Source organism: Aythya ferina, assembly GCF_964211825.1.
Source record: "Aythya ferina genome assembly, chromosome: 14".
Lineage (NCBI taxonomy): Eukaryota > Metazoa > Chordata > Aves > Anseriformes > Anatidae > Aythya > Aythya ferina.
Window position 1 is genome coordinate 19,405,308 of NC_140312.1, and position 72,089 is coordinate 19,477,396.

Genomic DNA, 72,089 nt, shown 5'->3' on the forward strand with positions numbered 1-72,089 from the left:
TTTCTTAGTTTGAATAATAACAAAAAGTTTTCCTTTCCAGTTATACAGAGATTTTCAGTGGCAGTTACAGTGGTGTAGAGACAGATAATGTGAACAGGGGAACAGGGGGAGTTTTACAATTAAGTGTCTTTGAAAATCCATGTAGGTATTGGTCTTGCAGTGTCTTTCAAATTGTCATATATTTTTTTAATTAGTTTTATTAAAGTGGCTGTATGTGGTGGAACAATTCTGAAGTGCATGAGCTGTGACTACTGCAGAATGCAGACTTGTTACACTTAAGAGCTTCTGTATGCTCTTCTAGGCATATTTTAGTATCATGAAGGCATCTCTTCATCTTACATGTTAAAGTCTACATTTGGGAGTGATTTGACTTGACTGAACTTCTTTATACAAGTGTAGCAGATCAGAATCTATACATTTTGAGCATCCATTTCTTACAATAATTTGATCACACACTGTAAGAGCGTTCTCTTACATATATCAGCCCATAATTCTCCCCAAAGAGGAATGGCTCATTACTTGTGTCTGTTTCCTCTCAGGATATCTTTTAGGATTTTACCTTGGAAGGAGCCATATGATCGATGGATTAACATGTCAGAAGCTGTTAGACAAAATAATGCTGTCAGTATATAGCAGCCTTACTGCAAAATCTTGGACAGCTTTCACATACCAGACTTCAGAGGCTCAAACTGTGGAATTTTCCTTGGATTTCAGGGGATGGCAAGTTAAGGTAGCATGTGCACAGCCTGAGGTGTGGAGGCCATTAGTGGGATTTGGTGGGTGCCTCCAGTCTGGAATAAGAAAAGTGTGTGCCAAATTTCTAAGTACAAGTGGAGATAAAATAAGGGAAGGTTCAAAGCAGATGTGAGATTTGGCTGCATCTGGAGCAGGCTCTGTCCTCACTCTCACTACACTGCCTCGGTACACCATAGGGATTAAGCTTGTTAAGGTCCTAAAGACAGGGACTATGAAATAGTTTCTTCCTCTCCGCAGGTCCACACCTATTTTTGTCCTCACAGCAAAACCATCACCCAATAATCTACAGACCTGTCTTGGGCTTGAGAAGTAGTTCATGGACTCCTAAGGATGAAAAGCAAATCTGCTGATGACAGGCTAAGATTTGTTATGGAGCTATGGGTCTGCTTACCCCAGTCTTGGGCCTATCTGTACACTCAGGCAATATTCACTGTACACGTTATACATATTGCTTTCAGTCTGGGAAAAAAAAAAAAAAAAAAAAAAAAAGGCAACAGTAACTTACCTGTAATTGTGATCACATAATTTCTTTTCATAATGTCTTATAATGTCTTAAAGTATTGCTACAATACAGGTCTCTTTTCTTGCCTGTGCCTTAGATATGAATCCAATACAGGCCAGTCAGGTGTTATGTTCATAGATATTCTTGATCAACTCTTAGCTTTCATCACTGAACCTATTGGTATAAGCCATATCTGTAAATTCATTTGCATTGAAAAAAAGAAAAGAAATAAAGGAATAAAGGAATAAAGGAAAAGTTGGGGAAATTAAATCCCAGCAAAATCAAACAGCTTGCATAGTATAATGCCTAGAACATTTTGTGTTAGCCTTGTGCACAGAGATTTGAGAATGCAGCAGTTATTGCATGTCATTCAGCAATTTCCTGTATGAGTCAGTACAGAGGTATTTATCCCCAAGGAACTTGCAGAAACCTGAGTTTTTCAATCACTTGAAAGTGAAGAGGATGAAGCACATGAGATTATAAACTCTCTAAGTATGCTCTATGGTGTGGTCCATAACCTTGAACTAGTCCTTAGTGTCTGGAAAGTGTTCAGTGGTTCTTCCAGCCAGCCTGTAAAGGTCACTAAGTTCCCTGTGCTTTTGATTCAGTTTGTTTAGGCCTGACTAGGGTGGTCTTTTCTAACTCTACTTTCTGTGATTCCATTAGAAAAATGAGTTTCTCATTCATAAGGCCAAATTTCCATTAGGCCAAATTTCACTTTGAATTTGGAAAAATGAGGTCATGCTATTTCTAGCATCTTCAGGAAAATTTGGACTCACCTGCCTGCAACCACCACTGAAATTCACTTTCAGCAGTGTCTTCAGGGCTTCCACATTCATTAAAGTTTGCAAAGTATTTACTTTGTCAACGTAGCTTTTTAAATAGAGAAACTATACATATATATAAATACTAGATCAGACTTCTTCTCCCTAGTACACATCACGTTGTACAAATGCATTTTTGTTCTTGTCTGTGACTCCTACATATTGCAATAGTGTGGGCAGCAACAGCTCCTTACTGTGATCAAAGAGTCTTAGATATTTTTTTTTTATTTATTTTTTATTTTTTTCTGGAGTTCACAAAATACTCCCTAGTCTTGGAATGCAGACTACAGGTTCCTTTGGATCAAATAAGGTTTCTCTCCTTATTGTTGCTGTAGTTCAACTAAACAGGGCATCAGTAGCAATTTGAGAGAAAAGTACTTCTAAATGTTCTTAGAATTTGTTTTATAATTAGTGTTAGAGGTTATGCAAGACTGAAATGCACAACTACAATGGGAGATGTGAATCCATCTATCTGATCTTAATAAACTTTGTCACTAAAATCCAAATTTGTGGTAGAAAAAAGCCATAGCTCAGTTGGTTTTCATTTTTCCTTATCGTATATTACCCTCTAGTGGCTGAGTCTTCGAGCAACATGTAAAGCAAAGACGAGAAGTTAACTGGAGTTCTCATGCAGTGTCCTTTATCTGAGCATACGTGACTACTACACGTTAGATATGTCTTACTTATTTTTTTAAACTTTCCTCAAAACAGAAAAATTGTGAAAACAATACCAATCAGGTAATCTTTGCAGGAAATAAATGTGAAGAAAAGTATTATCTTGCCAAAGCTGAAAAAATGGTCTTCAACATGAAGAAGAGAGTGCTTGAGCCTGTTACATTAGCCTATAACATTTGTTAAATGAGGGGTGAAAATAGTGTGTAAGTGATTATAAGTGGCTGGTTTCTTATATTAAGGGTGAGTTTCTATATCTGAGTAGTTGGTAAAGACGGACATGGAGAAGGCTGAGGTACTCAGCAGCTTCTTTGCCTCTGTCTGCACTGGTAGACAGGCTTCCCAAGTCTTTCATTTCCCCGAACCCATAGATGGAGGCTGGGGGAGCAAAGTCCCACCCACTGTAAGTGAAGAACAGGTTCAAGACCACCTGATGAATCTAAACAGGTACAAGTCTATGGGGCCTGATGACATGAATCCCAGGGTCCTGAGGGAACTGGCTGATGGAATTGCCAGGCCTTTCTCCTTCACAGCTGAAAAGTCCTGGCAGTCAGGCGATGTCCCCGGTGAGTGGAAAAACGGAAACATCATGCCCCTACTCTTCAACAATTAAAACAAAGAATTGAACAAAGAGCACTACTCTTCAACAGTTAAAACAACTAGGAGACATTTCTTCTCAGAAAGAGAAGTCAGGCATTGGAATGGGTTTCCCAGGGAAGTGGTGGAGTCACCGTCCCTGGGGGTGTTCAAGGCAAGGTTGGATGTGGTGCTCAGGGACATGGTTTGGTGGGTGACATTGGTGGTAGGGTGACAGTTGGACCAGATGATCAGGAAGGTCCTTTCCAACTTTAATTTTTCTATGATTCTATGATTCTATAAAAACATACCCTAAAAATTTATAAAGTCCTATTTTTTTTTCTTCTCTGACAGATTTCTGGTCTAGGTGTTGAATAGGAAAGGCAAAAAGGCAACAAGTTTAAATATCAAAAACTTGGGAAAGGAGGAGTGTACTAAAAACTTCCCTTTTTGCACGTTTGTCATGACGGAATAATTATTTAAGGTTCCTATGGAATAAAATTGTTTAAATTTCAGCTTTTATTTCTAATTTCAAATTCTTTTAATGGTTTTAGAAGGATTTATATAACCTAAATTGACCAGTATGTGTATCTCAAGGGATTAGCCAATGTAATTACTAAAATGTCTTGCGTTGTTCAGTTTGTTCATTCTCAATAATCATTCTAAATTTATCAGTCAGAACAGTGTGTCTATTACTATTAACAAATTAGCAGGCTTTCATCAGTTTAATTGCAGTTAGACAATGGAAATAGATCTCAGAACAATCAGGTAACTTTTCACACTTCTATTAGTTAGGAAGAAATAGAGAGACAGAGACTCAAATGCGTATTTCCTTCAGAACAATTAAATTAAATTGTATATTTCTCCTCCATCTTCAGTTACATTAGAAATTTGCAGTGTGTACTCATGATGTGTAGTTTACACTGCCATGGTTAATCAGTTATATGATACTATCTCTTTTCTGACAGAACGATTTACATAAATAACCAACTTGGTTCTAATTATGATTATAAGAACAGAACATTCGATTTGAAATTACATCACTGCAGTATGATTCCCTTGTTTGTTGTAGCTAACCAAAACAAATCAAAGTTGTATACCTGTCTAGGAGTTACATGTTCCATGTGATATACTTAATGGCACTATTCTCCTTTAGCAAATCTTTCCGTAAGAATTATATCAAAGCAAACTCAGCAGGCATTCTTGATGAAGCCTTTTCAAAACAACATTGAATATTATTGAAAATTCATTCAGGGTATACTGGAGCTTGGAGCTCCAAGAATTTGGATATTAAATTGATCACAAAACCATTCCCAAAATATGATCAGATCAAGACTTGTTTGTAACTGTTCTTTCTGCCCACACAAAGGTGCACTCCTGTAGTGACAACACAATGTATGAGTTTCCGCAAACACATTATGTTTTCCTACCTACACATTTTTCTAGTCAAACATGAAAACTCTAGCTATTTATTCAAAGGACAAGTGCTATACTGTGTACTCATTTTTTCCATCTGAGCAATCCTAGCTAGCAATATATCACTTCTAGATGAGTTGAATCTAATACTAATGCTATTAGTATGCACTTGTGCTAACGGTAGTGATACTCAGAATCATGTAACTACTTAAGAGGAACTTTTCTTGTTCATCTGCAGCTTGACAGAGACTAGGCAGTGTGAGGTTCCTTGTGTGTATGTGTCCCCGCCACCCTAAAAGCAGAGCTTTTGCTAAGGTGTTTTTGGAGCTTCTACAGGGCACTGTTGTGACGTGTCCTGTCCTTATTGCTAAAAAGCGCAGTGCTCTGGAACCAGATGGGGAATTTCCAGTAACTTGTTACACAGCAGCAGTTCTACTTCCATTTTCAAGGGTCCTGTTATCATTAGTACTCTCTAAGCCCTTTTGTGATCAGGACACGGTATTAATAATAGGACAAGTGCTCGTGTAGGCAAAACAAGGCTTAATACTAGATTCAAAAGACTTGAACATTAGGAAAGCAAGGGAGGCATCATTCCAGACTTAGTTTATGCTTCTTACATGTGCAGAAAGAGTCCCAAGGTCTCTTATAATGGGACCAGGAAAAAACCTCCCAGGTACAAGTGACAGTGCTGGGAAATTAGGGTAAGCTTGACTGTGCCATGCTTGGTCTAGTATTAAACAGAGACCATCTCTCATAACACGTGGGATGACACATCCTATGGTATGCACATAGGTGAGGGTTAATCTTGCAGAACCAAAATGAACACTGTAAGTCAAGTCACCGAAGAAAAGAATGCCAGTTCTAGATTCCTCAGATATATTGTATGTCAAGGACTCAAATCTTCCAAGGTGCCTATGTGTCATAGTTTGTACTTATCTCTATGATTTGTAAGTTCTTAAACTTTCTTACATTTTAACTAGTTTCATTTTTTGGCCTATGTGGAAGAGCCAAAGCAATAGAAAAAAAGTAATGAAAAGCTCCCCATCTTTGTATCCTCCTTCTTTCTTCATGCCTAACCAGGTGCCTGATCAAATTAAGTAAAGAATTCTAATAAATGTTGGAGCTTCTCACATGTCTCTATCTCACCTCTTAGCTTTTCTGCCATGTCATATGGAATTAATTAGTTCTGCTGAGTTAAGAATAAAGTTACATCCTCTCTAGGGTTGTAGATGAGGCTTTCTGTGGTGTTTAACTCAGGCGACAGCTTGAGTGAAAAGAAATTGTCTCAATTCCTCACTGCAAAGAATAACCACATGATATTTTGAATATTTGAATATCTTTAACATTTATATGTTAAAGGAGGAAAAATTCCAGGGCTGTTGAGAATATGAAACTGCTGAGAGTATCACCATAAGGTTCAAACTTTTCCACCCACAATAAAGCTGGTCAGTGCTAGTACAGAAGAGCCCTGAACTCTGTTTTTACTGTCCCTTTTGATTTCAGCCTTAGAGCCCTAGGGGCAGTGAGGGAATTACCACTAAAACTCTGGAACCATAAAACTTAACGTCCTAGTGACCACCAAGTTTAGATTCTGCTCATAAGACCACTTTCACCTCTTTGGTGTAACTTCAGTAAAGACTATTATTTCTCAGAAACTGAATTATTTTTGAGTAAAATCATTCTGTTTGAATCTCTTGTATTTTGCCTTACCTTGCTTTGTCTTACGTGAAGGCTGCTTTGTTAGCCTCCTTCCAAGGCTCAGAGATAACAAGACAGAGGTGTTCACAACCAATTCATAGCTGAAACATCTTCCTAAACACACCCTTTTTGTTGGAAGGTATAAATTACTGTGGTGAGCAGCTTAGTAGATCACGGGAAAGTTTGAAAAATAAGAATGTGTTGTTTTGGCTCTGTCGGAACTCTTAAATATGCCCAAGTCTATGGGTGTTATTACTCTGATGCTCTCTGGTAAGACAAGAATATGATAAATTCCTTAGATTCATGTTTAAAACTACCTCTTCCTAGCAAGTGCTTTCTGCTTGGCTATCTTCCTGGTGCATGAATGCTTATGGAGCAGAAATCTCAGGAAATAAGCAATTAAACAAATAAGCTGAGGTGTACTTGAACTTATCTAAGTACCTGTAGTTTCTGATGATTATAAATTTTTGAAGGAAGTGGATCTTTCTTTCTTATGGATCTCCAAACTGTAAAGTTTAAGTTGTGCTGGATATCCTGAATGATCTAACTTTCTTATGGTATGTCTTTTTGTTTGTTTTTGCATTTGCAAGTGATTTGAGGATTAGAGAACAAGTGTAAGTGGGGGCTCTCATTTAAAGTGAATTCAATAAATGTATGAATATTGCTAATGTCCACCTGAATGTTTCTGGCTAAGGTGGTGGTGACAATTATTACATCTTCACAGACAAGTTCCTTGTTCTCACAAAATGTTATTCCTCAACAAACCGCACTTACAGTGTAAATATATTATACTTCTCTTTAATTTTCCAACCTAATTAAAGAAATAAACAGTTGTTTCCTGGCAGCCTACCTTCTTTTGTTAACTCTTTTGCAACCTATAGTTTTTATGAAAATACATATTTAATGAAGTTTGCCACGGTAGCAAACAAAAGCATGATAAACAAGACTGTTGTTTGAGCCTGCAGATAATTAAGTTAAGAAGCATGTGATGAAACACTTTCACTCCTTGAAAATGTTCCTACAAGCTATTAAACTCTGTTATCTTATGATTTCAAAGGCAAAAAATTCAATAGTTAAAAACTGCAGAATTTAGTCAAAGGTAAGGGGGAGCGGAAATACTGAGAAGAGAATAACATGGATGTTCCTGTCTGTTCACTGATGCATTATTGTGTCATGAAGGTTGTCACACTTCTGGGTCACAGAATCACAGAATCACAGAATTTCTAGGTTGGAAGAGACCTCAAGATCATCGAGTCCAACCTCTACCTAACGCTAACAATCCCCACTAAATCATATCCCTAAGCTCTACGTCTCCCAACACTCTGCTGAGTGCTGCTAAGTGTCTTTGAGATGAGACTTCAGAAATGCCTCCATAGTGCTCTGTGGACTTTCGGCCTGCTCATCACCTTGATTAGCCAAACACAGAGCAAAGATAATGATCTGTCAGGCATTTTTAATCAAAGCTCTTACACATGGTTTGTTCCCTGTCAAATTTAAAATGCAATTAGGTTTTGGCTTTAGCAGCCTGTCAGCTGCAGCCAGATTGGGCACATCAGTGCAAACAGTACTTTCTTCCTAAGTCTAAGTACTTCATTTCTGAAAGTAGCTATCTCAGCCATCCCAGGCAAGTCTACCACTGTGAACGTGTAAAAGAAAATGTTGTCCCAGATACCTTCTAAAAAGCTAAAGCTTTATATAAAGACTGCCAGTCGAATCCCTGCTTTGTGCTACCTGTGATGGTGGCTCTTCTGGTATGTGTTTAATATATCAGGGTAAGGTTGCATCCAGTTACTCAATTTACTAAATGCTGCCTGTCTGTGGGCTGAACTACAAATCTGAAGATAATTCCTTGTCTATTCCTACATCCATGTAGGGTGACCCGGAGGCCTGCTGCTTGGCATTTGTTGCATGGGGAGCTTGTGCCAGACTCTTGAGAGTGGCTTTTGGTCTGACCTCTACTACCCCAGGGGAAAGTAGAAGAGGCTGCTGTCCTCTGAGATGAGTTTTTAGGGGGTCAAGAACTAGACTGTGCTGATGTGTTTTTATTTCAGTGGACTTTTCCCAAATTATACAGAGGTGCAGTTGGAAGCAGAACCTGTCTGCACAGGAGGCTGACTTAGGCTTGTTTAAATAGGTATGCTGGACACCTACTCCTATGTTACTCAAAACCTTGCCTGTAATAGGTTAAGGTCCAGCCCATTAATCCACTTCAATGGGAAGATCTGCAAGGGAATATTTCAAGTGCCATGTTCTTTCACCTCAAGTCAGTATCCTGCTCCAGCATCCTACACATGACACAGTGGGTAGCTGAAGCACAGTCATGCTGAGTGAGGGGAGACCCATCGCATCAACTGTGCTCTTCTCTAACAGGGATGCTCTTCTCTAACTAATGATGCAGCAGGATCAATAACGTGAATGGTATCCAGCCCTCAAAATGAGAAAAACTATGCCTTTGTAAGAAAACACAGAAATTAGGGAAGATTTCCTTTTGGAACTTGTAGGAAGAATATTGGCAAAATAAAACTGCAGCTTTTCTCTCAGCATCAAAATGGAATAATATTTTTCTACCCTTCATTTTTCTCATCAAATAGAATACCTCTTAATTTCTAGGTCATCTCTCATAGCTTCAGTTTAATAACCTTAAAATGAATTTTTGCTTCGTCTTCAAAATGAAAAGTTCCCACATTGTTTTGAGGATTTTTGTTTCCTAACAGAAATCTAACAGGCATCCAGAAATCTGCTGAGACCAAGTTCAGAACAGCAGTAGTACTGATGAAGCTGGAAGTTCATCCAGAATTCAGGAGCCAGCTAGAAAGTCTTGATTTACTTCATTCAGAAAGTTTAACTCGTGTGAACAAAGTACTGGTTTGTTGCTATGCGTCAGGAGCTTCTGCCTCAGAGCCTGAACTGGAGGTGCTGGCAGTCATCCAGATTGCCGTAAGGTCTAGGTAATAATCTGACCTTGTTCTGTGGGTATTTAATAGCTGGAATGCCTGTCTCAGCTTGAAATGGATTCCATCTGCGCTTGACTGCAATAAACCTAAGTGCCAAATACAAAAGAGCAGAAGAAAATGAAACTGGTTCAGTTGACAGTTTGATTCATTCTTTAAAAGTTCATGTAAACCCTATTTGACATCTCTATTCCTGCTCACGCTCAAGTCTGTTGCAAAGGCAGAGGGGAGGGAAAAAGGATTCAAGTGCTACTTCACAGAATTCGTTCTTCTGTTGTTGGAAAAGTGAGCATTTAAGCAATTTTCCTTAATTCTGCAAATATAATGTAGCATCAGAAATTAAAATAAAAGGAAGAATATGAAAGTTCCAATTAAATGTATCTTGGAGAAGTCTTGAGGACTTCTTGTAGTAAGAAGGAATTCTTCATACAAAATGCCTGTACAGCCAGGCAAAGCATTGCCTGCTTTCCCACAGAGGCTGCCTAGCTGTGGTGCCAGGTATTCCAGCAGGGTCTCTTGCTCACACCCAGCTGCGTTTTTCTGCCCATGCTTTGTGTTGGTAAGGAGCGAGGAGCATTTTAGAAATGTTTCTAGGGTGCTGTGTCCTTCCAACAAGGCTGAATGGACTGGTTTGTTATCTCCAGAAAGATGACACCAAAAAAGTGCTACTGTTTACAACTGGGCGTGTAATTTAAGTCCTCCTGATAGGCTTGATCTTGGTTATTTTCCTGAACACAATTCCTCATTTGTTTTGACAAACACCACATATTTATTACAATCTACCTATACAATGGAAAGGGAAAAAAAAAAAAAAAAGGAACTTTGTCTCTCTCAAGAAAACAAGTTCCCTTGCTTAACTCTGTTTCTTAATTTCTTAGCCATAAAATTCCTTAAGAAAATCTTGGGAAGCTCTGGGCTACCTGATAGCTCTGCTGTTTCTATGTGGAAACAAGCATACTTCTATTCCTATAATCACATCCATACCAAGTAGATTGCAATCATGTCAGCCCTGCAGCTTCTGTGGATGGGGATTCATTCTTGTACTGTCTTGCTTAGTTCTTACTCCTACAGGCAGCTATCCACAGCATACCAGGTTCACAAAGTATGATGCTGTTACTGCAGGCCTCCTGCTTTGCTAAATACAACATAGAGATTGTTGGTGACTGCTAAGTAAACAATGAAAGATAAACAGAATAGAGAGCTTTTTCTGACTCAGCTGTATTGGTAGCAAGACTAAAACACATTAAAATGTTGCCACAGAATGGTGGAACAAGGTAATATTATTGCTCATTTGGGAGAGCCAGAGCTATTATTTCAGAAGTGTGGGTACTGCATTAGTAGTTACTTGCCTTTTGAGCACAGAGACATTTACTTGATAAGAATGTGGAAAAATTTTCTTGATGCTTAGAAGCTTCAGAAACAGTGTCTGAAGAAACTCAGACAGATTCAAGTTCCTATGCCTGCCTGACAAGTTGATCAAAATTCAATGTTTGTAGAAGCTTTGGAGATATTCTCCTGTACCAGCTGCTGTATCTGAGAGACTAATGAAATATAACCACAGTACAAATACTTCTAGAGTTGAGTCCTTAACAACATTTTTGTAAGTTAGAAAATAAATTTCCAGCCTTCTAAACTTGCTGGTAGTTGGGCAGATTTGGAGTTACCTGTAATTTGAACATGATACTCTGCTTTCTGCTTAAGGCAATCTTGAACTAAACTGTCAGAGCTACTAAGAAAAATACAGAATAGCAAGATATTGCCTAGAGATGAGATGTCCTTCAGCACTTCATGAAATCCTTACAAAACTACTAAAGGCAATAGTAGGGTCTGTGTAATTCAAGGTTTAGTTCAGCCCTTGGAAAGTGCACCAGTTTGATTTTTATGCCGTAATTCCAAATTAGGGATGTGCAAACGTTTAAACTTGGCTTCATTTAAACATGGTAAGAAACACGAGAAAGTTTGAAGGAACAGACTTGCACTCTGGCAATGCTTCCCTTCCCTCCCTTTCCCACTTTATGACAAGATAGTCATGTCTGTAATGTGAAGTAAATTTGGCTTTAACAAAATGCCTTGTTATTCTGATACTTCTAAAGCTCGTTTGGGTCATTACACCTATTAAACAAGGATGCTGGGGCAAGGAGGGTGTGTAATGCTGATGTCTGAACCCTGTGGGACCTACAAAGAAAACAAAGTTGAGACTGAAAACTGGTTCAGGATACATTGTGCTTTGGAGTATCATCTCTAAGGTGAAAAAGTTTGCTTCTTAGCTCACAGATGTCAAATTTCATGACAAAGAGCTTGTTTCACCATCTATGTTTGAAACAAGGCTCCAGAGAAATGAGAGCCTTTTTCAATGAAAAGGGTACCTTTCTTATAATTCTTAAAAGATAATATGGAATTTTTGTTCACCTCAAGATTATACCATTCCTCTATTCTAAATATGGGTTTGCATGTGTTTTTTCCTCAGACCACACCGCTGTTGTCAAAACTGTCTAATTTTCAAAGACTGCAGAGAGAACATTGCAGAACTGAGAATCTGATTTGGGAATACTATGTCAGTGGTGTTCTGACAGTGTTTTAACAAGGGGATCCACAAAATAGTTCTCTTTTAGCAGCAGCGAAACCTCTAGGGAAACTTGTGGGTATATGTCTGCCAAGATGAAGGATAGACTGAGATTCATGGTAAGATTGTAGAATATGAAATATGATTGTAGTGTGTTTGTGATACATTTCTACTGTTAGTTAGGTAATTAAAACAAAACAAAACAAAAAAGCAACAAAAACAAACAACAAGCTTCTAACAGAGTACAACACAATGGTTTAGAAAGCAAATAAGACTGAATCTTTTTGGATTTTTTTTTTTTTTTTAACTGAAGGGATGAATCATGAATTTATGAATTGGTAGATGAAATGTAGGAGAGCCCTCCACTGTGCACTACTTGAGTACATTAAGAACAAGCCCTTGCAGATGAAAAATAACAAATCAAAGATTTTGGGAAGATGCTGCATTCATGGGATACGTTCTTGTTATGACTGCCACAACAGCGATGTAACTCAAAGGTCTGAGGCTGAAATGAAAATCCAGGCCCTGGACTGCATAGGGGATGTCTGACCTGCTGCAGGAGCAGTCTTCCAGCCAAACACCCCAGCTGCTCTCAGCCTGACTGGAAGCAGCCACACACAGTTACCAGCTGGTTTACTTCTGGCCTCAGAACATCTGTCCTGCTTTAAGCCATCCCCTGGTACCTTTGTTTTGGGGAGAGAATATTGTATAGGTTCTGTCCATGCACCATCTCGGTTCATGAAGAAATTCTCTGGAAGGATGCTGGGATGCTGCTTATGCCTAATCTCTTGATTTGTTCCCTTCAAAGCACCACTTAGCAATGTGTGAGAGAAATTAACTTCAGAATTTATAGTTGGTGTTAAGCTAGTTAATGGGATAAGGGTCAGAGAGGACTTTTCAGTGAGATTTGGTAAAGGACTTTGGTAGTTTCTGCTTGTTTCTGGCATCGGGAGATGTGGTCCCTTTTTTCAGATGTTTGATCTCAGAAATTCTTTAGAAGCAAAGGGACTGCAGAATGCTTCTTACAATGTCCGTGGTCTTTCCTGCTGTGTTACTCTGAGACGCTGGTTTTGTAAGCTTTGATTTAAAGGTATTCAGAGGAGCATCCCATAGCTCAGGAAGGGGCTTTTCAGGGGATGCTCTGGCCTAAGTCTCCTGTGTGGCAGTGATGATGGGGAATTAATCTTGGTGGTCCAGGTCCTGTCTCTCTCTCTCTCTCTCCTTTTTTTTTTTTTTTTTTTTTTTTTTTTTTTTTTTTTACAGGGATTGTTCCTTGGGGCAAGAAGTATGGACATGTATGGACCGGCTCTTTTACCATTACTGAAATGCTTCATCTTTCTTTTCAAAGTATCGTCTCCTTTTTAACTTGAATCTGCTACCATGGAAAATGAAAGAGGAAGAAAATTGCCCCAGTGAGTTTCCCCATCTCATACCCCTTTTAGTCTTGGAGGAGGTCTCTTGAGGTCATGGGACTGAAGCTACTGGGGACATTTTTCACTCACCCACAGTATAGGAAGTTCATTGTGCAAGGATTACATTGCTCTCTTATCTAGATACTCTATTCTTTAATTACATCATAGTTTTTCTGTTACTGAAGCAAGAGTTTTGATGCTCATGAAGTCACTCAATATGGAATAAATGGGCTAAGACATCAAAGAGGCTATGGCATTTCACATCACTGTGTCCCCAAACACTGCTTTCCCTGCCTCTGAGAGGATCTCATTTCCATAGTTATTCTGGCATTGGCTTCATCCCTGCAAATTCTGCGTTTGCTGAGACACAGCATCAGGCTGAAGAGGACCTGTGGATGTGGAGTGGAGGGACCCCTCCGCTACTGAGCAGGGTGCCGCTGTAGCAGAAAGACTGTGAGGTGTTCAGATGACTGCAAGCTGTCTGCAAGTCAGGCTCTGCTGGAGAGCCACCTTGCTGTGTTTTGCAACCTTTGTGTGAACTTGAGACTGCTTCAGCCCCCCTAGCAGTGTACTGTTGTAAAATAGAACAATCCTGCTTTTCTCCATATTCTGTCCTTGTTCCCAAGCATATGCTCTTTGTGCTGTGCTCTGTTTTATTTGCCTCCCCTGAAAACAAGGGAGGTGGCTGATAAGCAAGGACGAGCAGTATTTCCAGCAGGAAGGGCTTGTAAGTACACCTGGGAAAAAACAAAGTCTCCCATGTTCTGCCTGGGGCCCTCAGAAGCTTTTTGATAGGGCTTTGACCTGCACTGTGGAGGAGTGCCAGGGTGGTAAATCACAGGACTGCACAGGGGACATGGGTACAGCTGGCCAGAGGTGTCTGATTCAGCCAAAAACATGAACTGGGAATACGGAGAAATAACAAAAGGGAAGTAGACTGGAAAAAAAAAAAAAAAAAAAAAAAAAAAAAAAAAAAAAAAAAAAAAAGAATTGACTGTACATTTTTTAGGAATCTCTTCAGTGTTCATTAATTCTGAGATGAATTGTGATCATTAGTTTTGCAAGTGAGATCACCCATGATATGAATCTTTAACGGGGATTTATGTAGCAGAAAGTAGACTGAAACTACTCAAATTTTCTGTGAAGCTAGCAATTAAAGATCAGTGGCTTTCAGGCACTGGATATTAAGGCTGGAACTGAATTTCTGATTCATAGGTAAAAAACTCACTGTCAACCTCTGGAAATTCTTTATGCATTTTTTTCTCCCATTTTTCCATCATTTCTCTAAACAAAAGACTGACCTTGTAGTTAAAGCATGTTGCAGAATATGTGCTTGTGTTACTTCAGTCAGGTAACTTAATCATTCACTATATTAACTTCTCAACAGCAAATGCAAAGATCTTGAGTTCCATAGAAACAGTTAAGACTATGAATGTGAAATTATCTGAGAGATGGTAAAAATGCTTAAAATTATGTTATAAAGAAATGATGGCACTTGCAAAATGCCAAGTTGAAAGGGGAATTTGTGTTAGCTAATACTTCTTTCAGGGATCTTGTGCTGGTGTTCTTGGCAGACTGAGCTTTGCCAGTCTGTTTGCCTTGTGCATACCTGGATGCCATGCTCTGTGTCTAAAGAATGTGGATTACAGCACTATATGATATTTCCTACTGTCATTTGCTTTCATGTTACCTAACACAGCTCAAAATCACATTAGCTGTTGTTTTTTTTTTTTTTTTTCTACTCAAAATATCTGCCACGTGTTTTTTACAAGTTTGTCCTCTTCCTTGCCTTTTCTTTTCTTTTCTCCCTTCCTTTTTCTTCTCCCCTCCTCTCCCTTCCAATCTTCACTTTAGCTTTTTCTCCTCAAAACTCATGCAATGGTGAGGTAAAATCTAATTGTGTTTTTACAATGTGATGGTTTGGTTCCCAGGAAAATAGCATTCACTAATAAAAAAATGTCTTCACATTTAATTTGCCTAGCAGGCAGCACTCGTAGTAGGTGAAAAGGCAGTGTGCTGCAGAGACCAGCACACTCTTAATATAGACTACTGTATGCCAGTCCACAGCAAATGAATTTGTTCATAAGTTCCTGATTTTTTTAATACTAGACTCGATTTGCATTAGTTCTCCAGTGCTAAAGTTTTCAGCTTGAACAATTCTTCATTTCCTGTAATTAGATCTTATTGTAAATCCATTGGCAAGATTTGGTTTTGATATCATCTTATGTCATTGTATACTTGCATTGGTCACATGGGATTTGTTGGCACACCAGAAGTGAGACTTTTAGTCACATCGGAAAATACATTAATTGCCCAATTTGAGTTTTTCACAAATGCATTTGAATTTGCTTCTAGTAGTCTGATGTCAGCAGTAGTCTCAAATTTTAATGAGATCTGGATTTAGTGAAAGCATTCACAAAGACAGTTCAGATAAATTGTGCATTCTGGTGAACTTTTGAAAATCATTTTGATAATTTGGGATCTTAAATGCTGTAGATGATTCCTTGATTTAAAAAGGCATCGAACCAAAACCTAGAATTAAACATGAGGAAAGGTCAGAATTGGGTATAAAATGCACAACTGGTTTGTATAATGGCCACTCAGGATACACAATTCAAGTAAAACATTTCATTCAACTGTGTTTTATAATCTACAAAGCAGAAAAGGTTCTGCTGACGTGCACTTGAAGGAAGTGGGCAGGAAGGGAACGAAAAGGGATAAGACTGTGGTGGGGAACTTTATAAATCCAGCTGTAATTCTTGAGGATGAAACTCGTCTTGTTCATGATGAGGCAGATGTGGAGGAGAGTGAGAGGCGCTGACTTGCAAGTAGGGGAGGCTGCTGGGGAGCTACCACTAGGGAAGAAAGAGGATGGGGATGGTGGTGGGCAGGAGCAGAAGGCTGAGAGGGAATGACCCTAACCATGGTCCACAGTTTTTTGAGCAGGTTTGTGTCAGAAACAAGAAAGGGACAGGGGGCTTCTCGTGATCAGTGTGAATCCACAGTCAGCAAGTAGGAACAAAGCACTTTACTGTGTGTGCCATGCACCATCCCATTTACACAGGTACTCGCCCTCCCTAGTTCTCACTGAGTCGTCCTTTATCTTGTTTGTGGGCATCCGAAGGCTCCTGCTGACCTATATTGTGGCAATGTGTGGGACAGTAGGACTTCTGTATTTCCAGTTTGTTTTTGGTTTTTATGAGTACTGAAGAGAACTCACAGAATAGCCACAAAAATTACTGAAATTGCAAGTCAGTTATTAAGATGTGAATGAAAGCCCAGAAGAACAACTTCCATTAGAAGGGCAGTGGGATGGATATGGGATGGTATGAAAATCAAACAGCTCCATAGCTGATGTGAATGCTGTTCAAGAAATTTGTATCAGAGTATTTGTGCTCTTCTGTGAATTCAGAAATTCTGTTAAAAATATTCATATGGTATATTCCAATGTTTTATTTTGCCAGCAGCTGATCACTGATAAAAAATTTTGAGATGTGTTCATTTATCATTTATTTTTATTTGACAGTACTTGGAGTATGAAATTAAGAACCTCCTTGTTTGGTACTTAATCTCCACTGAGCAATCAGAAGCTCTTTAGTTTCTACTGCTATTTCAGAAGTAACATCCCTAGATACTAGGAGTTCAGTCCTGACCCAATGAAATGAACACATTTTTTTTTTCATTAAGTTAAATATCCTGTTATTTAAATGGACCAGAGATGCAACTTCAGTTTTTGAGCACCTAGAAACTATCAGCCAAATCCTGACTCCAAAGAAGTCAGTGTAAAGTCACCATCTATAGTTATAGGACCATGTATTGACATGAAAAATGTGACAAGAATTGATTGGTTATGTCCAGTATAACACGCTAGGATAAGCATTAAAAAATGATATTTGAAAGGTCCTTGTCAGAAAATGAAGAAGACCAGCTTTATCATTTTTGTACAGATGATACTGATTTCCAGGGTGAGATTTTACTAAATATATAAAACTTTAATAAATAAATAAATAATAAAATACTTTTGTTTTAAATTACTTTTTTACTTTTTATCACTTTAAAATAAAATAATAAAAACTTTAATAAATAAAACTTTAAAGAGCAACTGAATAACTGGTCAGATGGACAAGATATACACACAGCTTGGTATAGTTATAAAGAATGTGCGTGTATTCTGCACTTTAAGAATGATATATCTTTATATTGTCAGAAGATGCTTGGGTTTGTGTTTTAAAATAATATGTAAGGTGCTTTTTTCTTATGCAATGTTTAGTGTTTCTGATTAATTTTGAGTTTGCCCTTCAGACCCAGTACAGAAACACAAACAGGATACCACACAATCCTATTCCACTGGCAGGAGCTGATGACAAAATAGTAGCACTGACTGCATCAGTCTGCATACTCTTTCCCTGATGTGCAGAGGAATGATGTACAGAGCTGTGTCTGTAGCAGAAGCTGGTGAAACCCTTCTCCACCAACTTGTGGGCAGGCATGCTTCTACCAGGTGACTTATGAAAATATTAATCACAGGCTTGATTTGCAGTCTGGCCTTTATATTTCATTGAATCAAATACCCACCTGTCCCTACCATAATGTATTTTGTTCTTTTTATTTACTGTATCTAAAGATCTTGAAACTTTATTTCTCTCCATCCTCCAGCTGGTAGCTACACGGAGATACCCTTCGCTCCATCAGCTGGCCCACAGTGACAGCAATATCCATGACTCAGTTTTCATACTTTTGGGGTATGACCTACAGACTGTCAGTTCTGGCTTTGGAGATGATTTGGAAGAAGAAATCACTTAAGAAAGAACACCTGGTAAATTTCTTTTTTTTTTTTTAATTTTTATTTTTGTCATAGAACAAAAATTTTTTGTCTGAGAGACACATGGCAGGTACATCAAGAGGAGAATTTCCAAGTTTCTCTGAGCTCTCCCTTTAGTTTGGGAGGCTGCTGAGATATTGGAGTGTGGGGGAGGAGGGGGCAGAATCCATCTGCGCATTCTTGAACCCACTGCTTCAAGTGTAACAGCTGTGCTGCTCTTAATGCTCATATGACTGTTAAGACAGCTCACTTTCCTGTGACAATAAGGAACCAGTTTCAGGTTTCTTGGTTTTGTGGTCAAGTTAGATCTTACAGACTATTCTGGGGGAAGTACTACAGCAAATACAGACTTATGTCTTCTTTGAAAGGTTTACTATTTTATTACATAATAAAAGAGCTCCACTTCTGACTCATCGTATTGTTTTATTTCCCCTAATATGTAAATTAAACCACAGGGTTGTTTTGACTGGAGCTGGTTATTACATCCCTAGATAACCCATCAGCAACTGGCAGCTTTGCTGAACTAAATCTGAGGATATGTAAATTAGTGACTGTGTACTCCACCTCTGGCTGCTCTCAGAAGGAAACAGTGATGTCTTTAACATAACAAAATTCTTTGTATTTCAAAACAGACATATTGAAAACTAGAACTGGGGAAACTGTGAATGCACAAGAAAGAAGTCACTATTTTGAAATAACATGCAGTGCCCTGCAGTGGCAGGTAGTCCAAAATGGCCAGATTTAATCTGTAAAGTTATTTTATCTTGTGGTGAGTGAGAAGGTGTATGTGAGTAGCACAAACCTGACTGTGTTGCTGGAGGAATTCGCAGTGAATACTCAAAGTAATCTCAGGGGACAGAGGAGGTTGTGACTCCCACAAATTAGCTGGAGCAGGAGGAGTAATGGAGTTGTCATGCACCCTGTGATGAAGAATGACATTGGACAGCACATCCAGCCAGCATTGCTGTCTGCTTATGTAGAACCTCTTTAGACTTCTGACAATCTTTTTTTTTTTTTTTTTTTTTTTTTTTTTTTTTTTTATACGCTTCAGTTTTATTGGGCTTGATAACCTCTTCTTAAGGAGAATACTTCCTTTATTTTCTGAGAGAGATCACAGAATGAAAACTGCTAACTTTTCCTGAAACACAAATTTCCAAGAAAGATAAAATGAATCCTAAAAATTGCCATTTCACTTTGTCATGTGGTTGTTTCCATTGTGGGATACAGACCCATATTCCATGAAAAGCATGGAATACTCTGCACCATGAAGATGGCCAGTAAATGAAAGAAAAGATGGAGGGAAATCGTTCCATTTCCACCACCACCACTCGAATCTATCAAGACAACTTACTGAATAGCTGATGTTTTCCTAATGATTATAAGATGACTTTATCCTGATTCCAAAGAAATCTGTCTGTATGGACATTTAAGCTCCCCAAAGCTTCCCAAATCTGAACTGATTTGAACACATTTTAGCATCTTTTTACTTTTTATATGGCACAAACATTTATAAAGAACAGGGTCACCACAGATGCTAGTACATATACCCTGCTGATGGTCAGTAGAAACTTGCAAAACACAACAGCCAGAGCATCACAGGAAGCTTAAGCTTCCTAATGGGATATTACCTATCCCTGTGCCCTATACATGTGCTTTGATCAGTGAGCAATGCCAGTGAAATCCTACAGGGACTTAGGTCAGATTCTCAGCCTGTGGGACTCATGCTGGCACAGCTCTGCAGTACCACTGTCTGTTCATCTCATGCAAGACTCTTTTTTTGTTGTTGTTTGTTTGTTTGTTTTCCTTTTCTGTAAAAGGCAGTTTCTGCCAGCTGATTTGACCTCAGAGGAAGATTCGTAATAAGCAAGTAGCTATGTCAAGGGTAGGCAGTAGCTCCAGCTGGGCTGGCTTTCATCATGACTGAGGTCAACAGAAACTTGAACTTCTGTGCCAAGCCTGGGTAGGAGGTAGTCTCTGATCTGAAGCTTGTAGTAAAGGTCAAAGGCTGCCAGATGTTACTGGCAGTGCCTTGTGCCATCCTGGGGTTCCTGTTACATCTCTAATACAGGAACCCTCCCACACAGTCGTGGGGTTGAGCTACCAAACAAAAAGCACAGAAAGGGAGTTGCCAGCAGGCACTGTAGTTTCATACTGTATGAACAGTGCTTTCTCCTATAAGGAGAACCATTTATTACAAAAGAGGATTTATTTAAGTTTTGACCAGGATCCCCTTTTCAATAATAAATCATTTTTTTTAAGAGATGTGGCTTTAATTTTTCCTTTCTAAATGCAGATGTGCTGAAATAATTTGTGAAGAGCATTAAACTTATTTGCCTACTGCTGGTTTTCAATGAAATATATGAAATATATTTATTATATTTTTATATTAAATGTGAAATGGAGTTGAAGATCCTCTAGGACAAACACTTGTGGTTAAGTATTTGAAAAAATGAAGCAATATACATAACTGTATGCAGTTGTATATAGGTTATGCACCATTGCCTTGTCTATATTGCATATTTTTTTGTGTGCCACTAACGGAAATATACCTGTGTTCTTTCTACTACATTTCTGACTTGCTTGCAAGCAATCCTAAGGAAAAACTTGAGCAATTAACTGTAAGGAAAGGGCAGTGTAAATGTATCCCCCCATCATGAAATGGTAATTATAGTATTGTCACAAGGTAAATTCATGACTGCTAAAGATTTTAATTCTGATTGTTTTCTCAAATGCTTGGCTGTGCACCATCACCTGCTGTCTAGCAGTTGCGAATAAACTTTGCCATCAGTTATTTGTAACTCTGTAACAGATCAGAAAGTTCCTGTTTTCTTAAAACAACGTGCTTTGTTGCAGAGTTGACTTCTATAGAAAGCTGTGTGGTGACTGTAGGCTGTCTCATACCACATTCCGTGTCTGTGGTGTTTCTGCCAGCTGGTTCATGGAGCGGTGCCAGGCTCACAATGCTGACCACAACCTACAATGTGCCTTGAAGTTCCCTGTGGATTGTGGACCAATGTGTTCTTCCACGAGGATGCTTATAGTTAAGTCCTATGTCCTCTAAATTCAGCTGGTTGAACACATACACACAAAAGCAGAAGGCAGCATTTCTCATGCTAAGGATAATATTTGATTGATGCTGTTTTACTGCAAAATTTCTATCTCATCTGATCTATCTACACCATTAAGTCAGCTGTACTGGACTGCAGTCTGTACTGAAAATGTGTTTTTGCTGGACTGTGTAAACATGATAAATATCTTGTTTACTTTAGGCAAACAACAGTTCCTTTGTCAAAGGGATTTATTGTTAGGATTATCAGACTAAAGTTCTCTGAACTGATTTTCATTCTCAGATGTTAATGTATAGGTGGAGGGAATTGACACAACATCTAAAACTGATATTCTTATTACATATTCACACAAGCATTGCATAGGAATAGTAATGATTAACTTGTGAGGTGTGTGTGTGACACCTGACCACAGAAGAGATTCTGCAATGCAGGGCTTTCTCCCGCTGTTTCTCACTTGAGTTAGAAATTCCATAACTAATTGGCAGATAGCACAGCTTTGGCTCACCGTATTAGAGGAGTTTACATTTTGGAATATCATAAATGCAAGCAAGCTCTTTGCTCAGTCATCTGAAGTATGACAAACAATAAATACTAGGTGTAGTGTTTTCTCATGGTGTTTCCTTACACTAGCTGTTACCACGGAAAGGAAGTAATGTTGTTTGTGGCTGGAACCCACATTTGTCTGACTTTCTAATGTTGGGGAAAGGTTTATTGGAGGTAGGGTGCAACTCCATGTTGCACTCGTTACGTCAATACCTGTTGTGTAACTTTATTTAGATTTGCACAGAGGAATTGAATTTGCATTTTGAGTGCTCTGAGGAGCATACTAGGGGATTTTGCCTGTGGAAAGAGGCAATATACAAAGCCAGTTAAAGCTGTAAGGTAAAAAATGGAGTGATACGCTTTTAACTCAGAAGCTTTCAAGTTGAGTGGATTTTGGCAGCCCGTGAATCTTTGTTCTGCAACTCTGTACTGTGGGGTTGGAGGCTGAATCTAATTTGCACCCTTCTATTTCTTCTCTAGCCCACAGAGTGAAGACTGTCCCTCAAAACTCCCATGGTTAAGCTGCAGGGCAGCACAGAGTTAGGAAGTGATAAGGAGTGTCAACAGTGTGTGATAGCTGCAGGGATTCTTTGCTAAACGAGATAACATCCCCTTCTCCCTGTAACCTAGAAGGTTCTGGTTTCATTAACCTTATGCTTTCTGCCTCATAACAAGAGCAGAACCCAGTAGAGATTATCCTCTTTGGGATCTGGGGGAGATGGGCACAGCCACTTCTGTTCACTAGGTTAGATTCTAAATGGTCTGCCTTTCAAATACAGGAATGAATGAGCTCTTGTATGTGCAAATAGCAGTCAGCTTTAACATGAATTGAGTATTGATAGCCCACAGGTGCAACTTGGAAGAGTCCTCTGTACATGATCACCAAAAAATAAAAGGCATTGGATTACATTTTTGACCAAAAAAAGGCTTAGTACAAATCCATCGACACTTTAAATATAACACATTTTCTTTCCTTTTTTCTACCTATGTCTTCTCAAGCAGCTTTAAAAAATCTCATTCCTGTTCAAGTCCAGGAATTTACTAACATTGTCCAACTGTTTCATCTGTGTAACAGACACTTTTTCTATGGACCTGTTGTGATGCATTTACTCAGGATGATGTCAGAACCAAGGGAGGAGCAAGAGAACACAATTTCCAATATGAGCAACTCCAGGCACATCCTCATACTCCATGGTATGATGGTAAGCAGAAAAAAAAATGTTGTCACTCCATGAAAGAAGTTTCATCATTCTTTTGGGAAAGTACTCTGTGGAAGTTCCCTCACACAAAGCTTTCTCCTCACCTTGACACTTAAATTGTTTGCTGAATTAGTTATTGACCAACCAGTAGTCTGCCCTGAATAAGGAACTGTAGGTAGGTACACACCCAGAATCTCAAAAGACACCCCATAATGGCATGGAAACCTATGTGTCTGCTTCTGCTTTGCTTTGCTCAAAAAGAAATATAAACAGTCACCTCCTCTCCTGACTTCCTTTCTTTGTGTCCCAGTCCAATTACGTTGCTGCAGGCAACAAGAACTGAAGGACAGTGAGCTCACTCTCTGCTCCCCACCCTTCTGAACCTGTATAGCTCACCCTGTGAGACCTGCTCCTTGGATGAAGCAACTTGATCTTCATGTCTTCACACTCCTCATTTCTACCTTGCATCTGAACACTTGGGACTTTACGAACTGGCTGAGTGGTCATCTTATTAGCACATTGTTTGATGTTATATTGCCTGAAAATGAGAACAGTATCAATAACAACACTTGGGTTTGTGACAAGTTCTGTTAATTCTGTTAGACTGCTGTAAAGTTAGTTTGTGACAAGTTCTGTTAGTTCTGTTAGACTGCTGTTAAGGCTCAAGACAAGGCATTGCAGTATGCTTTGATGTGTGTTGTGTCATGTTGTGTCATACATAGTCACAAAGACATGAGACACTGCAACGGAACTATCCTCTTGGTTTTTCTTCTGAGTGTCTTTTCAGTGTCTGAGTTCAGCTGGGTGGCCAGATTTTTCAAGGTTGAAATCAAGGCTGTATTTCTGAAAAAAAGGCTGTATTTCTCAGAATTCTTAGAAGCAATACTTGAAGTATTACAGTCTTTGTAATCTGGGACCCCCAAAAGAAGAAGGACATGAATTCAGTGGAGTGGGTCCAGAGGAAGGCCACGTAGATGATCAGAGGGCTGGAGCGCCTCTCCTGTGAAGACAGACTGAGGGAGTCGGGGTTGTTCAGCTTGGAGAAGAGAAGGCTCTGAGGAGACTTTAAGGCAGCCTTCCAGTGCCTAAAGGGGGCCTGCAGGAAAGCTGGAGATGTAATTTATCAGGGAGCCTGGTGATAGAACAAGGGGTAAAATCTTAAAAATAGAAGAGGGTAGACATAGGTTAGATATAAGGAGGAAATTCTTTACTCTGAGGGTGGTGAGGCCCTGGCACAGGTTGACCAGAGAAGCTGTGGATGCCCCATGCCTGGAGTTGTTCAAGGCCAGGCTGGATGGGGCTTTGAGCAACCTGATCTAACAGGAGGAGTCCCTGCACATGGCAGAGGGTTGAGAATTTGGTGATTTTGAGGTCCCTTCCAACCCAAGCCATTCTATGATTCTTTTGTTTCTTTATTGCCAGTCATACTTCTATTATTTCTAGCATTTGTATATGTGACTGTTAAATATAATTCTAGCTGGCATATGGATCAGTCAGCAACTAGTACAAAATTACTCTTTAGGACCAGTGTGTGCTTGTTGTTAACAAATCTAGAAGTCTTCCCTGCAAAAGAGGAATCACAGAAAAAGTCTGTGTTCCCTGCTATTGTTTGAGACAGGATATTGGGCTCAACTGGCTTTTGGCCTGATCTGGAGAAAGGCATTCTCATACTTTGCTTCCTATTCTATTTTTTATTTGCTTAGTTATAAACCTAAGGGGAGATGAGAACTGTTAAGTATGAAATTGTATAGGAAAGCAGGTAAATTAGATTTGGAAAGACTTGCCAGTGAATTGGAATAGTTTCTGGCTGGAGAATCATCTGCAGTAGCATGGTGCTTTGCCATAAAATACTTAATCTAAAGTCTTGTGTAATGACCTTTGCTGTACCAAAGCACGTATTTCTTGAGATGGGGTTTTTGGCTGCAAAACACCACACTGGAAAAACCTTCAAGAAGAGAAATTTGGAGATATTAAGGCCTATCTGCCAGAACGGACTAGCAGATAGATCACCTTTTTCTGCCTGCTCTATTAGCAGTTTCTCAGCAGCTACTAATTACAGCCGTTCAGGCTGTGATTGCTGTTTCATTAATTAGATACCACATGTTGTTTGCTTCACTTTGCTGCCCATCTTGACTAGCCTTTGACTGTGAGTACAATCAAGCATTTCCAAGGTAAATGGTACATGATCAGTGGCCATGCGACAAAGATAAAAATTGTCCTAGGGATTGTGCCTGTAGTATCAAACAAACAAAACTTGATTCAGCAGTGTAAAGATCCCATGTTCAAGTTTTTTACTTGGATCAAAACTCACTGCAAATATATAAAGTGTATTAGAAAAACAAACAAACAAACAAACATTTAAACACAGGAATATATGTTGTACTGTGCTTTTGTATTTCGGGGTTTGTTCATTTGTCAAGTTAAACGGTACCATTGAAATCAACATATGCTTTTCTTCTCATTGTGTTTTACTGCCGTAGAGGTGGTGGTATCAGTGAAAACGATGAGTTAGTTATAGAAATGTTGCATGATACAACACAATCTATAGGCAGGTTACCAGAGTAACTTCCACAGGATCTGAAACTGAGACAGAGACCAAGACTGCAGTTGTGTCCATATGGGCTCAAAAAGCCTGTCATTGCTGCATTCCCCAATCACAAAAACTGTTCTTGTGGGTTTTCTCAGTTTTGAAAAATAAGAAAACTGTCTTTCTTCCTTCTTGGATATGGCTTTCTTTTCCCCTAAAGAAGCTGGTCATAATCAGCTGCAAACTGTTTCTGTCAGGGCCTGGTACTATAAATCTGTAAGTTAGCTTTCCTGTAGCATAATTATTCATTGTGATGCTTATAACGGCAGTTTTACGTGCTTGCCTTCATGCCAAAGTAGCTGAGACTTTAAAATACAAAGGAAGCTGAAGATTGTATAAGCTATGTGCAGATGAGGTAATGAATGTTTGGGCAGAATCTGAACTGAAAGCAGCAGGTCCTTCAGCGTGCAACAGGGAAAAAGCCCAGAGCAGCTGACTGGAACCAGCAGCTGAATCACTTGCACCCAGTACAAAATTGCCATTCATTTGGCATGAACAGAAACATTTTCCCGGTCAGGAATGGAGATGGCAAATACTCAGGTCAGGGACCACACAGAAACACAACTCAAATCATCGATCTTAAACCATTCTTCTTACAGCTGGAATATAGGTGCTCACACCTCCCCTTGTTTCTTGAACAAGAATCCTTCTGCAAAGATCTCAGTCAGAAATGTTTCATGGCAAGAAATTGAGTTGCTGTGGTCAAGTATGAAACAATCTAAATCCTATTACGCTTGGACAGTTGATATGTCAGCACAGCTGGGAATGGCAGAGACAAAATAGATTTTAAAAAGAAAAGATCCCTTCTTACGTTTCTTTGCCTCTGTGTTTAATTACTTTGGCTGCAGACACCATTGCTGGAAGCAAAGGCAGCTTTTAAAAGATTTCTCCCCCCTTTCAAATAAAAACAAGATTAACGTGTTAGCTGATTCATATCATAAACATTCAGACAATGACTGTTCAGTTTCAAAATTAACAAAGAAAGCTGATACTGTTGAGAACAGAAAAAATAAATACAGATTTCCTGGTTTATGGTTACAAATAATAGCACTGTAATAAAGGACAAATTTTCATGGATAATTAAAAAGGAGAAAAAATATTACAAAATTACAGTACAGAACAGCACTAAAGAAAGTGTGTTTCTGTACTGAAAGAAATGGCACTGACAAAATTATTTTTTGAGGTTCTGTATTTTTTATTTACAAAGAAATACATTGACAATTGTTGAAATATTTGTAGTCTCCCTGTTAGAGTTCAGATCTACTCTAAACACCTTTTTAATGGACAAAGATGAGCAGGAATTCTGTTGTGTACTTCCATATTCTGTTCTCCCACGTGCCTGGTGACAGGACGAGGGGGAATGGGCTTAAGTTGAGCCAGGGGAGTTTTAGGTTAGATGTTAGGAAGAACTTCTTTACAGAAAGGGTTGTGAGGCATTGGAACAGGCTGCCCAGGGAAGTGGTGGAGTCACCATCCCTGGAAGTCTTCAAAAGACGCTTAGATGTAGAGCTTAGGGATATGGTTTAGTGGAGGGCTGTTAGCGTTAGGTTGGAGGTTGGACTCGATGACCTTGAGGTCTCTTCCAACCTAGAAAATTCTGTGATTCTGTGATATTGAACTCATGCATTGCTGGACTCCCTACTGGTTTGCTGCATGACTAATTACATAATACTAATTATGCAAAGAAAAGAGAATAGATTAGCTTTCTGTCCTTGAAATTCCATGATGTATGACTCAAGAGGGTATTGAAAACCTGGGTTTCATATTTCTTCAAATTTTCCAGTGGAATTTCAAATCTCTGTTGAGAATTTTAGATTACTGTGGTGGACTTACTCTTTTAAGAGATCATTTAAAAGCATCTTAGACTGTGGGCCAGTTTGAAGAACCTCCATTCCATAGGATATATTAAAAAGGTCTAACGTACATCCATTCCCTAAATGAGCCAAAGCATAGCTATAGGTCTCCTGATCCACTCTTTGAGAAGCAAGGCAGCACACTTGGGTCTGATTGAGAACTATTTTAAAACAGTGGATTTTTTTTTCCTGTCCTCAAGTCCAGTGGTTCCTTCATCTTCCAGCCAAAGCCTGCACACATGCAGGAACCTTGGTCAGATTCAGAAATGTCTGAAGTAAATTTCTCTGTCTAAACATTGTAGATTTAGTATCCAAGAGGCTTTTTTTGTGAACAATGGACCAAAAGCTGTTTTCACTAAAGTCTAAGCTGAAGCACACGTTGTATTAGAGGGAGAAGGATTAAACCTGTTCTATTTTTCTCTTTAAACCTGGAACATTCATTTTTCCACTGTACAAACTGTGTAAGTTTGCATTAATTTAAATTTGTCTTCTATCTGGAAGGGAACATAAATTCAAAACATAAGGGCTTTTCTTCCAGCTTTCCTTTAAAAGTGTGCTGTGAAGGTCCAGGAACTACTCACAGATTGCCTTATCTTTTGCTGTTTATTAGCATAAAACTCTGTAACATAGTTTTAATTACTCTTAGACTAGTACAAAACAACCTTATTATTTCTGTAATTATAGTATTAATACCTCTCACACTTCTACAGAAACATTTCTTAACATGACTAATCTTAATCTTAAAGCTAATCTTAAAGTTTAGATTTATATGATAACACATGAGACTGAATTCTGAGCTTTCTGAATTCTGCATTTTTTACTAAAATCACAGCTTCTGGCTGTTGTGGTTCCAAAGAATATCTGAAGAGCATAACCTGGCTCCACCCTGAACACTAAAAACAATAGCAGAAGAAGACAAAAAACCTTGTTTAAAAAATAACTTCTTGGAGTAGTTACATCTGGGAACTGAGGAAGGCCAGTGGGGTGATATCCCCTCCTAGCACCTTTTTTCCATTATCTGGTACGTAACAGAAGGGAGGATTTGCCAGTCCAGCAGTCCCACTCTTTTCTCTATTCTACTGTAATTGCGAGAAACCATCACATGTCAAGGCTCCTGAATTTTTAGCACTTTGGGTTGGTAATACTGTAGTCCCATTTATTGCAACATGACTTCAGTAAAACTAACATTCACAGAAGTTATGGGAGCTAATGTCATATCACAAAACAACTACTGAAGTCATTTCAGAAATTTCCTTTGACTTTCAGAATTTGAGGGATGCTTTAGTGGTTCATTTGTGAAACATCTTTGCTTTCCAAATATTGTATGACCTCATTTGTTAACAGTCATAGGTGGTGTTGAAGCTCTTATTACATAATTTGAAATATATTTTCACAACCTTCAGGAACCTGGAATTTTCTGACAGATTATTAATGATGCAACAGGATGCCTATTTCATAACAGGGCACTGAATCTTACTATGAACTCCTGGAATCCCTTAAAAGATAGGGCCATGTTCTCAGTTTGAGTATCTAGGCCTTAGCACAAAATAAATATATACATAATAATTACTAAGCAAAATAGCCACTTGTCATGACTTCACTTTTCTTCAAGGTATATGCCTGACTACCTTAACCCATGTCCACCTTCCTCTCCAAAATAGCACTAAATGCTGATGAGAGAAGTATATTTCATAATGATTGTACTTTGTACTGACTTACATCCACTAAGAGTGCAACTGAAATACTGTCGGTACAGTATTTCATACATAGAGGTCTGTATGCTCTGCTTATCAGAAGTCATAGGGCAGAAGTTAGCACAGTGTCAAGTCTGAGCTATATGCCCTCTTAAGAGGGGTTCAAGCCAGTTTGTGAAATCCCAAGTAAACATAGACATAGTCAATGCAGCTAGGCACAAGAATAACTCCTCTGCTCTACTTTACTGTCCTCTCATTAGTGCAATGATAACAGCATGGTATCTGAGCAATGTGCTTGTATATAGCACACATTGTGTTCCCCAGAGAAGGGAGTGTGTGCATATTAGCAGGGAAAGAAGGAGGGGTTTGTTTGCTCTTTATAGACAAGTGCATTTGGAGCAGAAGGCAATGATGTTTTCTGACTTCCTGGAATGTTTCATTCAAGTCTTGGGCCGTCTCTGTAGAAAGACCTGTTTTCTTCTTTTCTTCTGCCAAAAAGAAGCATCACCTTTATGTCCAGGTTTCTTACTATTAGGAAGGGCAAAGAATTTTTATCTGCTATCATCCTCCTGACACTTCAGGCATTGTCTGAGATGTTCTAGTGCCAGTCCCACATAATGCTGACAACTTCCTCAAGGTTTTGCAATATACTGCCAAAAGGATGGAGAGGTTCAAAGTGCCTTTCAATTACCTTCGGCAATTTTCCCTTTCCTCGAAAAATAGGAGGAAACAAACAGCACTGTTTTTTTTTTTGTTTTTTTTTTTTTTGTTTGTTTTTTTTTTTTTTTTTTTTTTTTTTCCCAGCTCTTCCCCTTACCACGGCTGCAGATCACTTAGCTTGGCCTACACTAGCCAGTGCGAAAGGAGCAGTCCTTCCTCTTGTGCTTCATGTGCAGCCTATAAGGCCTTTTGATATCACAAGGGCCATAAGGACATAACAAGCTTATACTGAATTAAAGGAGAACATCACTTGCTGCTTACAGCTTATTTGTTTCATATTGTTACCTCTAAGACATCAAAGGCTGCTTTGCAAATCTCTGTGCGAAAATGAATTCTTAGGGCTGCTCAAATATAATAAAAAATAGTAAGCTGTACTTCAAATACTGTGCTATTAAACAGGTTAGTAGTTAAGAATAGAATATTCCCTGTAATTCCACAAAAATTAAAGCATAATGAACCCTGAAATATAAAATACCTGCAAGGTGTTGTTATAACCAATTTCTTTCTCTTTCAGCAGCGTGCTTACCCTTGCATTTCTTTTCTACTGTGTTTCCATTTTGTTTAAAGTCAGTCACTGAACACTTTGTCTTAAGTATGTGTTAAAAGCATGACATCACTTGCTGTACAGGTGTTCCTATCTATTAATAAATACCTATTGTAATGATGTATAATTAAATAGATGTACTTCATTTGAGAAAAACAATTAATGTCTAAGAAAAGTAGTTGAATTTTAAATGATTAATACAATTCCAAAACTGAGTGTAATTTCTCAGTAGATTCTTTGCTGACTGCATGTTAGTGTAGATGGTTTTTCATCTGTTTCAGCTATATTCTCCACTTTATTTTTCTCCTGCATTGATCTTTCTTCAACTGTGGCAAAGGAATAACTGAAGAGCAGTATGCAAGCATCCAAGTATTTCACAGAGCACACAATAGATGCTGTCTAGTTATTGTCCGTGCTGACATGATTTTCCTGCATTACCAGATCCTAACACCAACAGAGAAGTCTTGACTTCTTGACTGCCTTTTGGTAAGGGAAATGCAGACTTTTCCAGGGATATTCTTATGGCTTAAAATAGTGTAATGAACTGCACTGGATGTTGCCTCCTTTTTCACCTTCAAGCAGATGTAGAAAGGCTGTGATTGTTTCCTGGAGACTTGTTGATCCCAGTCCAGTAATGCAGTTCTGGGTTTTAAAACACTATCTGATCCCATCACATACGCATTGCTGACAATCACTGGCTCTAAAAAATGAGACTGATTGATCAATCAATTGATCTAATTCTCTATTCATTTACTCACCTTTCCCTGTCTCTGTCATTTCTTAATTGAAGTGAAATTCCTATTAGTGTAATAAAAAAGATAAATATGTCATCAGGTTATCTGGGCTTGTACTCAGCTAATAAGTTTGTTGCCCAAGGATTTTATCCTTGCCTATTACTAACTTGCTATGAATGCCTGAAGAAAAAATGCTATATGCAATTTTAGAATGGCAAAAAAATAAAATAAACAAAACAAAACAAAACAAACAAACAAAAACCACAAGTGTCCTGCTTCCTTTGCACAGAAGTTGCCTGGCAAACAAAAAATGCTGTTTGAATTTAAGTCAATTAGTTACTACTGGGTTTTTCCCCTTACTTTCTGTTTGATATGTTATTTCCCCCACCTCCACCACTATATCCTGGCCAAAGGAATGGTGACAGTGGATTTCAAACAGTTACAACATCACACAAGAAAGGAGTGAACCTCACTTACAGTGACCAACTTGCATCTAAATTCTAGTGTTAGTACAGATTGTAGCATATCAGATTTATCAAATGTAAACAACAGATTTATGATATAAACAGCATACTGGTGTAATAGGAAGCATTGTATTACTCCACTGAAAAGCAGTGAACTGTTTTTATATGCATGCTCTGAGGGAGGAATTTTTGTGCTTTCCCGTATTAAAGAGGACTGGTATCTATAGTTCTGCAGCAAATCTTACAGAGATGAGATTCTTTTTTATTTCTGCCCCATATTGTATGAGTGACTATAAAGATTTGCAAAAGCATATCGTGGACATAGGTACCAAAATCCCACTGACTCCATGCAATCATTTACTGTAGTAAATGGGATTCATTCTTAAATCACGTCTGAAATGTCAAAATGTCATAAATGTCATATCTCTTCTTGCTTTTTTTTTTTTTTTTTTTTTTTAATCCTTACTCATGGTAGTTCTATCTCCTTCCCCCCATTCTTTTTTACTTTTAATATATTTCATTTGAGGAGAGAATTGTCTCTAAGTACAGGTTGTATGTATAAACAGAGTCTACTTAGAGACACATGGCACATTGTGAGCTGTGTGTTGACTGGACAGGTGTGAATTTAGTGGGGGAGAAGGGAATAGTACTAAGAGGTGAAAACCGCTCTTTTACACTTCCCTTCTTTAGCACCAGCTAGTGCTGTTTATGCACTTGTATTTTATATCTAAATCCAGCACTATATTAAACAAGAATTAGCTCTAATTGGAAACTTTAGTAGCTACATTAGCGTGATGGTGGCCAATTAATTAGATGAGGCCACAGTAACACTATTGTGCAATTTCTACTTTGAAGGTAGTGGATTGCCTACCAGCTTGAGCACAAATGAGGTAAACACCTTATTAACCTCTACATCTATGGAGAGATACCTGGCACATGGATTAACTTTAAGGTAGTCCTGTGTGGAGTCATGAGTTGGACTCAATGATCCTTATGCCTCCTAACCCATCTAACCTTGTCCCTTCTAACCCAGAATATTCTGTGATTCTATGCTCTTGGATGGTTTTTCTAGATGCAACATAATGCAAACGAACCACTGTTGTATAAAGCTGAGATTTTATTATTATTATTATTATTATTATTATTATTATTATTTTTAATAGAAGTGGAATGTATTGTTTCCTTCTATTATTTTCCATTTCTGTGAAAGCTTGATCTTGGTCCAGTGATTACATGTAGTAGCTTGGTACTGGAGGCTTTTTAAGGGAAGGTCATTGATAATATGCAGTTAATAATATGCAGTTAATAATATGCAGTTTTTCCTGATGAAGTCACAGAAACCACTGTTTAATGAATTATGTAAAAAGAACAGAGTTCCCTTCTCACAGCTACTATATTAATAATTACTGTAATAAAACAAATTTGAGCTGATAAAACAAATCGACCTCCATGCAAAACTAGCCAGGTGCTGAAGGAGATTCCATAAAGAGGAATCATAATGATTATACAGTTTATACAAATCTTCCTTTTACTAATACTACACTTTTTTTTTTTTTTCTGGATTGCAATGAAATAAGTGTGCCATTTGACAAAGCAAAAATAATTTGTCCTTCAAAGAAAGGAAAATCATTTTCAGAAAGGCCATTTCTGCCAAAAGGGAGTATTTCCATTGCAGTAGAGGAAATCAAAACATGGACATAGGGTTTCCACCATTCTCTCGTTCAGTGTCATAGGGGAAGTAGGATAAAATGATGGGAGAGAAACTGCTGTCCTCCAAATTTCCCCATAAGAATGTATGAGCTCATAATGGAAAACCAGACTGTCATCAAAAGATATTTTCACAATCTCTGTGTTTTAATATTTAAAAATTCCATTCTGATGGATCATAGCAAACTATCTTATCATGGAAGTTCCACACAGATGTGTCTGTACTCCGTAATCAGCATCTAGGATTCTTAACATAAAGCTTGGGTACTGCATTATTCCGTTTGTCCCGTAACAGTAGCTAAGCAAAGGCAGTCATGTGGGCTGAAGGTGTACTTGTTTATGTGTACTTGTTTATGATTGATCATTAACTATTCACGCTTCAGTACTGAGCAGACATTTAAAGACTGCCACCAGATTGGGCAGAGGTTCAAGCTAAGCAGTAGTGACATTTCAGTCAAAGAAGAAAAGACATAATACATGGCTGATATAACCAAACAGGCAAGTTAATAATGGGTTGAGAAGGAACTAGGCAACAGGTATGTAAAGTTATTTGTGCACATATTTATCTGCTCGGTGACTGAACCCCGCTCTCCCATATTCCTGATCATTGCTGGCCTACTGTTGTGTGTTACCTCAAGTGAGTTTTGGAAATGGTCTTAAATAGGAACAGCATTGCCTAACCTTGATTGAGCTTGGGGTCGTTCTCATTTGTGGAAGGAAAGCTGCCTGAAGCGCTTCATGGAGGCTGCAAGTAGGCTGAGTCTATCAGGGGAAATGGGCATCACTGTTCACCCCTCAGTCCTGATTCCTGGATGCTGATGCACAAAGTATGCTCTGTGGGGCATCCTGTAGTCTTGGTCTGCTGAATGTCCACACTGGAGGTGTAAAAGCACGCTGTGGCTTCCTCCCTGCCCTTGTAACAGGTTTTCCTCTGGAAGGAGAAGCAGATGAGTGGGAATATGGTGCATAGCCCAGTCTCCTTCTGACAAGTATTTCAAGGGTAGTCAGGAGACAATTTTGTTACCTGGAACAGTTTAAATGCCCTTCATTTGCCTGTGCCACAGCTGTTTCTGCCACATCTTTGTCAACTTGCTTTCTCAGACTTCCATTTTGTCTTTCTGAACAGTTGAACCAACAACAGCAGAAGTGGTGGTGTCTGTATGGCTCACCTTTGGCTGTTAAGATAGGAGCAGGAAGATAAACAGTATATGGGAATGGAGGGCCCAAAACTGGCTGAGAAGACATTTGTCACCAATGCTCATTTAAGAAGGAAGACAAGGATCAGACAGATTAATAACCTGGGAATTACAAAGAGATGAAGTATAAAAGGATTGAAAATCTGAGACACTGGCAACAGAGATCATGGGGTAGAAGCAGACCATCAGCCTATACCTGGTTCAGCATTGCCCTAAGTAAGTCCACTGGGATCATGATCTCTGCCTAGGCCTGACTGAGCATCCTCCCCTTCAGGCACCGTGAGCAGCCAGCATGCCAGCTACTGGAGTGATGGTATAAGGTTTAACACATAGGGACAAACATTTTGAATAAGCTTGTGTGAAATTATGAGGTGCTTTCTCACCAGCATGTGCCTTAGCAGACTGTAGGAAGCAGCACAGAGCTGGAGCACCCAGGAGGTAAGGAGGTGGACTCCCAAAGATGGTATGTGTTTGTAACCCACACTTCCTTCCAATGTGTGCGTGTGTGACCTTGTGTATGTGTGTGTGGGGGGGAATTAGAGCTTTTTGAGATAAGTTACAGAAGGGTGGAGATGTATAGGTATTAATTAACATTTTGGAAACGTCTAGTACTATGACTTACCTGTTGTATTATTGATATGATCTTGAATGCATAGTTCATTGGTTGCTGGTCAATTCCGTGCCATGCATAAACCAATAAACTACTTTGATCCACATTCAGCATAACTTATGGGAATGGAACAGTTTTTCTCCATGACAGAGCCATCATTTCAGGCCTGACTGAGAAAGCGGTAGTTGCAGCCTGCAGCCTTCTCACTCTGCTCTTTGCTCTGGCTGTGATCTCTAGCAAAGGAGAGTGTGGGGCTGACTTGAGTAACAGGTTAGATACACTGTGCTCAGCAGGGAAGTTGTTAGGCCCTTCTGAGTGCCATTGCAAGGCTTTTGTTACATGCTTTGTCAGATGGGAGGGAGTTAAAGCTCAGCTGCCAAGGGTGTAATGTGAATCTCTCTCAAGCAGGGCTTCTTTGAAGAGGATGGCTAAAGAGAGGAAGGGGTTCCACCTGCAATACTGCACATTTGTGTAAGGCCTTCAGCACAGGTAAAGAGTCCTGAAAGTACCCTCCTCCAAATAAGAGCCTGCCACCCCCTCTGCTATTGTGCTTCCCAAATGCATGACAATGAATAGGAACTTCATGCCCTGGGAACTGCTGGGTTTGTAAATTTGTCTCACTGCTAATTTGCGTTGGGCTGTGGGAATGCTGCTGTCCCTAGAAAGTACACAGGCTAGAGCTCTGTCTCCTTATGAATTCTTAAAGTATGTCAAGTTGAATTTGAAAGCATTTTTGTGCTTTCATAAGGAATGTATTTCTTCTTACTTATAACTTGTTAGTCTTATTATTCAGGTTTGGAATAGGGCTAGAAGAACAAGTCAGTTTTGTTCTGCCTGACAAAGAAAGTGAATCATTTTCTATAAAAACAAAACAAAACAAAGCAAACAAACAAACAAAAAAAAAAACCAAACACTTTTTTTCCTCATTTTCAAAGCATATGCTATGTATGGGGCTTTTCTTATGGTTTAGTACAGGTCAAAAAAGAACATCAATTTGTAAACCAAAAAAATAGGTTTTAGTTAAAAGCTGCCAACATAAAATAATGTGGCAATTTCAGGTTTTTATCTCCCAGACAGAACTATTTGTTTATATTTTGGTTGACCTAAGTCTCAATTTTTAGAATAAATGCAATTCTAAAACAGCAATTAAAAAAGCTTTTTTCCTTAGCTCTACTTCTGACTGATGTGGTAGTTGGGATTTTAATTCAAGCAATTATCTCTTTAGTGCTTACCAGGTAGAAATGGATTTAGTTTATTTAACTTTCTCTTTCTGTCTTCATAATATATTTCCCATCAGATAGTTTTGGAAGTTTACTTAGTCTGTATTTACTCTTCCCCAGATGATGAGATGAGAGAGACAGAAAATCGAACAGGAAAGGAAATGCCTCTGGCATCCCATAAAGGTCACTGTAACAATCTCATAATCTCATTTCCTCTTTAAAGTTTACCTGGGAGTCCCAATTTTTTTTTTTTTTTTTTTTTTTTTTTTGCCTTAGCTCTGCCACTATGTAAAAAAGGAACTCAAGTCCCGTGTTGCAATTCTGTGGTATTGCGGTGAAATGGAGCATCCCTTTCCTTTCAGAGTTTACAAGTATTTATAAGGGAGCCAGCACTTTGCTTCCTTCAGATCACAAAACCAACCTGCCTGACAACTTCAACTAACAGGCGCGGGAAAAGGTAAGAATTCCTTTCTTCTCTAACACTGGGGCAGCACAAGCCTGGCTCCAGCAGACTTCAGATGAAACTAAAGAAAACTTAAAAAACAAAATTGTAAGTGTATTTGAATACTTGTCACGATGTTTTTCTCAGAACAGTACTTAAATGTGCCTGAAGTTAAATGCATATTGTATATATGTACACAGCTAATAGAATTATTATCTAAGAGAATAGCTAATGTTATAAATTAATGATCGTTTCTATGTTACCAATATTCATTAATGGAGTGTGTTTATAGATAGATATATACTTATGATTAGGCTGTTCTCTGTTTTAAAAAAATGCAACACAATTGGCTTGGCCCTGCCTTGAGCTGGGACTGATTCAGGGGACATGAATTACTTTCTGACATAAATTACTCTGCAATTCTCAGTGAAGGAATCTCTGCTGATTTATAGCACCTCGTGCTCTGGATCACAGGGAGCACATGATATTGGTACACTGTCCTCAGCTACGAAGTCCTCAGGCAACTGCACTAATTACTGATGTTCAGAAACCGAGTTTATTTCTGATTAATTTTTCAACAAAATTGTGAGTTGTGGGGGAAGATAATTTTAGGCAGAAGTTAACTTTTTTCATCAGAAACGTGAATTGTGAAGCTTCTTCTTAAAGTCAGACAGAATTTTTTTATCTATTAGTTGGTATTGAAAAGAAAGCCTTTTTTATCCCCTTCTCCTCCCTCTAAGTTTTTAATTGATATTTCAGTTATCAGTTTTGTGAAGCATAGTGATGAATGCCATGTGGCAGTGAAAGAAATCATCATCTTTCAGAAAGATGCAAAAGGTATTTTTATTTCAAAAATTACAGATAAACCTGCTTACAGTAGAAAAGCAGGTGCCAAGAATGTTTACCTTCTAATGAAGCAATATACTGCTGACAGACTGCCTGACAGTAGCTGGCTTTTGACTAAGGCTTCTGCCTCTCTCTGAGTTCAGATGCAATGCAAGCTGGTTCCTCTCTTGGATACTCTCTTGGGACTCTATACTTCTTCTGGTATCTTCTGGTCCCATTAATGCTGTGTGCTGTGTGGTATACAAAATCAGATGGCATTGCTCTCTTTGATATTGGCCCAGAAACAGCTGACTTCTGATCAAGATAATCTTGGTAAGACTACTAATAATAGCAGGAGCTGTCAGTGAGTAACAGATTTGGTGCACATACAAATACATACAAACTTCATAAACACAGATGAAAATGTTTCATAGAACATAAGAAGAAATCATGAGGATTACTCCCCTTCCATTGTAAAAGACTTGTTTGCAAAATGAAACTGCTTGGAAAAAAAAATACCTAATTTTTTCTTTTTTACACACATTTAGACTTCCACTGATAGTGAGAATAGACTTTGAAAGATATATTCACCTATCTCTTTTTCTAAGTCATTAGACTAAGTCATTCCTGTTCATTTTGTTTACTTTCCAGTTAAAGGAAAAATGCCTAAAAGTGTACCTAAATAACTGTTTAAGTTTTTCTTTTACGCTTCTGGTGGTTATTACAGTATTTGGCAAATATGGTTTTTGTTTCATGAAGGGCTCTAGCTTATTCTGAATTAAGGACAAAGAATTTTATGTGGGATCTAGAACATGACTATATATATATTGAATAGGTAATACAGATTCACTATATTTATGTAACATATTAACATTATATAATTCTGTAGCATTATTGTAACATATAATGTATATATGTGTGTGTATATATGTATATATAATGTATATATTGTATATATATAATTATGTAACATTAATGTTACATATAATGTCACATCATATAACGTATTTTTATATACATCTATATACCTATATAGTCTCACATGAGATATGTGTACATGTCTCAAATGAACACAATGACAATCATATGCATATCTTGCCATTTTTGAAAATACAGCTGTGGCACTTATTTCAGAAGGAATTTTGCCTGAAATTGCTTGAAAGATAAATCAGGCTGCGCAGCCTCAGATGGATACTAGGTGTAGGACCAGTTAGTATTGCAGCCAGCTGTACACTGCATTATTGACACTGCTGTCATTTGTTCTCACAGTGATGATGAAGACTACAGTATAGAAAAATACTTCAGCTGCTGCTTCATCTTATTCACAATTCTTTTTTTTTTTTTTTTTTTTTTTTCTTTTTTCTTTTCATAGGACTACTGACATGCTTAAACCAAAGGATTTAAAAGCTTTGTAGGATTGGAGTTGGATATCCATTGATCCTTTGGTCCAAGTCCTTATTCATGCAATTGCCTCATTGGCATCAGTAGAGCTTTTCTTGCCTGAGGAATATTTAAGTTAGAGACTTGGGAATGCTTCTGAGCTCTAGACCAGATAAAGGCCAAGACTTATGCATACAATTCCCTCTAAGTTCCGTGATTTCTTCTCTCACAAACTGGTTCATGGTATGAATAACTAGCAGATCAAAATCTTGCCTTGAAGTCCAGTGCACACCTGCTATGCAATTTTGATGTGGTCTCAGAATTCTTAGAATGGGACAATGTTTCTTAGTTCACTGGAGCTGAATCTGTCTTCTTATTCAGCTCTGAGCTGAATTTCAGCTACACACTCAAAAATCCTAAATGAAGTTAAGTAATTTATGTTTTCCTTGCAGATGTCTCACCTACTATTTGCCATACTTTCATTACTTTCCTTTGCTGCCCTTTTGGACGCCCAGTGGAAGCTGAGAGAGAATGGTAAGAAGTCTTCACTTCCAGAGACCTACAGCTGAGTGTAGGACACAAGTGTGTTTCATAGTTACACTTGTGTGCACAATCATTGAGTTGTTAACTGTAGTTTCCTAGGCCAAGGTTCTTTCTATTTGATTGTGAATAGGTAGTCAACTAATTGGTATTAATGGAAGACATATTTAGAAGTCCTAAAATATTATCTTATATAATAGCTATTCATCTGAATATTTGCATTAGAAACTGTCTTATTCCCTATTCCCTGTTCTCTCGTTTCAAAAGTTTCAGTCATGCAGTCCAGAAGCAGAAACAGTATCTTGTGACTTACGTACATCCCATAAGCAAACAGCGAAAAATTAATTGTCAAAAAAAAAAGATTTCACAGAAAAAAAAAAAAAAAGTCTTAGAACTTAGACATAAGTTCTGGTGAATAAATTAAATGCAAATCCATTTGTAAATGAATACAGGGTCAGTAATAAACAAGTCTTTTAAATAATTTTCTCACCAGAAAATTTCACTAAATTCAGATAATCAGATTTGCTGCTTTTAATCAGCCAGCATAGTGTTATAGTTCAGGCTGTCTTCATTGTGATTATCCAAAAAAGACCCTTATCACCATGAAAAAAAAAAAATTCTCAATCTGACTGAAAAAAAAAAAAACCAACAACCATAATTGCTTTTTGCAGTATCTTACATTAAAAAAATATTTATCTTATGGGTTCCCTGAGCAATATCCCCTGTGCTGAAAATTGCAGAAATGTATATCACAGTATTGAGAACATACTTTTTTATCTTTGTGTTTGAACTCTGAGATTTATCTTACCTATGCTTCAAATATTCATAAGCAGTTCGCTAAGTTCCTAGAGTTGCATGCTTTCTGCCACTTAAGATTCAGCATTTGCCATGTATTTCTTACTGTTTCTTCTCAGTGGCAAAGTCTTAAAGCTCTTATTTTGGTAGTGAAATGTCCTGGTGAAAAGGTTTTATTGCTCACTGGAACTCTAGTTCCCCGAGCTGAGAGCTTGGTGTGGTTGTTGACACACTGAGAAACAAATTTTTGCCTCTTCTTGCCTGTAGAAGAGTCTGAGAGCATGGATTATGGTTGGGGAGCCTGTGACAGTGGTAGTAGTATGTCTGAGCAGTAGCGATTAAATTTGAGAACTGCTGCCACACAGAAGTGCAGTTGAAAATCTTCAGCCAACCTGACTACTACTTCACTTCCCATGTGAAACCATAGCAGAGACAAGATAATATTCCTTTAGTGGAATTATTCCAAATTCTTCTATGTGGTGTGTTTACTAATTTAGAAAGACCAGCAGGGCACTGCAGAGTTACAAGATGGCATTTAGAAGACTGCATGTCCTTGTTGCAGTCCACTTTCCTCTGCTGTAGCTCAGAGATCCCGTCTCTTAATAATTGCTCCGTTTGGACTAGAGTGTTTCAAGTAAAGATTGTTCCCTGCAGAAAATGGAACACAACATTAGATACACACATATACAAACCACTTACCTAGACCTCCTCTCCTTCCCATTATTCACTCACAGACCTTTGACACTGAGGAGGTCCTTTGGTGGAGCCAAGCACCATAGTACTGAGGGCTATTATATGCCCTTCTGTGAGCAAAACCCAAGGGCCACATGCAGGAAGAATATCTGGACTCAGTGTAATTTGGCATCCTCACCTTTAAAAGAAAGGTACCTGCCTCCTTCCCGTGGTTATAAACTGCTGTAAGATTCTCTGGGAACACAGAAATAATCATTTCTTCAATAAAAATGTCATCCTTAGTGGCCAGCAGGTTCTAGATAGATTTTAAATTTCTGAGTAAAACCTCTCCTTTTAGTGAAGATCTCCAGATGACAGTGGGGATCTACAGAAAGTCAGGGATTTGTTAGTTTCCTGGATAGCAGAGCTGAAAAAGGGTCTGAGCTCAGTTACCACACTGTTAAGTATGAATAGCTGCTAACATGTCTTTTTCTGCGATCTCCACAAGTGTATGTCATAGAATCTGAGTGGAATGATGAGACACCAGCTAAAAAATTGGAGCTCACCTGTAACACATCTGATGAAGCACTGCCAGTTTACTGGAAAAAGGGCACAGAACTGATAGGAACTGGAAGGACTCTGATTGCTGAAGTGAAGGAGTTCCCGGATGCTGGCAACTACACCTGTCTGGCAGCTAATAGCCATGAAGTTGTCAGCTACGATTTCTTCCTCATAAGTAAAATAGACTCCAATGGGCAAATGATAAGGTCAATTCTGAAAAGTTATAAAGGTATGTTCACGGGATGATGTGGTGTATCTTGGTCAGCTTTGTGCATTACACTTTTGTGAAGAGCAGAGGGAGCTCTCTTGAGAAATGTGTGATAAATGTGCACTTTAAAATGTGTCCTCTCCAAACACTGTGACAGTTAAAGGGAGATGATAACTTTCTGCATGTTTGTGCATGGCACTACTGATGAACAGCATAGGAATCTGTTATTATGGGCTTAATTTAGGACTCTGTAGACTTACAGGATGGAGTGATAACACTGGTATAAAATATATGGGAAACATCAATAATATGCCACTGCTTTTTCAGGTGGGGAAACAACTGATTTGCTTTTCCTCCATCTCACAGACCCAGCACTCAGGAGAGGGTCTGCCTCTAACAAACGAATCACTGGAAAGCCAGGGCTATGTGATTTGTCAGAATCAGGGGCTGATCTAGATTTTAAGTGCTGTCATTTGGGCTTCTCTATTCATGACTAATTCACTGGAACAGGCCTGTGATATTTTGCATTTTTGCAATGAAGCTCACTCATTTAAAGGGGGCTTATAAAAAAGATGGAGAACAACTTTTTGCTCTGTCAGATAATGATAGGATGAGAGAATGGTTTTAAACTAAAAGAGGGGAGGTTTAGACTAGAGGTTAGGAGGAAATTCCTCACACAGAGGGTGATAAGGCACAGGAACAGGTTGCCCAGAAAAGCTGTGGATGTCCATTCCCTGGAGGTGTTCAAGATCAAGTTGGATGAGGCCCTGGGCAACCTGATCTAGTGGGCGGCGTCCCTGCCCATGGCAGGGGGAGTTGGAACTGAGTGATCTTTAAGTCCCCTTCCAACCCAAGCCATTCTATGATTCTGTGATTCTACAATTTCTCTCTCAGCGTGCAGTCCCTCACTGTAGAGCCAGAAATTTATCAATTTCCAAGTTTTTTTTTCCCCTGGCTCCATCACCCACATATCAGATTCTGTAGACTGACCTGCCAGTCCCAGTCAACTATATCCAGGGTATAACACAGAGCTGCTGAGAGTCTGCAGTACTGGGCAGCAGAGAGAATACACACCTGTACTGAGGCCTCATCCACACTGGAGGCATTTCCACCGAGTGCCCCAGTGTGCAAAGTCATGAGGTTATCCTGTGTGTGAAGTCACGAGATTATCCACTGCCTGCACTCTCATGCACTGAGTAACAAATACAGAGGTTTTCCAACTGAATAGCTGCACTGTTTCTCTATGAAAGGAACAATGTATTTGTCTATATAAATCAATTACTGACAGCTGTCTGCAACAGCTTGTGTGTTCTAGCTCCCATCAACAGCTATGTAGATATGGTTAATGTGGTGCTATGTAAACCAGCCTTCAGCCTCTAACTGCGGTTATATGGCTTTTTAGCTGGAGGTGCCCTAATGGGCAGCATGAAATTGTGTTTGCCTACATACCCACCACCTGCCAAAGGCTACAGGAATCTGTTGAACTATTTTCTCTCTTCTTTGACTGTTTTCTTTCTTTGTCAACCTAGAGCCAAACAGGACGTTTTTAAAATGTGAAGCAAAGAACTACTCTGGAATTTTCATGTGTTCATGGATGACAGAAAATGAGAGTCCAAATGTGAAGTTCACAATCAGAAGTCTAAAAGGGTAAAAGCTTGTACTTTCCTTAGCCACCTCACAGCAAGGCCAGAAGAGCCCTTGATATTACTCTTTGTAGGAGATCCTGGACTGTAGGCTACTGAAGGCACATAGAAGGGGAGGAGTCCCACTTTCAGAGTCTCAACATCTGTAAAATGTTTTGAGATGTGACTGAGACTAACTTAACTGATAAGGGCATGGAAGTTGCTCAGAAATTAATAAGAATTGAAAATGGAGTAACCCCCACTGGACTGTTAGAGCTGCTGCAGTACAGCCACAGAATAACTTAAGCAATACCAAAAGCAGTTCATGAAGGGGAGAGAGAGGAAGTTGAGCCAAAAGGAGAAACAATCATAGCACTGAGTCCCTTTGCAGCAGATCCAGTGGAATTAAGGGAGTAGGAGGCTGCACCCACTGCAAAAGCCACATGTCCACTGCCAAGTCTCTGTTGAGGAACACTGCAGAAACCTGAGGGAAATATGTGAGGGGAACCTTGTGGGGATTTCCTACCTCCCACTACTCTTGAGGGTTTCTCCAAAACATGGAGTGCTTGGGCAAAGGTCATTTTAGTTTGTTAAAGAGGAAACAACTGTAAACAGTTTATTTTGCTGAATGCAAAAATAGACCAAGACTCAGGAAGTACTTTAGAGATGGCATCTTTTATTTGTTTCACAATGGAATAATTTAACCTTGACCTACTTTTTCCAGCAAGGTTTTGGAAAGGGCTGAGGAACGCAGTTACGAGAGCTTGTCACAGTGCAGTGGTAATTAGAAAAGGAGATATTCTGGTTTAGGTTTAAACACAAATTTCTCCTTATAAGGTGGTGGTGCTGGGGGCTTTTGTGATTTTTTTTTTTTATATGTAATATAGCACTAAAAATGTAGAAATGTTCCCACTGAACTGTTTCTACTGAAGTGCAGACATAGAGTGATAGATGCAACAGCAAATCATCATCTTAACAATTGCATAGTATCATTATGGCAACAAAATTCTCAGAAGAAACCAGCATTTCCGTTTTTTTTTTCTTTTCTGTTTCATATTCAGCTCTCATGGAGATGTCACCTGCAGCAGCCCTGTAGCTAACACTGATAAATCAGTGACTGAATACACAGCCCAGTGCCAGAAAGAAAACTACTGTCAATTTGCTGAAGAGCACCAGCCAATTGAGATGTTCCTGGAGGTCATTGATGAGGTGGAATATGAGAACTACACTAGCAGCTTCTTCATTAGAGATATCAGTGAGTAAACCAGAAATCACCATCAATTCTTAGCTTTATTATTGCTGTTGGTAGTGGAACTCACAATGGTAGCTGACTGAACCAAGTGTGGGAATCCCTGCCCTCTTCTACTGTAAATCTGTATCAAGCCTCCAGTTACAGGAACAGGGGAAAACAAATCATAACTGCAGTCTGGAAGAAGATGAGGAAGTGAAGAAGCAACATGCCCGTAGCTTGTGACCTTCAACCCTCTCTCCCCCACATCTGCCAGAAGTTTCTCTAGCCTACTCTATTAGATATGTTTAGGATAAGGCATGTGGGAGAAGTCAGAGAATAACCAATAACCCAGCAGGCTCTGCACTGAGAAATGCAGATTTACTCTGATAATGGTTAATGTCAGGTATGGTTCACTCCTAATCCATTCTCACAGATGGACATCCAGGGCAGGCTAACAGAAACTGACAGGAAATAAGGGGAGCAGCTGTGACCATGATGGCACAGGGCACAGGAAAATGAAGCAGCATCCTAAAGAAACAGATGTTTTACTAAGTGCCTTAGCAATCAGCAAGGGTTAAAGATAACCATCTGTTTCTAACAGAACCCTCTACAATCCTCCAGGCAAAAAAAAAAAAAAAAAAAAAAAAAGAACAATTTCACCCAGAAAGTCTCAGGGAGTGTTGTTAATTCTCCATAAGAAGCATAAGGCAGTTCTTACACATCATGCCAACCCCTGTCTTAATTTAATGGAGGCTATGAAAGCTGGTTCATATAAAACTTATCAACAGTAGTACACTAACATGTGATATTATGCTGCTAATGTGAATTAATACATTCTATGTTTTCTCTTGCAGTAAAACCTGATCCACCCCAATGTCAGTATGCAGGCACAAATGGAACAGTGACCTGGACATATCCCAGAACATGGAGCACACCAAAGACCTACTTCCCTTTGACTTTCAAGATCAAAGTTGAACGTACAAAGAAACATGAAAACCAGGTAGAGGTAAACATTTGATACATTATTTTCCTGCTTTGACATGCATTTTAAATAAATAAATAAATAAAAGGTGCTGAGCCCCATATGTGGCAAGGTTCTATTTTGGAAGAAAATGACCTCCTTCCCAGTTCAATGAGCAGTAAGATCCAGGTAACACTCAGGGGTGGATGCAACCTGATGTAACTGGGGAGATAAAATCCTGTCCAGCATTGCATAGCCATATTAGCATGAGAAAAGTATCTACTAACTCATAAGTAGGCTGTGTGGGTCCTAATGTGGGGAAATCCCAATTTCAATAAGCCTAGGATCTGTTGCACTGGGTTCCTTGTATGTTGTTAGTACCTGAGCAGCTCAGACTGACTTTTTAGTTGCATTGGCAAGTAAGGCAAGTAATCAATGACTCATTTGGAAGCACTTCTGTGGAGATGGGTGAAAACTACAGTCTTTGGCTCTCCTGTTCCAGTTGTTAGTTAATTGTTAACTAAATATTACTAATCCATATTAGCTTGAAATAACAAAATGGGTTTGCTTCTGTTGTTAATGCTTATGGGTACTCTAAAGGACACGGAACAGCAGTATGGTGATTTGTCTAGGTTGGCAAAGACATCAACAGCAAAACTGGAAAGAAGTGCTTAGACCAGCTGACCATAGTGCAGGTCCTTAACTGCAGTGCTGCTCCGCCTTGGTTGAGCAATCTGAAAAGTGAACAAATGTAATCATTACAGTCTGACTACTGATTAAACCAAGGACACTAAAGGATGTCGTTTTATATATGAAAAAAAAAAAAAAAAAAAAAAAAAAAAGGTTTTACCAGCAGATGGAGCCATTTACCTAGTGCTGATTCCTTGATTTTAGCAGGGCTGCATTGTGCAATCCCTTAGGTAGAGAAACTGCCCAGTCCACAGAGCACTACTTGTATCTACCACAAGTCTTCAGTGGAAGTCTCAACAATACTGAAAATCAGCAAATGCTGACTATTATGGTCCCCTCTGTGGGCAAGAAGAAAAAAAAAAAAAGAAAAACTGTGATAGAGAAAAAACCCCTTTGTTTTAGTGACAGTTTCACTTTGGGGTTTGGATCACTTTACATCATTAGCTTAAACAGAAAGTGGCTGGTTTATTTTGTTTCTGCTGAGACTGAAGTTCTTACAACTCTCATGACTTTGACATCTATGAGATGGTGCCTTTGAAACAACAGAGCACCAGTAGTTTTTTGAGTTACACATGCTTATTGCAGTCTGTCTGGCACCTTACTGTGTGACCCTTACTGATGGAGCTGTGCTCTGTTGATAGGAACATGACACTGAGGAGCAGTCTATTCAGATTCCAGCGACTGGGCCAAAAGACAAGATCTCTGTGAAGGCCAGGGATCGCTATTACAACTCATCCTGGAGTGAGTGGTCTTCACTTTGCAGGTAAGCCCAACAGAGCCTCTACTGGAGGAGCAGGGAGCCATAGCTGGACAGGTGCTCTCAATAGTGAAGGTGAATTCCTAATCCCTAGCAAACAGGGGAACTTCTGAGACCTGCATTATCTTGTTCTGAGTCTTTTAGAGAAATTGAGGGGTGGAGTTTCACTAGATGGCTCAGACCTGCAAAGCTTTATTGAGAAATGGGCTAAAAATCTAGGTCTAGGGAAAATGAAGATAATTCTTTGTAAATTTCCTTTATCTTATTTTACAGATAACCAGTAAGAGATCCTAGGAGCACAATGCTCCTAAGGAAAGCAAAGGATGAATTAGGACAAGAAAACAGGCATAACTAGAAGAAAAATATGCATTTGAGATTATTAAGAAGCCACGTCATATCTTTTTTCATAATAGTTTAATATCACCTCTAGCATACATCATGTTATATTAACATGTGTAGTATTTTGATGCATTGCTGTCAGCTATTGTTGTAGGTTCTGCATATTATTGTATTGCATTTATTTATTTATTTATTATTTACTTGATATGAATAACAATGTCAGATGATGGCAGCTGCTAGTAAAAGTGCTTCATCTGTTAATTGATATGGAAAGTAACTTACAAAAAGAACTGTTTATTGTTTTTTAATCGTTTATTTATTTAATTATTTATGTATTTATTTGTGTATTTAATTATTTATTAATATTTATTTTGTTGAAATACATCAGCATAGAAAGTCTTGGCTGCATGAGGCAGCTATGTATCATGTATCTGGGCCATCTTCATCTTCCAGTCTGACAGGTAATATTTTAGAAGAAGGAACTGCAAGTTCAGAATTCTGGAAATGTTACCTGCTGTATTTTGTCAGCTGTTTGTGTTTACATCATGTTGATGGTCAAGCTGGTCAACACTGAAAATGGTTGTTGCATGAGAGATCAACCATTCCTGAAGCCTTACACTTGCAGCTGAGCCCAAGCTGCAGTGGGAGTGATGGGAGTGCCAGTAGTTGGCAGGGAGGCAGCTTCAAGGTGCCTGCATTCATTCATTCCAAAGCTGTTGTTAGGAGTCCTGCTGCCACTTTCCATGAGCATGTAAATGGCAGCCAGTAGCTGAATATAACACCTCCTAAATAAAACTATTTTTCTTTCATGCTTGTGATCATTAGAGGGCTTTTATTCAGTGGCCCATGTCTAGCCAGTGCATCTCTTACAGTGGAGTTTTCTGATAACAAAATTCACTCAGACCTGCTATGCTACAGGCACAAGAAGGCACAAGTAGTCAGGAATTTGCAATGGCAACCAAAGGCAGCTTAAATTATTTAAAAGTCTAACTGCAGCGTATCTGATATTTCAGAGAGCAAATGGTAACTGGTTTTATAGATGAATGTTAAGCATTTAAGTAAAGTTAGAATATGAGAATACATATTTCTATAGTTAATTTTAAAATTACTTCCCTAGTACTGCAAGATGTGCTAGGTGTCTTCACAGAACCTTAGGAAAAAAAAAATCAAGTCCTAGTTCTGAACTGCTTACAGTGTAAGTCCCCAGGTCTGGAAAAAAAGCAGAAGCATGTGTTGAAGCCTGTATGTTTTTGTCAAACACCTAAATTGTGACTTTCAGGAGGGGAAAATACTTTTAAATATCTTGGAGGATTTAGGCCTTAATCCCTGATACAGAATCACTGAAATTAAGAAAGATTTCCATTGTGACCATGCTTCCTTTTTGTTCCAGTCTTAGAAATGGGTGGTGATTTAGTCTTTAAACATTGAAATATGGGAAGTATCTGATATTTCAGAAAACTGTTGATAATCTGGCTACAAGTTCTGCTGGTATTTATTAATATTTTGTATACTTCTTATTTCTGCTATAAATGCAAGAATTAAATTAACTTCATGACTTGTTTTTCAAAGAAATGCATCTAATAAATGCATCTCAAAAAGAAAATTTGGTTTACTTGTGATCTTTTAAGATGAATGGTTAATATGACGTGTGACTTTACCAGAATATTTGCACTGCTTCTGAGGCAACGTCTGCAGGGAGACGTAACATCTTTTCTTATATGAATTGACCAATGCTACCAAATTCATGGCCTGTAAAACTGTACAGGACAACACTGGAAAGTGACATGTGGTGCAGAACCCTCTTCTGCAAGCTGAGAAATGATTGCTTCTTTTGCAGTCTAAGGGTACATTGAAATTCATTGGCCTTTGTGGTCAGGAGGTTTGCAACTGAAACCAGTCTGACATATCTTGAGGTCTTTGAGGTTTCTCTCTGATACTGTTGGTACAATGTTCAGAATTAGTGGGACCTTTCAGTTCTTCAGATGTCTTGGGTGAAACCCTGGCACCATTGAAACCAATCATTGAAACCCTGTGTTAACTTTGAGTCACACTAGTTTTCACACAGAAATACTCAGGTTAATGTACAAGTATCCTGACAAAGCCAATACTATTGTCTTAGGGGAATATGCCTTTCTGTGCCAACAACAAAGCACGGCTTGAAACTCCCATTTCTTCTGCAGAAAGCAAGTTAATTGTAAGATGGCTGCACTCTAAGACATAAAGTTGGCTACAATCATTATCTATTTCCTGGGACCTGATACAGCACCTCTGAATGTCTGCTCTAGAAATTGTCACAGTCTCCCATCTCTGAGCAGCTCACTAATTTGTAGAAAAAGGTGTTACTATCACACCACATATTCACTAGGGTGGCTCCATATACATATATTTCCTAATGTACTCTATCCACTTAAGAAAATAATAGTTGATGTGTCAGTTAATCCTCATGCTTCTCTTTCTTAATTCCTCTCCTTGTTGAGCTGCAAAAAATCTGGAAACCTTATAAATTTAACAACACTCAGTTGGCCTGCACAACGCACAAAATTGCCGTCAAAGCCTTCAGACTGCAAAACCAAAGTTGCAGAACTGAAATCATCATGGAATTAAGTATATTCCTGCGGATCCTATTGTACAACAGTCATTAATTATAGGATCACAAAATATGTCTTTTACTAGACCCCTGTCTTACTCACCATTCTCTGGAAATGGGCAGCACCTCCAGCTTTCTATTTGTACTCACCATTCAGCATGCGACTTTAGATTTTACCTACCACACCCCCATAAATCTGCACTGAACACACACTGACTAATTCCCTTCGGGGCTTTTTGTGGGTGCTTCTCATCTTAAAGAATGCTTTACAAATAGTTGATGTACTTAATGAGGCACTAATAGGTTGCAGTAGGAGCTTGCTATCCTCTATGTGCTTCCACCTTTAGAGGTGGGTAAGCAGGCACTTGCTAACATCAAAAAGGAAAAAAGGGTTACCTTTAATTATGGGGTTTGTGAGAGAATGCATATTAAGATTCCAGTTCCAAATGCTTCACATCCACCCATCCTTCCATATTGGCTTTCAGTTTTTCCCTCTTCATAAGTTGTCGCTTCTCTCTTATAAAAATCATAATATTTGTACTGAAGGCAAAATCAATGTATGTCCTCTACCTTTGCCTTGAGACATTCAGCAATGTTAGAAGAAACTTCCTCGAATATTTCAGTTTGACTGACTTCTGTGTGACAGAATTTCAAAGTGCAAACCACCTGGAAATTACATCTTGAAATATAAAACAGAAGGCAATTTAAAATAAGACCTATTCTATACTCACTTTCCAGTTCATTCAATACTTCATGTTAAGCTGTTAATGCCTATCTTGCATATGTCTGTGAAGGAAGAATCGAGTCATTGAGCAATGGTGTGACACCAAGACAAAAAGATTGACAAGGTAGCTGCACAACAGTGGGTATCACAACATCGCAATTTATCTTAAAGTTATCAGAAGATACAAAGAAAAACAAAAAAAAATCAGCTCTACCCTTTGCAGATTGTTGTTGTTGTTGCTTGTTTCTTTCTTTGTTTTTTTTTTTTGACTTTCTAAAATAACACGTGAAATGTTCAGCTGGGATCTGTCCCAGCTTGATACCTTCAATTTTACAGAAAAAGTCCTTTGATTATTTTTAAGGTGTGGAAAGTAGGAAACTCACTTGCCTTCAGGCAAATACCCAAATGTTTTGGCACAGTTTGATGACTTAAGAAATACATCACTTGATTCTCATGCCTTCCATTGAGCAAGACTTTAAATTCTTAATTAATTGCACATGGGTGGACAACCCTAACCACCTACACACAAAAAAAATATAAAATAAATAAATAAAAATGAAGCAGTTTGTGAAATGGATTATGTATAAACATGCACTGGAATCACTAATACGTCAGAATTCCCACTCTTGATGATATCAGTATAAACCTTGCCTTGTACATTCTTCCCAGGGATACGTGGCTGCAATGAGTAAGTTTTTAGCTATTCCATGTGCCTTTTTTTCAGCACCGTTGATGTCCTCAATGTAAGGCGCTCTGCCTTATGAATGGGAACAAACTACTATACATCAATACTTTCTGGAACGCAGCCAGATAACATCCTCCCATGCAGAATAAAACAGGCACTTGACTAATGACTTGCTGCAGCAGCATATTTGGCATCACATTGTGGCTCTGCTCTGAGCTACAAAAATAAAAGCAATATATCAGTAATTGTGACACATATTCTCACACTCAGAAAAACATGCACTGCATATTATATCTTTACCAGATGTAACAGGCCCATTAAAGCTAATAAACATTTGCTCACTATGTAAAGACTTTTTCTTCTTCAAAACAACAACTTGGAGAGGTAAGAAGTTGGGAAAAGACAAGATACAGTGATAAAAGTAGAAAATTATCAGAGTTCCCCAGTAATATACATGTATTCAAAACAGCACCCCCCTGTCTGATGGAAACTAACACGAGTTTGCTGATGAGGCCAACATTTTACTTGGAAGTTTTCAATCCGAGCAGAGTATTTACCATCAATTTCAGAACTAGTTTTAGCTGTGGTAAAAAGGCCTACTCATTGAACTCTGGGAAGCAGATATTACTAAATAGGTCTGAACATTTGTTTTGCAACCAGTCATACTTCTAAGTAGCTAAAATCAGTACAATTTACTATTACTCTGATGTCCATATCTGCATTGTGAAATCTAGAAATGTTGCCTCATAAGGACAAATACAATATGCCACAAAATCCCTAAGCAGGTGACTACCACCAACAGTTCACTTTCGCCTTCACAAATCACAGATTCAGTGTAGGTTGGCATGGACCACTGGAGGTCAGCTGGTTCCACACATCCATGCCCCACCACCAAACCATGATCAATTTAGAAGAGTTTTTGAATATCTCCAAGGATGGAGTTCACACAATCTCTTTGGCCAACCTATTCCAACATTTGGCTACTCTCATTGTGAAAATTGTTTTCCTCACTTCTAATTGGAATTTCTCTTTTTGCAATCTGCTGTATTCCTTCTCCTCCTTTCACTGTGTACCTCTAAGAAGAGTCTGGCTCTGTCTTCTCTGTACCCCCCTATAAAATAGCTGAAGACAACAATAAGACTTTGCGTCCTGTCTTCAAAGTGAGCAAACTAATTCTCTCAATCTCTCTAGTATGTGCTTCATCCCTCTAAACATCTTCTTGGTGGTCCTTCACTAGACTTGTTCCAGTATTTCAGAGTCTTTCATGTGCAGGGGACCCAGAACCATACACAGCAGTCCACACACAGCCTTGTAAGTGCTGAGCAGAGTGAAATAATTATTTCTTTTGACTTGATAACTGTATTCTTAACAATACAGCCTAGTATGTGGGGTCATACTTCTTCACAATGAGGTAAACCACTGGCTCAGGTCCAGCTTGTCCACCAAGAGAAGAACTGCTCTGTATTCTCCACTCAATTTGCTTCTGAATGTTCTTGACGGCAGCATTTTGACTTGGAGGAACCTTTGGCCTACCTGAGGATGACAGGTGTCAGGCTGTCAGACCAGCTCCATTTGAAGACTACCAGAGCAAACAAGTCTCTGCAAGTTTGGACAGAAAAGTGCCTCAGATGAAGCACATTTTCAGTCAACTGGTGAATATTTTTGCACTTTGCCAATATGAATTTTTCCCATTCTTGAAGTTAGGCAGATGGATATTGAGGCATTTTGGTATCCTTCTAAATAGGAGTTGTGATAAAGGCTTTGTGGCATTAATTTTACAGAATTTTATTTTTAGATTTTGCATCTAAGTATTACCTCATTGTAGAAAGTGAAACCGAATATTACTTTCTGTGTATGGCATTTTTCTTCCTAAAGCTTCAGGATAGATTTGATGTTTCAAAATGGAAAAGTCTCCAGTTTTGTTGGATCTCTGCTGTATCCTACTTCTAGTGTTCTGCCTCTTATGCACCCTACAATATATCACAGCTTCTCATCAGATATCCATCCTATCTAAATGGTCTGGGCAGACCCTATGCAGCTTAAAGTCTGTTGCTCAGAAAATGAATGATAATTTGATTTGGAAGCCCTAATCAAAACACTTAAACACTACTTGAAAGGAAACATTCACACCATGGATTTGCTGCTATGGGGCACAGAATAAGCATCAGGAATCCTTTTGATATTACGATAACTTTTAAGTGCCAAGAAAAATCTCAGCCAAAATCTGTCTCACTCATTAGCCCACCTCCAAATATCTCACTCATTACTCCCACCTCCAAATGTGCTGTCTTCCTTTCTTCACTAGGCCTCAGAAAACCTCCCTACAGAAGGCTGTAAACAGATGCTTATATTCTTTTGCTAGAACGATGAGATGGATACTGAGGTTGCATCAGACGGTACACTCTGTAGCAGCAAATTAGGCAAGACAGTGCAACCAAAGTGGGAGGTTTCCTCATACCAGCGTCAAGGAAGCTGCATGTTCCATCAAGCTGCAGTTTTATAGTTTCAAGTAGTCCTGTGAAGTCTTGTTTGCTAAATCTATTCAGATTAGGAATATCTTCTTGATTGGGGTTTTGTTCTTGCTGCCTAGAGTAGCAATCATCAACATCAGCCAACAACATTTCATGAATATTCTCCATAAATTCATTCATTTACATTCTAAGACAGGCTCTTGGGCTTTCCAGAACCAAAATTCCACTGACAGCCCACAGCAGCCGAATCCAGACCAACCAATTTAAACCATAGCTTGTCTTTTGTTAACTGCACCTTATAGGAACACACACATATTGCCAAAGCAAAATAAAATAAAATAAATAAAATATGCAGGCCTCCATCCCAGACCAGATCTTCAACTATCCTGTTCTTCCCCTATCTTAATGTGGAACTTCAATTCAGTGGCATTTTTTTTTTTTTTCCACTCCAGAAGTGATGAGAAATTAACCATTTATTCATTATCTGCATTCTTCATTTACTGACAAGATGGTCAGTATCCCTCTTGCTCTCCACACAGAAGCATGAGTTAGCAGGGCCCAAGGTCTATTTGACATACTACAACCTTTTTTGAAAGGATATTCAGTCCCTCTGTTTTACTGAATTTAGCATATATGACCCCAACTCCTGCGTGGCGTAAAAGCCCCAAGCTGTCTTGCAATGTAGGAAAGGTGATCACTGAAATATTGTGAATTGTAGCAGCGCACAGGGATCTTTCATACTGTGACAATTTCACAGAATCACAGAATCACAGAATTTCTAGGTTGGAAGAGACCTCAAGATCATCGAGGACGCTAACAGTCTCCACTAAACCATATCCCTAAGCTCTACGTCTAAACGTCTTTTAAGGACTTCCAGGGATGGTGACTCCACCACTTCCCTGGGCAGCCTGTTCCCGTGTCTAACAACCCTTTCGGTAAAGAAGTTCTTCCTAACATCTAACCTAAAACTCCCCTGGCGCAACTTTAGCCCATTCCCCCTCGTCCTGTCACCAGGCACGTGGGAGAACAGGCCAACCCCCACCTCACTACAGCCTCCTTTAAGGTACCTGTAGAGAGCAATAAGGTCGCCCCTGAGCCTCCTTTTCTCCAGGCTGAACAAGCCCAGCTCCCTCAGCCGCTCCTCGTAGGACTTGTTCTCCAGGCCCCTCACCAGCTTTGTCGCCCTTCTCTGGACTCGTTCGAGCACCTCAATGTCCTTCTTGTAGCGGGGGGCCCAAAACTGAACACAGTACTCGAGGTGCGGCCTCACCAGAGCCGAGTACAGGGGGACGATCACCTCCCTAGCCCTGCTGGTCACACTGTTTCTGATACAAGCCAGGATGCCGTTGGCCTTCTTGGCCACCTGAGCACACTGCTGGCTCATATTCAGCTGACTATCCACCATCACTCCCAGGTCCTTCTCTGCCTGGCAGCTCTCCAACCACTCATCTCCCAGCCTGTAGCTCTGCTTGGGGTTATTGCGCCCCAGGTGCAGGACCCGGCACTTGGCCTTGTTAAACTTCATGCAGTTGACCTCAGCCCATCGGTGCAGCCTATCCAGATCCTCCTGCAGAACCTTCCTGCCCTCGAGCAGATCGACACACGCACCTAACTTGGTGTCATCTGCAAACTTACTGAGGGTGCACTCAATGCCCTCATCCAGATCATCGATGAAGATATTAAAGAGGACAGCTACACTCCAAATCACTAAGCAGAAGGCAGTTCTGGACAGATGGGTTCAAACAGAAATATGGTCTCAAAACATGATTTTTCTTTGAACTTTAAGAAAAGACTCAGATCTGAGTTTTCCATTGTGCCACTACCCTTTGCCCGTATTATAAAAGCAACAGAGTTATGCCTGTTGTCAGTATCACACTGGTATGTTGAATTTGTTTAAAGAATCCTGTGTATGACACTTATTGCACTGGAACTATCAACAAAGAAAAAGATGGGCAGGCAGAGGGACCTTGTCCCTTTCACCATGACAGCAAATTTGCCAGTAACTCAGCTGGATGCACAATGCCTGTGAACACATCACTTCTCTTCGCAACACCGTTGAATACAGTATTTTTGCTCCTTTCTTCACATCACATTGTTTCTGAGCACCAGACTGGTGGAACTTTAAAGGCAGAAGAACACTGAAAGGCTAGGAAATCCTCTGGGCTGTGTGTGAAGGTGAGTGTGGGTATTCACACAAAAGACACACTTTTCCAGTCACAACTGCTCCCACAAGGCAGTTTGAAAGGATTCAGTGCATGGCCATGTTAACCAGCATCTCCTCTACCCACACAGGTCTCAAAATTTTCAGGAGAATAGGAGTTCAGCATTTCAGCTACACTGGTGTGAATGTTTTGGAATACTCCCAGTAGAATTATTATTGTTATTATTATTATATTTTTGCATGGGAATTATGTTCAGCTCTAAAAGTCAATATGGCAATAACATATCAGCATTAAGTAACCACCTTAATGAGTCACACCTTGAACTCGCTAATGGAGATGGAACAGTTAATTAGGCAAGGGGATTAGCCAAAGAACAATTCATCTCCTTTATCAACACAATCCATGCTGTGACTCTCATCTTTGCCCTGTACGTCTGACCTTCATACTGTGCAAAAGACATTCTTGGTGACACTACCCATGGGCAACACCTTCTTCTAATTACCTTCTACAAGGGGGATTACATCATCAGGGTTCCTGCTCTGTGTGTGTATATATATATATTTATCTGCACCCACAGATGCGTGAATGTGCATTTAAGCTAAGCGTTCTGGAACCAACCTTGGAGCACAGGTTGGCTGTGAAACAGGTCAAGAAACTATGTCTGCCATGAAGATAACAGGCACTTTTGTGCTCCTCACCCTGGCAGTTCTTTGCTTAGCAAGTGAGTAGCCCTTTTTTATTTCCTAATACATTATAGTTCTAATGTTTGAGTACTTCAGACTTCTCAGTGAACTAGGATAGGTAGCAGTGGTTGCTGGGCTGGGGTGGCAGAAAGTAAGTGAAATTTTATGCTTGTGCATTCATTAGTAAGCACTATTTCACTAGCTTTACAGTTGCCAACTTGGGCAGATGAAATTTATTCCCTGATGGTGGTGTGGATCAGAGCTGCCTTCTGCACTGTAACTAAAGAGTGAACTGCAAAGTCTAGACTGCAAAGCAGTTTTTTTACCAACTCATTTCTTTCTTTGATCTGAGTGCATTGCTCAGAGCTGATGAGATCCTTATCCTGCCAAACTGAGCAAGCAGGAGATAGTTGATTATGCACTAGCCATAAAAGATGCTGTGAATAACCTCCTTTACGATGCTAATTTGTCAGGATGGAGATCGCTTTGAGGTGCAAGTTGCTCTATGGTAAAATACGGAGCTTGGAGGAATTTCTTGAGGTATTTACTTGTAATTCACTTGGTAATTTATTTAATTTTTAGAGCAAAAAAAAAACTTTCAGAAAAAAAAAAGTACATTTAGACTAACTGAACGTGGGGAGTGCAAGTCTTCTCTGCTATTAGTATAGTGTGGTCCGATAGCTACATGAATGTTAAGTAAAATACAAAGAAATTACTAAAACAAAACTGAAGTTATGAAACATAACCCTTTTCCATTTTGAATGGCTCAGAAAATTTTGCTTTGAAAATAATCTCAAAATCAAAATTTTTATGAAAAATTATAATTTCCATGATATAATATGCTTTTGATGAAAAATAGTCTTTCAAACAGTTTTATTCATTGCAATGGCAAAACAAATAAACAAACAAATATTGCTTTCATGAGAATTCCAGCAAATCCGTTCCTTGGATGTTCTAGCTTATCTTCTCTGCTTTAAAACTTTATGGATCAATCCTTTTTGAGCCAGATCTTTTTCACTTTAACTCCCAAGTGCATAGTGGGTACAAAAGATTACCAGGGAGGAAAAAAAAATCTTAATGTTTTTGTGGACATAGGTTAAATCTTATCTGATTCCAGAATCATGAAAATTCAGTAAAGCTTCTGATGACATTGACCAAAACTTGACACAGTGAATAATTTATGCTAGTTTTCTTTACTTTGGGTGACTGTATTTGATCAGAAGATGTAAAGAGCTCTACAGAAATTAATTTTAGTGCAAAGCTGAATGTCAGCTGAATCCTGATTCAAACCAGCTACACTTAATCAGAAAAATAAGAGCTAGAGCTGTATTGCCTTTTATATTACACTGCATTTTCTTCCTCCTCCTTCTGTACAAAAAAACGCTGTCTGATAACTTCTATCCCTTTGAAGACACAGAATGACAATTACAGGACAGGAGAAGAACGAAATACATTCCTAAGGAAAGTAATGAATGTGTCACCATAGTGGAAACATGCCAATGTTACTTGTTTACTTTCTGGGAGGTGTAATTATCATTGAATAGCTGTTTAGAAGGAACTTTTTGAAGCCCCACCTGAGATCAGGGCTCCATTATATTAGATGCCATGTATATACAAAACAGGAGCCAATCCTTCTCCGAATAGTTTGGATTCCATATTGATTGGCAAGAGAAAACAATTTTTAAAGTGGTACTATGATCCAAATTTCGTTATCATCAAAATCTATATATTTAGCATTAAATTTTAATGAAGATATTATCCTCGTTATAGACAGATCAAAGTATAAAAGGACAGCATGACTTGCTTACAGCCACATATGAATTTTTTGGTAGACCTGGAAATTAAAACCAATGCCCAACCAATTAATACTGAAGAAGATGGGCCATTTAACATAATATTGACTCCTGGGTCTTTAATCTTTCACTGATGAAAAAGGGAACAATAGGCTCCATTCCCTCTGACGACAAAGGCTGTTCTAGCTGCTGACACAGATTTCTAAGGTAAACGATGCAGTAAGACCCGCTTGTTTAATAAGTCCTGACACATGTATCTTATTCAACACTGAAAAACTATGTCACTATTTACTTTCAAGAAGGTAAGAGACTTGGTGTTGCTGGAAGGGCTGGTGCTGATGAAACCAGCCTATTTGCAAACTCAATATTTACAACAGTGCATTTTATTTTATCTTTTGTGATTCTGTTTATATTGTAGATGCTGCCAAAGAGGATGCGGTAAGTCATTTTCTCCTTTATTTCTTGACAAAAATACATAGTTTGTAACAACAGTGCACAGAGATTGATGAGGTCAGAGAAAACATACTAAACATTAATTAATTGCAGCCAAAGTAAAAAAGAAATCCCTGAGGTTGAGATATGTGGTTTCCATATAGTTGCCCTGACACCTTCCAGATGTTTGTTTGTATAATGCAGTCTGGGCAAGAGAATGGGTAAGGCAAAATTATAAGCCAGAAAATTGAGATTTAAAAAAATATATATTTATCTGGTGACATTATAAGGCTTGCTTGGTGACTTTCAGATCCTAAATCATACACCTAAAGATTTTAATTTATCCCTGACTGATGGAGCATCCATTCTGGTGTCATCCTCTGAAATAAATGAGCCACTAAGTAATACAAGTCCATGCTCAGGTGACCAGAGACAATTCCTTGAGGGGTCCAGCGGAGAGCAGCAGCGTATGGAGATCCGTGCGTGAACAGACACAGAGCATGGCCCCAAACTAGCAAAACATACACAGCATTCAGTGCTTGAACCTACACAGCCATACACTCTTTTCCAGGAAGAGACTGTTCCACTCTCCCATTTTACGAACCATTACATGTATATATGAGGCAAATTCACCCAGTTTCTAGCTTTTTTATTAGTTAGTGTTTGACCAATTTTAAACTGAGAGGTACAGCTACAGAGATTCTCACCCATGCCATTGCCTCAGCTGGGTTGCGTTGTGGAATCGGCTGTGTCAGGTCTCTGACCTGCCTTTGTGATTGGGGTTAGGTGTGCTGCCTCCTGCTTTCCAGCCCAGTGTTTGAAATGCTTTGGAGAAAAGGTAAATGATCAAATGAAGGAAAAATCTAGGTTGACTAATATCCCAAATGCTTTTCTTATGGGACACTGGATTTGAGCCTGTAATACCTAAAAGAGTGATTGGTTAATGACCCATTTGCCAGAGGAGCTAACTCAAACTGCCAGTCTTCACTGCAACCATGGCACAGGCTGCTGGAGGAGCTGCCCACACACAGTTCCTCATTCATCACTCTCTTGCAGACCATGGACAAACACCAGTGTAAAAATAATCACATAATCTGCAATAAATTCCAGGTTTTGGTTGAAGTAAACTCCTCCTTTTCACTAGGAGGTAGAACGAAGGGGATAAACAATCAGGCCATACCAAGAGAATAGCAAAGCTAGGTTCTGTTTTAAATACTTACAACTTACTTTTGATAAATCTTTAGGAAGGACAAGTTTCAATAGTAGTTTCCCTGCAAAGACTAATGTTTCAAATTCTCACTCGACTGGCAGTAAAAAGAGCTGAGCCAATTTTAGTTACAGCAGCACACAAGAGAGAGGTGATTTCCAAGGCAATGAAATACAGGCTTTCAAGGACAACAAATAGCACATTGAATAGAATACATGAACTGCACAAGGAGCTCTTTGTTTGTCAAATACCAGGAATTACATTCATTTGACAGAAGAAGATTGAGCTCTAGAAACAGGACAGAAGTCCTTTTAGTCATTTATTTTATTAGTTTGTACTCTCATTTTTACATACAAGTCAGTAATAAATATGATCTCACTAAGAGCCTTTCAACAATTTGTTTTCACGCTAATACTTACCCAGGCCTTTTACCTAATTCTGCCTGGCCAGGTCTCTTCACCAGTGTAAAAAATGTCACAAGTTGCTATTTGTGGAATAAAGAGAAAGAAACCATTAACACGCTTTTAAAAAAAAAAAAAAAAAAAAAAAAACCACACAGGAATTTACTAACATTTGCAACCACATAGAAAAATATATTAAGACTCAACTTTTTGTAGATGAAAAACAGGTTATATTTTTTCCAGTGATTACATCTTTATTTAGACAGACAGCAAAATCCCCAAAGGTGCTCAATATCTGACTTTGGTGGCATCACACACATCTGTCAGAAGAAACATTCTTTTTTTTGAGGATTAAGCTCAGCAAGCATAGACGGTAGAGGACAACTGACCGTGCTTCTCTACAGCAGCTGACAACCTTATCATAGATCAAAAAAAAAAATCATACATACCCATTATTTGTGTAGGTGAATAGAGAATGTGAGAAAAATGTATTCCATCTTTTTAAAAATGATACCTTATTTGCAGGTAGACTGCAGTGAATACAAGAGGTTAGAGAGAGGAAGACCTATTTATTGTGAAAAACTCTACCAACCTTTTTGTGGCTCTGATGGGAAAACATATAACAACAAATGTTCCTTCTGCAAGGCTGTCCTGTAAGTAACATACTAAGTAATGACTCCCGAATAAGCTAAATTCTGAGATTAGCTGAGTTCTCTGGTATTTCCACTCCATCTAAATGCTGTCATTCTGTTCAGGATTTCAATTACTCTGCATCTTTGCTTAAGAGGCTCCATTCCTTTGCCTCTTTCCTCATCTTTATAGATTAATTGCTTCTCCCACCAACAAGAGTCAACTGATCTAAACAGATGACCTTGGTATTTGTGTGAGCAACACAAATATTCCTATTCTAGCAGAAACTGGAGGTTGGACGATAAAAGAGTTGATTGAGCCACACGGGGCTAACAAGGCATCTGGGCCAAATCAAGTCATACAAGAATTCAAAAGTTGTATTGGACATATCAGAAACTTTTCTCGCTTTTTATCTATATAACATAATTTTTAAAATAAAGTGTTTTACAAATCAATGCCTTCTTGTCTGCTGCAAACTTTTATAGCATCTTCTTTGTTAGCATTTTGTTGGCTGAGGACTTTGCAGAGGTCTGTGTTCATAACATTAAGTTTACTATCTGCAATGTCTATGTCCTTTCTTTTGCAGGAGAAGTAGAGGAGCCTTACATATGAAGCAAGAAGGTGCATGCTGAATGAATTCTATGGGACAGAGAAGAATGCTGAGAACAGCTTTTCACTGCCTTATCATGATCTCTTAATTTAATTTCATTCACTCTGCCTGTCCTAATGATGGCAAACAAAGCTCAAAGTAGACTTTTCAGCTGTGCGCTGTCATTTGTGTTTCCCTCTGATCCAGAGTGCTGGGATTGACAGTTCTGTCTTCCAGTTCAGGATTCTCATGAGCATTCCTGTTTCTCTAACAAATTGGTTTTCACATGAGCACTTCATTATATGTTTGTCTCCATAGTGAAAGTTAAACCTTCTTACATTGCCACTTGATTTTAGTGCAGGCATTGCCTCAGCTCTCCTAGTTGGTGAAGTGTTTTCACTCATTTACCCAGAAACTTCTGCACACACTTCTTTTCAAAGGCCTCAGCTTTCCTGGGAAGTGTTTGTACTCTTCCAGTTTTGTAGTTAAATTTTAAATTCTCATTTTTCTTTTAACTTTGTACAATTCTGATTCATTTATGTTTAGCTTCTTAGTTTGCATGTTTATTACAATAAAAGTAGACTCTTTTTATTTTTTGTCCGTGGCAACCTTTATAAATATAAATATAAATATAAATAAATATATTTTATCCGTTATTTATAAAGGAGATGTTTCCCAAGTCAGAGAAAATAATTATAGAGCTGAAGCCAGGGACAGTGCTGGCAGAGCTAAAAAAGCCCAAGTACAGAAGACAAAAGTTGTAATACTAGAAATATGCACTACATGGCCCCATGACATTGGAATTTACCCTGCAATCTGGCTTTTTTTTTTTTTCCCTCCAATGAAACAAATCCCCAAATCTGTAAAACAAGATAAGCCTCATAGCAGTGTCTCTGTTAAATCCTGTCATATAAATGTAACCATTATTGATTCTTTTAATTTCTGATAAATTGGCTGCTTTCAGACCTGGAGAAATTTCTGTTCTGCTATTACATCCTTATCATTGTTGTTAAACTGGTTTATGTCTTTTACACTTGAATAGGCAGTTAAGGGAACACATTTTCCAGAATTAAAGTTTATAAGTGACTGACCTTGCTGGGATTACACCTGAAGAAAATTTTGGCACTGGAATGTGGGTATCAGTTAGGTTGAAGTAAGACTCATACTTCAGAAGAATGGAAAATGAGAAAGGAAACTTATGCTCTTGCCTTTGAAGGCAAGATACCCAAAAGCCTAGCCATTCCACTGCTGGCTGAATATCACTGTAGTATCAGGCTGGTTGAGTTCTGTAATAGAAGGATCAAGAGGATTTGTTGGTCCATTGGGTCTGTTATTTCTCTTGGCAGACCTGAGGACATTGTTCTCATTCTTTATACAGGAGAAGAGGATTTCGGACTTCTGCGATCCTGATAATGACCAAATAAACAGTATTTCACAGGCTACTTCTCTACCAAAGAGTTAACAGTGCCAGAACACAACTGTGAGCATTGAAACTCCATCATCTTTCTTTACTTTGAAGTTGTTAGCGTAGCCCTGGCATGGTTCTGTCTTGGATCAAAATTCTTCCCAACAGTTCTCAGGCATGTCTTGGGAGGCTGAGGGCCATTCCCAGACAGGAAACTGGATGAAATTTTGGAAACTAAAAGTGATTTCATACCATAGATGTGCCTGGACTCAACTAGCTGGCCTCTGCATGAGAGAGGCTCTGTTTAATTTGCTATTACACACAGATGTAAGCCTAGTCTTTAGTTTGATTTATAACATGAATTGGTTGAACCATTTTTAAAGTAAATGCCTGTTAAACTCAGTAAATAGATGCAAACCCTCTGGTATGTGATGTCGATTGTGCTGATTCTAGCTACTAAACAAACTACAAAAGTCAAAGTGGATTTGAAATTCAACATTTCTTTTTCATCCTAACTTTGGTTCTCTAACAACTGAAAAAAAAATAATACCTCACACAAAACAACCTGTGGGATAAAGAGGGTCTTAATCTCAAAGAATACCAAATGTCTTCTCTTTCATGTACATGTATACCTGCTGCCTTTTGCATACTTGGTGGACAATTTGGAGGAGACCTTTCAAACTCAGAGAACTCAGAACACAAAATATTAACAGTATCTTTTTGGGAAGGGAGGTTTAGAGTTCAAGGATAGTAAAAGTTGTGCTCTCTTGATCACCTTGGCTGGGAAAATCTAGAAGAAAGATAAAACTGAAAACAACGGAAAATGAAAGGAAAAAATAAGAAGTAAGAAATGCTAAAGTAAATATTTCTAGAAAGATGGAGTGCTACATTCCAACCAAACATAAAAAATAACAACTCTGCATTTTTATGTCAAATACAACTAAAAAATGAGTGAATTTAACAAGAGGATTCTTTTTTTTCTGACTGCATTTCCTTTAAGCATTGCATTTCTTGATAGCAATAACTGCTGAATGCTATGTAAACCCTGGCCAGCTAGATTTCTTAACATTATTAAATGCTATTCCTGTTCACTACTGCGTCCCATTAAACCATAGAACAAGACTGAGGTTTATTCCCCACTGCGGGAGCTTTTAGAGTCCTTTCTAACGGACAGTGGTGCTCATAGTACATTAAAAACCTCCTTATCACTGGAGAATTCAGTGGCCACTGAAACTGATGGGGGGTTAACTATGACCTTGGCTTTTACTCATCTTTCAGAAAGGAGAAATTTGGCATGTTATTTTCTAAGTGATGCACAAGCAGAAGATACTCATTTTGATGTCCCATTAAGGTTATCAGTTTAGAACAGCATTCTTAGCCAAGGACCAGTATAAAATTGGAAACAAACATTCAGATTAATGAAGATGGATGAAAGGTTTCTGCCCAGACTATGTCCCTCTTCTGTTTGAAACTGAAGTCAAGATTAATTAGCAATTTCATGTGTCAAAGGATGGACTACTGTGATGAATGCTGGATCACACAAATTGCTTATGTGAGGAACAGAAAGCTCCTAGAATGAGGACTGTGGTGACTCTCTTCATGGTACCTCCCACACTGTGCTTCTGCTTGGTGTATTTTTCTCAATAAACTTAGACTTTATGTGTAGTATGTGTAGGGAGAAAAGTGGTGGAGGGGCTCATCTCCAGAGGTAAGCATTAGGTGCAGGTGGCATCTTTTTATCTTCTCTCTGAAATAAAGAGGCTAGAAATCCTTGTAATTCTAATAGAAAAATAAAATCATGGATTTTTTTAGTTGTTTATAGTGTGGCTTCCCCCCCCCCCCCCCGGAAAAAAGACAGACACATTACCTACCATTGAAATATTTTCTGAACATCTTTGAGAATCTAGTGAAGTTGCCATGTCTTGAAGTTGCAGATAAGATATCTGACAAGAAAAATACTGTAATAAAAATTCTTCACTGAGCCACTGGACTATTCAGATACTCTTAAAGCATTTTTTCAATCCTCTTTAGCCAGATTACTCACATTAGTACCTCCAGCATTAATTAGATATGTTACTGGTAAAGAGATAAATTTTAAATTTGTTCTAAGGTAAAGAGAAACTGTTGGTTAGAGCCACAGGTGTCCATGACTTCTGGAGGAACAGCAAGATTAAGGGCTGTGTATATGGACCAGTGGAAGAAGCTAGTCAGATAGCCCTGCCTGGTATTTTTTTGAGTAGGACATGCACAAGGCATGAATATGTAGGCAGATAGTGAAACTAAAGATGAACCAGTTGCAGGAAAAAAAATCTGCCAGCAAGAAATATCAGTTTTCATCAGATGGAGTTGTTTCCTGTTAAAAGAGGTAAGATGAGAAAGGTAAGGAACCTAATTATTTTCACACTGAATGACAGGAATTAATGGAGGATGGTGGCAGGAAATTCTTCTGCCTATCCTTGTACACAGATTAAAGTCAGCACTATTATGCATTCTGTTTAACTCTAGGCCCCAGCAATTAGGCTGTAGGAACACAAATCAATGAGGTAAAAATTTTTCAAAGTTCAAAGGCTTCTGGATCTGCACAGTTAACCTAAAAGTTTCTAAGAACAGGGCATGACAATGTCTTGAGTGAGAAAGATTAAGTTGGGAAAACAAAGTCAAACTCTGATATTTCATCACAACATCAAAAAATTCAGCAGACAATTTTGGGGATAATTCCCAATATCCCCAAGTATATATCCCAATAATATATTAAGTATTATATTAATATTTTATAAAAATATTAAATAATAAATATCCCAAGTCTTCTGGCTTGGCCTGTTACATCCAAAGTGGATATTCACACCATCTGCTTTCGTATATTTAGATATTTAAGCACTAGTGTGTATGAAACAAACCTAAGATAATTAAGTTTCCTATGGAGCCATTGGACATCCACAGGGGTGATTGAGAGCCCTGTAAGTCTAAGTCTAAGCCTAAAATAGACAGTATATACATCCATCACAGATACCAGACTCCTGGGACTCTAATTCTTTTCTCATCATTTCTGACATAAAAGAGTAGTAGAAAGTAGCTGGAGAGCAATACTCTCCAACATGGTATGCTTGTGCTATTTTTCTGCCCATGCTAGCATCATGTGACGGTCTACAGCTACAGAGAATGCTGAGAACCACACCAGCTTTTGCCACATACCAGAGCAAAGAATATGATTTGCATGTTGCTGTAAATGACATCTGAAAAAAAATGCTGAAGTAGCCAGACAATCTGGACAATCAAGTTTGTGCAATGTAGCAATGACATAGAAATATGGGGAAGGAGAAATATATGTAGCTTGAGTGAGCTGATGAAACACACTCAGATCCTGCTTACTAGAAAATAAAATAGAGAGAGCCAGATACTGGCATAGAATGGAAAAATAGAGTAGATCTCCTTGCACTGATAGAGGACTAGAGTTTTCAAAACTCTACTCCGAAAAAAACCTGATGTGTCATTGAGGTATCTATCTATCCATCTATCTATCTATCTATCTATAAATGTATGTGTGTATGGAGAAAGAAGAGTCTTCATGGTAAGGTCTTCTGATGCACCTTTTTAACTTTTAAGACAAGACATAATGAAATACAGGCCTGAAAATCAGATGGCTTGGATTCCTGAAAAAGAGAATAACAGTGCTATAATAAAACTACTTCACCTGTCCATAAAGGGCAAAATTTATTTTTTAATATTGCTGTTACTGTCATTGTTCTTGCACACAAGTACAGAGGAGGAAGAGCACTGGTGCTCTGTGTGCTCAGTGTAAGAGATGAGCCCCGTCCCAGGTATCTTAGAGATTGACCTGGAAGGCAAACTGCTGAGGTGGAATATTGTCGCTTCAATCAAAGCATCATAGATACCAGAACCATATGGCTGTGCCAGAACCAAACTCCTACACTACCAATTACCTTCTTAAAGACATCGAGGGCAACATGAAAAATTGCCAGCTGTACTGGCAATTGCAACTGTAGTTGCTATTGCATAAAGCATTCTTTAGATCATACCAGAATTCCATGTCTCTGAACAGAAGATAATACCAGATGACTGAACGGTGAAGTATAATGGAATATAGTTCACATTCAACTGGCCTCATTACGGTTGTATCAGTGTCTGGTCAGCCTGGAGAGCTGGATTCTAACCCTGCCCTAAAAACAGTGTGATACTGCTCAGGCTGTTTACAATAAACAGCTCAAAGGTTATCTCATGCCTGTTTAGTGTATCCAGTTATTACAATTATTCAGTATTTCTCAATCTTTTAATAATATTAAGTATTTGGGAAAAACAAAAACAACAGCAACAGCAACAAAAACAAAAACAGGCCCTCATTGTCTCAAATACAGACTATATAATCATAAGACATTTTCAACTATTTCATCTTAATATCATAAGATCTTACTACATAAAGCTCTGTAACGTGTAGTTGCAGAGAGAACTGGTAAATAAAATGTCGCCACCAAAACACCTATGAAGTTCTTACCACTTAGCAAAATTCTAGCATTCTTTATTTCAGCCATGTGTCAGGAGATATCTTAAAAGCTTGTTTTTTCAATTTCCATGCTTTAAATTCCAGATTCTGGATCAAAAGTAGTGGAGGAAGAAAAGTTCTGTATGCTAGAGAATTAGACATTGCAGATAATTTTATTTCAAGATTATCACAGACCATGCTATTGTTATATGTTAATGTCATGTAAAACTCCCCATTGTAGTGCAGGAAGTCATACACTTATTTGAAATCTTCTATTAATGTAGTTGATTTTCACCACAGAAATTTGTGTTAATATATGCTATGTATCTGAATTATTGTCCTATACTCTTGTTGGAGGAGTAAAAGAACCTGACAAGTGAGGAAATAACTTTTTTTTTTTTTTTTCTCCTTGGAAAAAATGGTTGTAGGATTCTACATATTCACTTAAAAGAGACAGAATCCTTTTTTGAGTTTAACAAGCCACATAGAGAAAAACATGTATCTGTCAGGAAAAATAAAACAAGTCATGATAATGGTCAAGAAATGTGAGACACATTTTTCCAATTCTGTGGGACATGAGCTGTGTTAAACTATTGAGATGTGAGCAAACATATGTAGATACACATTTAAAATCTGAAAAACTGAGAAGAAATAAGACCTTTAATTTCCCTTGTTTATTAGACTTCAAAATTCCAGTACAAGTTGGTCAGAGGAACCAGTAATTATGAAGCTGTCCTCCTGTTAGGCCTACATCAGCTACAAGCATGAGAAGTCTCGTGTCTCATGCCCAAAGGTTAATGTCTCTTCAAAGAACAGCAGACTCTCTTGAAAGAGAAGTATGTCACATACATCTTCTGCTAACTTGGCCATGTTGTGACCATGCTCCTTCAGACCTCCCAGAAGCAGCACCTGAGGGTAGAGAAGTGCCATGTGGGCACGGGGAAGGCTGTTTTCCCATCCATGCCACTGAGCTGCCATCTTCTGGGAGAAGCACGGCACACCCATTGATGCTGTCCTCCCACCTGTAAACCTACACCCTTTCTGAGCACAGCTGAAAAGAAGATGATTGCATGCAACACAGAGCATAACAAAAGAAGGACAGATTTGTTTCTGCTGCTGTATTCTCTCAGATTCTCCACCCTGAGGCTGGTTTCTGCTCCTGCATTGGACAAGCCCACCACTGCAAGGGCTGGAGCTGCACTTACATTCATAGACTTATGTGCAACTTCACAGGAGGGCTTGAGGATGTTGTTAGGGAGGGACTCACACCCTTCCTAACAGGGGAATGACAAAACATGGGAGTTCCCTCCCTATTCCCAAGAAGTAATGAATGGGGCTCATCCTGGCCCCAGCCCTTACCTATCTCTCACAACAGCCAGTAATGTATATGAATTTCTAAGCAATGCCTCCATGTTTTCAAGCAACCAAAGCACATTAATAGCTATTTAGAACATGTTCACTGGGTAGTTGAATGGTCTCTTTCTCACGAGAGGAAATCATAACAGCTTTAATCAACCAGAGCAACAGAAGACAGCTCTGTGTGACTTACAGTCAGGGAAGATGAGACAATTCCACTCAGTGCAATCAAAATACCTTGGTAGCATATGATCTGGCAGGACTTCCAATTTATGAAATTGTAAATACAATTCATTATTCAAGTACCAGTAGAGAGGTATTTTCTCCTGTTAATGAACTTAACTTTCTTCAATTGGATATCTACAGCACGATTTTTGTCTTACAAATGTACAGACTATATTTTTTTCCATAAATCCTTACATATTTAAAGAACATGAGAAATGATTTCATTAATTTGTAAACCTCATTACTGCCAAGACCACTATGGCTTGAAAAACTTTAAACCATTGCAAACAGGTATGTAATTATCCATGTTGAGACCACCTTCCCTGAAAGGAGAAGACACGTAATCCCAGAATCTTCTATATGTAAATTACGTCTCATGGACAAATACATGACCAGTGCAGATATGAACTGTAACGACATGGGTACAGGTAGTAGGGTGGTATTTCAATTAAACAGGCCAACAAAGGCAAGTATTAGTAATAAGTAGTAAATATATATATTTTACAGTATCAGTGCAACATGAATCCCAAAGATTTTGTAAAATGTTCTTTATCTTTTTCAGGATGAAAAGGGGCATGTACATGCCTTCACAAAATAGAAGCTATTCTTTCAAACATTGATTGAATATTCTTAAGTGAAGAAGACAGGAAAATGTGTGGGGAAGGGATTTAAACCTTGGTGAAAACATTACTGACACATAAGAGAGACCCAGTATGTCAGAATCCCTTTTCCCCAGCAAGTAACAGCTGTGGGGAGAGGAGCAAAATGCTTACTGCTGACTCAGCAATGCAGGTGAGACTCATTAGGTACCAGCTTTCTTATAAGTATGGAGAAACATTTTTCTAGAAAGAAAATAGGGATAGGTTGGAGTTTATGATACATGAAGAAAATTTCTAGGAACTATATTGACAGAAGTACGTGCAGATACAGGAAAAGCAATATGTAAGTTGTTAACTAGAAGAAACAGTATGTACATTAGTTTTGGAATTTTCTTGAAACTACAGGAAGTTTCTATTTGGAACTACATGGGTATTCAATAAGTTGTTCCCTTAGAGTCATTTAGTTTTGAAAAGTTTACAAGTTTTTGATATGTTGTTAGTTTTCATATGTAGTTAGCTTCCAATTTTGACATAAATTGGGATGGAAAGTGTCTCAGAAAATTAAAGCTTACAAATATCTTTTGTGAGACTTGTAAGTACTGAGAGTCTGTGGGTTGTAGACGTTTTTTTTTTAAGCATAAAGGGATACATTAAGTCCCTTGGGTCTCATATTTTTTTATGATTTAATAATATTTGTGCTACAGAAATAAGATCATGAAACTTCCCTAAAATACAAACTTGCAGTATGTATGTCTGAATAGCCACAGATATGTCTCAGTGTCCTAGACAAAAGTAAGCAGAGCAAGTGCTCTAGCACTAATTTAAGCAACACAGATATCCTCTTAGTTATGTAAGCTTATTGGTAGTGTACTATATGTAACACAACACAAGATTTCATAATAAAGTTGATTAAGACCAGAAAAAAATAGCTTTTATTGATAGCTGTCCAGTATCTCTAGTTCCTAACTGTTTTGCATGTGGTCCTAGTCTAAGTATTCTGGAGTGTTTCAAATTTCAAAACTCCTGTAGCAGTAGAGTGAAGGAAATAGAACCAAAAAGCTACCTCAAAGATCCACATATAATTGATATGTGTGATATTTTCTTGGGCTTCTTCCAAGAAAATAAAGGTGTTTTGGTTTTAGTCTATCTTGCAACCACCTACTTGAAAGTACCATTCACATACTCCAGTTGTGTATATGGAAACAAATTCCTTATTTCAATTGAGTTCCTCTATGTCCTTTTGCAATCTTCTCTTGGTTCCACCCAAACACACAGATTTACATCTGGCTCTTGAATGAACTACTATTTTCCTTTTCCACTTAGCTTTTACATAGGAGGACTTGCTTTCCCCAGATTTTAGGGCCTAAATTTTTGGATGCTGCTGACATCTAAAATCCATGCTGATTGGCAAGAAGAGGGTGTGTCCCCATGATTTGCATAGCTGCTAACTGTTCAATGCTCAACAATAGCCTCAATGGCACAAGTTCCTCTCCAGCAACTTGGCTTAAATTCTGTCCACATGCATTCCTGTTGCTGTTCTTTTCCTGACGTATGCTTTTTTTTTTTTATTTTTCTTTTTCTTTTTTTTCCCCTCAGAAACAAACTTACAGGAATAGAATGTACCATGCTGTATGGCCATCAGGCTGTGGATAAGATTGCATGAGGGGTAAGACAGTGTAGATGCTCCTGCTGTCTTCTCTGTAGGTAGAAGAACGAAGAGATGCAACATCTGAACAGAGCAGTTACCTGATTCTGTAATCATAACTTCTGGAATACAACAGGCAAAGCCAAACGGGAGCATTCGCTGAAGCCACTTCACAGTTGAGATAGACGAGTAACATCACGGTAAATGTGAATGCCACTTCATGTGTTTACTCAATGGTGACATCACAAACCTCATTTAGGCTGTTTTTTCCTCTATCCCCAAATTACCATGCTTTGGACCACAGTATGTTTTCTCATCAGTGTAAATGTTTACTCTAAATTATGTGATATTTATAGTCTGTTTCTGTTTATTACTTGAAAAATAAGACTGCAACTTTGAAATGAGAATTCTCTACCTTATTTAGCTGTTTTTGACTATAGACAAATGGGTTGGCTAAATTCTTTGGTTTCCCAGAGAAATTTCAGAGTAATGTACTGTTAAACAGAAAGCAAAGGCAAATACTTAGTATACTATGTAAATGAGGAAGTATAAAGTGTCTGTACGGTGTATTTTACTATCTGTGACCTGAGCAACTATCTTTCTGCATCTGCTACAAAACTACCAGTGAAACAATGGTTTTAAG

General features: G+C 38.6%; 2 protein-coding genes across 4 annotated transcripts; both read left to right on the top strand.

Moving 5' to 3' along the window:
• Nucleotides 1-17,774: 17,774 nt before the first annotated feature.
• Nucleotides 17,775-47,491, top strand: IL12B (interleukin 12B; the record flags this gene model as incomplete). 3 transcript variants are annotated; one of them, XM_084535402.1, is made up of 14 exons in its annotated part: nucleotides 17,775-17,871; nucleotides 18,027-18,186; nucleotides 22,879-23,005; nucleotides 34,432-34,717; nucleotides 35,520-35,600; nucleotides 36,452-36,514; nucleotides 36,608-36,788; nucleotides 39,431-39,512; nucleotides 41,494-41,775; nucleotides 43,284-43,401; nucleotides 44,438-44,631; nucleotides 45,462-45,613; nucleotides 46,900-47,021; nucleotides 47,289-47,491. In XM_084535402.1, the coding sequence occupies exons 8-14, from the start codon at nucleotides 39,431-39,433 to the stop codon at nucleotides 47,290-47,292; spliced, it is 954 nt and encodes a 317-aa protein (XP_084391528.1). In that variant the 5' UTR covers nucleotides 17,775-17,871; nucleotides 18,027-18,186; nucleotides 22,879-23,005; nucleotides 34,432-34,717; nucleotides 35,520-35,600; nucleotides 36,452-36,514; nucleotides 36,608-36,788. The 3 variants fall into 3 exon arrangements, with proteins under 3 accessions (XP_084391528.1, XP_084391529.1, XP_084391530.1); XM_084535403.1 differs by having other exon boundaries at nucleotides 45,462-45,607; XM_084535404.1 differs by lacking the exon at nucleotides 47,289-47,491 and having other exon boundaries at nucleotides 45,462-45,607; nucleotides 46,900-47,025.
• Nucleotides 47,492-56,494: 9,003 nt separating this feature from the next.
• On the top strand, nucleotides 56,495-62,309 carry SPINK9 (serine peptidase inhibitor Kazal type 9). Its single transcript, XM_084536203.1, has 4 exons — nucleotides 56,495-56,704; nucleotides 58,878-58,897; nucleotides 61,025-61,152; nucleotides 61,716-62,309. The coding sequence occupies exons 1-4, from the start codon at nucleotides 56,641-56,643 to the stop codon at nucleotides 61,759-61,761; spliced, it is 258 nt and encodes an 85-aa protein (XP_084392329.1). The 5' UTR covers nucleotides 56,495-56,640; the 3' UTR covers nucleotides 61,762-62,309.
• The last annotated feature ends 9,780 nt before the right edge of the window (nucleotides 62,310-72,089 follow it).

Bases quoted from the DNA above. Each gene is read 5' to 3' on its own strand.
- SPINK9 (XM_084536203.1), top strand. From the start codon at position 56,641: ATGTCTGCCATGAAGATAACAGGCACTTTTGTGCTCCTCACCCTGGCA. The intron at 56,705-58,877 runs GTGAGTAGCCCT...TTTATATTGTAG, and splicing joins GGCAGTTCTTTGCTTAGCAA to ATGCTGCCAAAGAGGATGCG. The intron at 58,898-61,024 runs GTAAGTCATTTT...CCTTATTTGCAG, and splicing joins ATGCTGCCAAAGAGGATGCG to GTAGACTGCAGTGAATACAA.